Below are 72089 nucleotides of genomic sequence, written 5' to 3' on the forward strand. Positions count from 1 at the left end.
AAGGGTGTAACTTTGGATTTTTAACATTTTGATCCGTAGTGTTCTAATAAAGCAACATAATTCCATGATTTTTGGCCACATAAGTCATCTAGTTAGCAGCTACCTTGGGTAGCATAATCATCTTCGGGAGTTACTGCGCTCAGTTTTAGCAGGCTTAAATGTACCTAATATTGCCATTTTGAAAAACTATAAAAACAGTAACATTTTTGTAAAACCCTGTGTTTTCTTCAGTTAGTTCATGGATAATTTTTCTTATCCTGAAAGTACGGTCATATGTTCAGTAAACACTGACTCTTTAGATTTAATTGTGAACAGCGCTGTATTTTTGAGAACCGGACTTCGATATTGGTCGTTTCGGAGGCTTCCTTTTCCGTTAACAATTGTTCACAAACTTTGTGGGTATAGCTTTGGTTCATAATTCTTGGTTATTTCTTCACTTCTTCTTGATTCATAACAGTTGATATCTTAACTTGAAATGGGTAACAAAAATTAGTCGATTTGCAAGCTTTTAAAATTTTTATAAAATCTTGACTTCAAAGAGCCATTTTTCCGTTAACTTTTTTGAAGCCTCCGAAACAAACTGTTCAGCAAGCTTGGGCAAATATAAATAAAAGAGCTCATCCAATCTATTTATCAAAATGTAGCAAAGTAGATCCTCAAGTCACTTGTTTTTAAATCATGGAGATATATATCACCGTTTGAAAATGGGACCCAATACAAACTTTCCGTTAACAATTGAAGCCTCCGAAACAAATGAAGCCTCCAAAACAACAGTTAGCTTAATTATCATCTATGCATATCTAAATTGGTGTGTTCCATATTGATATCTGCATTGTATTTGTTACATGATATGTGCAGAATGTCATAAATTTAAAAAAAAATTGATATTATGGTTAATGTTTGAAAAATATACTGATACCCAAGAAAGTCTGTTTCGGAGGCTTCACATGCAAATAACACCATACTTAACAAATGGGTGAAAAAATTACCATGTTATAAATCTACAATATCTGCCGCATGGAATCATTGATTCAATACACACACGAAAATAACAGCTTAGATGATCCCAACAGTGTTGTTTTCAAAAAAACTACTTCTGCAATGTTTAACCATTGTTAACATGAAGCCTCCGAAACAAAAAAAATGACTTGCTGTGATAATTTAAGTTTTGTCACAACTGAAATTCAATACTTGGAAGCAATGCATGAAAATTGGTAATTGTGATATTTTTTACCTATTTTTTCATGTCAACTTGTAGTAGTTAGCCAAATATTTTACTTTTATGATCACCTGTGTTGTTAACTGAAGCCTCTCCGAAACACAGATCGCTTGAATTGCCAATTCTAGAAAATAACTCCAATTTCTGTGAAACTTGGCTGGGAGGTTCCTTTCATCAAGTAGTATTTGTATATGAAGTTAGACATTCAAATTATTTTAGGAACCCAATTAAAACTTAAAAAATATGTTTAAGGTTGGGAAATTTCCATTGCAAATGACCCTTGATGTTAAAAATTTTCAAAATTGCAATTACAAACATAGCAAAACATGGTATAAAATTTAACTTATATCTGTTGACTTACTTTAGAATGGGATTTCACATGTATTCCAGCTTTCATGTCATAATTTTCTGAGCTTATGTAAAATACATTTTTTCTTAGATTTTAACCAAAATGTTATGGATATGTCAAATTTTTTATCAGAAATCAAAAGGTTTAAGCCTTGAAACATTATTTTACTGGAATTTAAGTTGCTTCTATGCATGATTACAGTAAACAGAAACATATTTAAGTGGTTTGAAATTTTGACCCTAAAAATCAAAAGTTACACCCTTTACTGTGAAAATGACCATATATCACCCCTTTATGACCCCTTAATGACCTTAAATGCATTTTAAAATATTTCAAACATGTTTAGAATGTCATAAGGATCATTGCATTTAAATTTCAGCTCAAATGGACCATTTTGAAAACTTGACCTTTGACCCCTTTATTGACCCCTTAATGACCTTAAGACAAGTTTTAAAAAGCAATATTGTATTATCACCTGTTATGCAAATTTTGTGGAAGAAGCATTGTGAAATGAAAATCACATTTTTGTTTATGAAGAGTTTATAATATGCATCAAAATGTTTCTGTGATTATTTATAATTGAAATTTATTTTTATCATTAAATATTTCCCTTCCTTCCACAGAGGGAAAGTTAAAAAAAACCAAGCTCATTCTAGAAATGCCGTAGCTGTGAGAAGGCAGCATATTCACAGAAGAGGACTTCAAAGTTAATATTCCTCTGGCAAAGGCGAAGAAGCACAGTGAGACCAGGGTAAGTATTAAACTGCAGTAACAAGATCAATAGATCATTCTTCTATTTGGCAGAGATGCTCTGATATTGTGCCATGATGGGCAATAAATGCTGTGTCTTGATCTGGTGGCCGGGATCTACCCCGGGAGTGTACCTGGGACGTAATAGAAGAGTACTCATAACTGTGCTGGGTCGTATGCAGGGGAAACACTCGCTGGGACTTCGAACATGGTGCCCGGGGCTAGGGGCGGGGACTTGGCCGGGATGTACCCGGGATGTACACAGAAATAGTGCCCCGCCTCTGCAGGATTAAGACGGACTGTAACATGTTTGTAACAGTTTCCAAAATTACATCCCCGGGTAGGTCCCCGGCCCCCGGGGGGCCGGGACTACAATTGATTTTTGCATTATTTCAATGAGTCAACTGAGTCTGTACCTTTTGCCGGGACCTTTTGATATAAATTTACCTATTATTGAAGTCGAAAATTTTGTTGAATTGCAATTTTAGCAACATTTTTGATGTGATCGCCCGCCGTGACCCACTGTGTTTATTTCTGAACTTCCATTGCTTTACATGGTGCCATGCTTCAGCGAATGCAACTAGATTTTGAATGCAATGGTCTCTAGCCTCGAATGTGAAGTTATCAGTGAGCAAATTGTGGCTAGACCTCTCGAGCAACTCAAGCTTAGAGATCATTGCACTCGAAATCTAGTCGAATTTACTGAAGCATGACACTGTAAAGGGCAAAGCAGTGAAAGTTTAGAAGTAAACACAGCCGATCATAACACTACAATTTTGCTAAAATAGGCAACCTTTACACAAAAGATACACTTGAATCATCTATATAATAATACGCTATTCTCTGTCTGTAGATCTGTCTGTCTGTCTGTCTGTCTGTGACTGCTAATGTGAGGCCACCGTGGGTCATACGGGCTCAAACTTGGTGGGTGGGTGCAGCTTGGTATGAGACAGAACGAGTTTATATTTTTTAAGGTCAAAGGTCAAGGACGGGGTCAAGTTCAATTGAAGTCAAATTTCAAATACTTTAAATGGCTAATCTAGCCATGCCATTGTGTTGACCTTGGACTGTCAAACAAAAGTTTCCACGTTGACCTTTTCGTCAGACCAACGGTTAAGAGGCCAAAGGTCAAGAAAGGTACAAATTTCAAACTGCCCCTATGAAGCTCAAACTTGGTGGGTGGATGGAACTTGGAATAACAAATAAAAGTTTCCACGATGACCTTTTTGTCAGACCTACGGTTAAGAGGTCATAGGTCAACAAAGGTAAAAATTTCAAACTGCCCCTATGGAGCTCAAACTTGGTGGGTGGGTGGACCTTGGACTAACAAACAAAAGTTTCCACGGTGACCTTTTCGTCAGACCTACGGTTAAGAGGTCATAGGTCAACAAAGGTAAAATTTCAAATTGCTCCTATGGAGCTCAAACTTGGTGGGTGGGTGGACCTTGGACTAACAAACAAAAGTTTCTACGGTGACCTTTTCGTCAGACCTACGGTTAAGAGGTCATAGGTCAAGAAAGGTAAAAATTTCAAATTGCCCCTATGGAGCTCAAACTTGGTGGGTGGGTGGACTTTGGACTAACAAACAAAAGTTTCCACGGTGACCTTTTCGTCATACCTACGGTTAAGAGGTCATAGGTCAAGAAAGGTAACAATTTCAAATTGCTCCTATGGCGCTCAAACTTGGTGGGTGGGTGGACCTTGGACTAACAAACAAAAGTGTACACGGTGACCTTTTCGTCATACCTACGGTTAAGAGGTCATAGGTCAAGAAAGGTAACAATTTTCAACATATATGTCCCTATCGATCTCAAACTTGGTAGGTGGGTGGACCTTGGACTAACAAACAAAAGTTTCCACAGTGACCTTTTCGTCAGACCTACGGTTAAGAGGTCATAGGTCAAAAAACAAAGATTTCAAATTGCTCATGGAGCTCAAACTTGGTCGGTGGGTGTAACTTTGGCCAAGGAAGCCCAGGTTTGAGATCTGCAAAAGCCAATAACTATGACAGCCGAGAACCGCGAAATACGGGAAAGGTCAAGAAAGGTAACAATTTCAAATTGCCCCTATGGACCTCAAACTTGGTGGGTGGGTGGACCTTGGACTAACAAACAAAAGTTTCCACGGTGACCTTTTCATCATACCTACGGTTAAGAGGTCATAGGTCAAGAAAGGTAACAATTCAAATTGCTCCTATGGAGCTCAAACTTGGTGGGTGGGTGGACCTTGGACTAACAAACAAAAGTTTCAACGGTGATCTTTTCGTCAGACCTACAGTTAAGAGGTCATAGGTCAAGAAATGTCAAAATTTTCAATTGTCCCTATGGATCTCAAACTTGGTAGGTGGGTGGACCTTGGACTAACAAACAAAAGTTTCCACGGTGACCTTTTCGTCAAACCTACGGTTAAGAGGTCATAGGTCAAGAAAGGTCAAATTTTCAAATTGCCCCTCTGGAACTCAAACTTGGTGGGTGGGTGGACCTTGGACTAACAAACAAAAGTTTCCACGGTGATCTTTTCTTCAGACCTACGGTTAAGAGGTCAAAGGTCAAAAAGGTAAAAATTTGCCTATGGAGCTCATACTTGGTGGGTAGGTGGAAATTGGACTAACAAAAGTTCCATTGTGACCTTTTTGTCAGACCTACGGTTGAGAGGTCATAGGTCAAAAAACAAAGATTTCAAATTGCTCATGGACCTCAAACTTGGTCGGTGGGTGTAACTTTGACCAAGGAAGCCCAGGTTTGAAGGTAACTATGACAGCCGAGAACCGCGAAATACGGGTAACCGCCTAGTTGTAAATAACTTGCAATCTGCATTTCTACATAACAAAATAACATCCATTGCCTAAAATGTCAGTTGATGTTGATCGACCGGAAAACGACAGAATGGACTCCAGTATCAAATGCGTACAATCGTACACAAATTTGAAGCTAAAGTTCTTGAGTAAAATGTGCGATTTAAAAATCGCTAGTAAAGTATGGTACCGTAATCATGGTAATCAAAATTCAAATGCCGGTAGAATTATCCAATTCAGTGACAGTGGTGATTTGCTATTGATAACAACTTTTGTGACTCAAGGAAATAATGCAAATCGTCGCTTTTATAATTTTTTTATTATTGTTTTTTTTATTTCAGGACACCATCCATTACTGATACTCAAGTGGTGAAGAGATCAGCATCCATTGACTTGGGACTCTGCTTGGGACTGCTTGGGGAGAAAAGGATTGCTCAACCTTACTAATCCCAGTGTCAATATTGGCCCACTGGTTTTGGTAGAGTTGGGTAATTGAAATCTCCCACACACAACATGTCGGGTTCGCAGAAATTGTCAAATCCAATCAAATCCTGACATGTCACCTGGGATTTTGTCCATGAGATGAATGGTGTGAGCGTAATAACAACAGCGATGACTACATGTGCTCTGCGCCTGATGATGCGACTCGTGGTTTTACAAAGTGCATCAAGATATTTAGGAACATTTTGAGCTTTCCATGTAGTGTACATAGCTAATCTGTATCTGATTTCTCATCAGAATATACATATTCTGTAGAAAGCTGACAATGTCTGACATTGTGGGAGTAAAATAATATAATAGTTATGTATGATCATTCTAATTTGCTGTAGAAGTTCAAGTAGTGATGTAACAGGATTAATTACCAAAGCGATGTATGAAAACATTTTTGAACGTATTGCCCTGCACTAGACATACATGGTAACTCTGTATCGCACCATTAATGATCAAAGAACATGCATAAAGACCTGTACCTGGTCCATGTACGTTTCATTTGCACAGGTACGATTAGTGTCTTTGCAAAGAGCGGTAATGTTTTTAATCTATGATTGCACACATTCACAGACATGACAGGTGATGAGTGTGCCTACTTTATATAATGTAGGGCGACACATCAAAAAACACAATCCGACAGCGACCTTTTCACCTATCGCTGTGGTAATTTATCTCGCAGCATAATTCTCATCGAGCCAGTACTGGTGGGGCAATCAAAATGCTCTTGCACATGTGGATGCTTTATGAAGTCACTACAAACTCCAGGTGAAATGAGGTATAACAAAAAATGTAAACTTGGCATAGATTCGAACAGGGGTAGCATTAAGGCCCGAAAGTCGGGGGTTGATTTGCCGTGTTTGTCACTCCCGAGCTTGGAGAAAATCCAAATACATGGGGTGAAAATTAAATCTTGGGGGTGAAAAATATTTTGCAGTGTAGTCAGGGATAGGAGTAAGGTCCAAAAGTAGAGGGTCATAGTTCACCCCCGAGCATGCACATATTCTCAATATAGAGGGTGAAAATTTAATATTTTTTAAATGTAGGGGTTCATTCACCCCCGATCGGGGGTTAACGCTACCCCTGGATTCGAAATAAATCAATAATATTTCTCCTGGACAGATATACAGCATATACTGATAAACTACAGAAAAATAAATGTATGTTCTCCAACTTGTCTTTCTTTTGTGTGTGTCATGTTTTCTGCCCTAACTGATTGAAATTTGGTGCACTTATAGGCCTATGGATGAAAAAAAATAAAGTGTCATAAATGCTATTATGATAGTATGTGTGTATGCATACTTTTATGGTACATTAAATAAAATGCAACACTGAAACTAGAGTTTTGTTCTTCATAGCCTATGCAGGGTTCACCAATATTTCAATTTCCCCACCTTTGAAAATATGTATGAAGTCTCCGAGCACTTTCGAGGAACCTTTAGTTGTAAGTGATTGTTATGGCACAAGAAAACAAAATAACAATGGAAATGTAAAACTGTTTCTTCTTAAAAGTGGGCACCAAAGTTGTTTGAAATAATTGCCGAGATTGCCCGGGAATCAAAATAATGAATTTTAGGGTCCCACTATAGTGTTCAAAGTGGGGTACTGGGCTCAAAAATGTATATTATGTACAAGAGTAATCAATTAGGATACTGGCCGGGGATACTGGCTATGAGGCTCTACATAATTAATGTTTGATTTCCTGTTGCTGCCCAGTGCCCACCCCCAAATCCCAAAATAATTCATTATTTGAGATAAAAAATGACAGCTGATGTAGGAAGAGAATGCAAAATGGAACTTGAGAGAGTAGAACCTTTAACTAACGGTACTACTAAGCCATGCTAAGTAGGAAAGGATTTGTTGTGCACTTTTGTTTCATGCTTCAGATATACATGATTGATTTTGCTATAACTGTAGCAGGATTTTTGGTGTGTACTTTTCTTGCTGAATAATTTTATGGACCCCCTCCCATCTCAGGTTGAAAATGTTTATGATCCCCTTCTGCCCACAAGACTCAAAACAAATTATTCCTTGTTGGAACGAAGGTGTGGAGCGCTCAAAAATGTCTAATTTGTAAGGACAAAGGATGCACACAAAAAATTGAGTACACAAAAATTTTGATCATAAGCAAGCCTTGAAATAAGCAGGTGCTGGGAGCAAATGATGCAGTAGATGCAGCAGTGCTGATATGCTGCATTGTATATGCAGAACAGGATTTACTATTTGAAAATTGCTGCCTGTTCTTCAAATTGCTCCTGGTTCCCTGTGATTGCACTTTCAGAGTGAACCAGGAGCAATATTCAAAACAAATTGCTCCTGTTTTCAGTCTACTTATTTCAAGGCTTGATCATAAGTGTAAAGAAAAGATTCTGAGTGTACAAAATTTTGATTACCTAAAGATTGTGGCATTGTGCACACAATTTAATTGCATGCATGCAAGTTAAAAAAATGTGTGTGTAGTGCGCAAATATTTTGAGTCACAGCACCTAATAATTTTAAACCTGTATTTTTGGTGTCAAAAAATCACGACCCCCATATTTTGGTATAAAAATTCAATGACCCCCATGAGCCCACATTTCAAAGAAAATGTGGCCCCTAACGAGAAACATTTTTTTTATAATTTTATAGCCAAAACCCCCCCCCTCGGCTTGCCGAAAATTGCTCTCCCCTGGTTGGCCAAATATCTCCCCCCCATTTTACCCCAGGCTCAAATTATTGCACAGCCCGGCCCCTCAGTTGAAAAATTGAAGAGCCAATCGCACCAGCCTTTCTCACCAGGCCTACTCATCCGGCATTCCGGTAGCTCTATGGTATGTCTCGAACGACCCCCACCCAGCCCACCCCACCCGCAGGATCTTGACCACCTTGATATTTTGGATTTTCAAACCCTTTTTGTACATTTTCGGTCATTTTGACCATTTTGTCAAACTCCCCCCCCTGAGTTGCTTTGTCTAACCCCTTGCCCCCCCCCCTCCGAAAACATCCTGGCTATGCCACTGCATCGATCCAGCACATATCATGATATTACCTCACCATATTTTAATGTTTGGGCATATAGGCCTACTGTATAGGCCTAATTGCCATTTTTAGACCAAAAACAGTAGTTTGTTGCTCATATTTGCAGAAAAAACCATACCATATAATTTAACCCTTGTTTGAAAAAGCTGTTTGGGTAGAATACAAGTGCAAAACAAAAATAGGCTATCTTTCATCAAGGAAATCAAAGAAATTACTCCCTTTTATTTTCTGGGCGCTAGTATCTCAAAAAAATGAAGCTGTTCATTACTATGCATTATTACTTCATTTTTTTGTAACATGTATTTTACTTCCCAGAAATGCTTCAAATGAAAAATATACCGCTTTTCTCGATTTTTTTGACACAGGTAGTTAGATAATAGTGTTTTGCTGTCATTTAAACTAAATTTAATCAATTGGATGTCTGAATTTTTTATTAAAAAAAAATCTGCACAACCAGAAAATCACATTCTGATCAAGTCGGGCATGAAAAGGTGCAAAATGGTTGCACAGTCTAATTGTGTGTCAAAATGTATTTTGTGTTTATCAATTTGCGTATATTTCTTTGTAGGTTACGCTTGCTTGCCTTTTAAACATTTTACAGTGTGGATGAGGAGAAAACTTCCCTGTAGGAAAAGTATAAAGTCATGATAGATTTGGAAAAAAATCTGAAGTTGTAAGTTCTGCGAATGATTTTTGTTTATATTATAGTCGCTTCTTGCAAAAACGCCCTCATGAAATCTCTGTTACAGGCTTACAGCTATCACATGATTCTATATTTCGTTCATGAATAGCGAGGCATATTATGGAGGATAGCAATTTACGTAAGAGTATAGGTCCAATTAAGGGGTCGTCTCACAAAATTGGCTTATAAGCCACATCGATCAGCATTCAGTTCCTGTACTGGTCACCGTACATGTACCTGTGTGCAGTGCATTGAGAAGTATGTGAACATTTTCTTTGACCTTGTCGACTGTGTGAGTGTGTTATTCGTGTGTCTCTTTTACGTCCATGGGCATGGTAGAACGTAGTGCAGAACATCATGCCTGGGAATGCTACATATATTACCGTAGTAATCGAGGTAGCAAATTCCGTCAACCGACATGAGTGTGTCTACTCTAAGGTAAGCTGGTATGTAACTTATCTCTATTGTTCATATATTATTATTATTATCATATTATATTAAAAATCATGATTGTTTTACTTTCAGACTTTTAAGCTTACTTCTCCTATACTGTTACGTTACCCGGGTACTGTACTGTACGTCAGTGGCGTATATAGCCAGGATTTTGGAACCGAGGGGCACAAAAGAACTTGTAAATGTACATTGTAGGCCTACCGACGGAAATATTTTTTGCCGACGGAAGTTATGATTTGTTGACCCAATTTTTGTTGCATGGTTTGAAAAAGTGAAGAGCAAAAAAAGAAAAAGAAAAGGGGAATATAAGCGGTACCGACATAAAAACACAATTTTTTTTATGTATACTATTCAATTTAATTCACAATTTTTCATGCTTTTTTTAAATTTCGCCCCTTTTTCTGTCACCGTGGATAAAAAATAGTCTATTGTTAGCCGGCCCCCCTGCCCCCTCCCCGACTGGCTACGCCACTGCTGTACGTGCTGATCATCATGATCATGTGATGCTGTACCTCAATTAGAGGCAGTGGCGGCGCCACGGGGGGGGGGGGGACATGGTGGAAAAATGCCCACCCCCAGTCAGAACCCTTCCCACCTTGTTTCCCCCAGTAAAATACGGTACGAAAATTCCCACTTATTACCACATTTTTGGGCAATTTTTTTCATTTTGCCCCCCCTGAAATTCACTTTGCCCCCTCAATGCCCCCCGAAAATAATTCCTGGCACCGCCACTTAATAGAGGTTAATGACTGCGCATCAGTTGTTTGGGTATTGTGATATATCTATACAATGTGCTTTGGAACCCAGGAATATCCCGAGGGGTGCCCCGGCACAGTTTTACCCCTGGTCCTGGAGTTTTACAGAAGATATTATATAGTTCTTTTTTTTTATCTTTCAATATTTATTGGTTTTTCATAAACAAAAATAAATGACAATTAACATCAAATCATACACAAAAAGGGACAAAAAGGTAGCAACAATGGTTACACAAATTATGCAGTCGACACTTCTACCCAGATACACTACATGTAATCCCTGGGGGTCACTCACTATTTGACTTGCTACGCACCCGCGTCCAAGAAAAACGTCTAAAAGGGTATGTTTTTCACCACACAGCATTGTCAACGTCTTTTTGAAAAAGGGGTACATTTCAGAAGGCATCGCCATTTTAAATTTAGGGTCCTTTTTCAGCCAGATCCTTATAAGGGTTAGTAATATTATTGTTTGAGTGAAAAACAGGCCATTAAGGGTGCATTTCAGAGGTGGTCGGATGCGGGTGGGTAGCACTTTTGTGTGAGAGTGACCCCCCCCCCCCCGGATGTAATCATGCTATTAAATAACCTGTTCATATGCACAAGGTCACAATATAATCCAGTCACACAGTCTACAAAGTTTTATAAATAATACAAAAATGAACAAAAAATCTAGATACTATGTCAAATCTCCATTTACGAAAGTGGCATGCGAGTTTGTTTTTCTTTTTAGCAATGAAATACTCTGTATCTCTGTTTATTTTAATAAAAGCCTTAAGACCAATTGTATTGGGAGTTTTGTTTGAAATAAATTTACACACATAGATATAGTATTTGACACTCAAAAACAAGTATGTCAAAAACATATCATTGAGCAGTGAGCACCCCAAAATTGTTTTCAAAGGTTGAGATATCAAAATCAATATCATCTTTATTTTTAATAACTTTAATTATATCTTCCCAAAGGGGTTTGATTTTCTCACATTCACAAAAAACATGGGTAATTGTTTCAAGCATCTTATTGCAAAATGCACAATTTGGAGAAATCCCTTCTTTTTGAACAAGAAATCATAAAAGCAATGGCTTTATGGAAGATTTTGAAATAAAATGAGCGAAATCGAGAATCAATTGAACATTTACTATTACGAAGATGAATTTGGTCCCAATCCAAGTCCTCAGGGTCAACTCATTCCAAAAACTAATACGTTTTTCAGGAACACATTTCTCAATCATAATAGAATTTAGCATGGAGCTAAGGTTATCAACCACTAAACCAGCTTATCAAAAATCTCCACACTAGAAATTTCAATGTTTGGATTATCAGGAACAGGAACATTTTTCATTCAAAAATTAAATTTCTTTCTGTCATGATTCGAAATATCAGAATCAAGAATCAATTCTTCAAATAATTTACTACCTGGGGGAGGGTTAAGGAAATCATCAACATACACATTACCTTTATCACACCAGTCTTCATAGTAAAAGTACTGTTTAGATTTTGAATGAATATTTCTAAAAACCATAAAGATTGGCAGGCACCAAGATTAGGTAAACATACCAAGTTCTGAGGGAATCAGCTAATTGGGTACAATTAAGCTTATTTAAAATACTTTCAGGAGCATATGATTTCCGTAAAATATCATCATCAAGCAGGGCCGTAGCAAGCGGGGCGGCCGGGGATGCCATGGCCGCCCCACTTTTTGAGAAATTATTTATGTTTTTCTTATCTTTATTTCAATTTGGGCATATATTGTAATTTGGCCGCCCCACATTTGTGATGACCGCCCCACATTTTTCAACCTTGCTACGGCCCTGTCATCAAGCAGTAAATTAAACCAATACATTTTTTGAGCCAAGGCAAAAGTGTAAGGGTCTATCATACGAAGGCCACACAGAAAAAAATCATTGCACACACATTTTCTTCTGACTCTATCATTACCAGCATTCCAAATGAATTTGAAAAACTGTTTGTTAAGGTCTTTAAATAAAGAATTGGGAATTTTAATACTCAAAACTGAAAAAGATAGAGCAGCTGAGGCAAAAGAAGTGTTTTAATAACACAAGTTTTCCTATCAAAGAAAGGTTTCTAGCGCGCCAGCAATTTAAGGTTCCCTCTATCTGTTTAAGCTTAACCTTCTAGTTGAGATCAAACATTAACTTAAAATTCAATGAAAATTAATACCCAAAGTTTTAAAATCTCTAGTTTTCCAAAGAAGACCCAGCCCAGAAAAGGGACGATTTAAACCTTTGATTGAGCCAATCCAAATAGCTTCGGATTTGATGAGATTGATCTTGCAGCCAGAACAAGTTGCGAATCTTTGTAAAGTTTCAAAAAGATTGTTTTAAAAGGAATCAGGCAAGCCATCCAGGAAACAGGTTGAGTCATTTGCTAACAAAGGTATGGTTCCCTTTCTTTTCAAATAGCTCTTTTCTGGTTAATTGTTTTTAAAAAAATGGTCACGTGATGAACGTCAGTCTGTGAGCACGTTTGTTGGCGGATGCTCCCGAATTTTTCATTATTTTAACCGTTCAGCTTTCATTTTTACTACTCTTATCCCAAGATGCCAAACAATAAAAACTCAGGGACAAATAAGAGAGCGGGTTCGCCCATGAAAAGTAAGCTGGAAAACAGCAAAAAGGCTGCAAAATCGTTAAGCTTCTGTGATGAAAGTATGGACACAATGGGTAGCAGTGATCCGGCTACTTTCGGTGTAACAAGCTCAAAGATGGCAGCGCCCATGGATCGGGAGCCGCCTACTCTTTTCGCCAAACGCCAAGAGTTTCTTGAATGCTGTTAAAATAAGAAAAGTTTTAATGCTAATTTATTGCACATTCTAGGGAAGCGTGGATAACCGAGTGAGAGGGTTTTCAATCAAATATTTTTCCTGTCAAAACTGAAGCATCCTCTGTATAAGAGAAAATATGAATATTAACTGCACATCATAATGATTCGTGATACCCAATTGTGGCACATTTGATGTCGTTTATGAGGCAGAGAATTTTATTTCAATGCTATATACGCCAAAATATTTTTTTAATTGAGCGAGAATGGCGATAGAAAAAACGTTGAAAATTCCATGTAAAAATTACATTAGACCCCGCCAAATATTACTGTTTCGTTTTTATGGTAATCTAATCTTTTATTTCCTGAAATAAAATTAAGGGTCTAATGTGGATTTCTTGTATAAATTATAAAAACATTGACGTGTATTATACAAGAAGCTACAAGAAAAATGGTAGGCTGCATATACTGACTGACATATCATGCATATTGAAGATATGGACTTTTCTCCCAAAAAGACCTATTGTTTTGTGGAAAATAATCCATATCTTCTGAATACGAAGAATGTCCTGATGATATCAAATAATTTTGATTTTTTGAAATTCGCAATGTAATACACATTTTATGGCAAATGATTGAAAATTTATATTTTTGACATTTAACAGTACTCGATGTAAACTTTATAAATCTGATGATTTATACTTAAAGTGTATGTAGGTGGGATGAAAAGCCGACGATCAATTGAAAATTTTGACATTTTGTATTGAAGATATGGATTTTCCCCAAAACACCAAAAAAATTAGGTCTTTTGGGAAAAAAATCCATATCTTCAATATGAAAGGTCAAAATTTTCAATTGATCGTCAGCTTTTCCTCCCAGCTACATCATTAGATTGATAAAATTTACTTCAAGGACTGTATATCAAAAATGTGAAAAATGTCAAATTTTAATAATTTGTCATAAAATTTGTATTATATTGTGAATTTCAAAAAATGAAAATTATTTGATATTCATTCATTCATTCATTCATATTTTATATCAGAAAGACATTCTTCGTATTCAGAATGCAATTCGATATGTCTGATGTGCTCTCATGTCCCACAAAAAATACTGTCTAAACGCTCAAAATGCTCATTCCAGATCCCTATAAAAGCTAGTTAACACAATTCAAAATCACTGAGTACTTTCAAAACTTGTTTAACTGAATAAATATCCTTAACAAACAAGCACAAATCATCTGCATAGCAGGACAATTTCAAATGTGTGGTTGTATGATTGTATCGATTTGAATCCCAATTATGTCCTCTTTGTTATTTAATTGAATACACAGAATTTCAATGGCCAGATTAAAAAGTTGATGAGGGGATCTCCCTGTCTAAGACCATGCATGACATCAAAATATCCTGTAGACATACCATTGTTCATGACACAGCTGCATGGTTACCGGTAATATGTTTTTATAGAAAGTACCAATCCATTTTTGAATTGAACTTCCAAAATTAAAAACACCCCAAGCAAACTTTTAGACTGCACTTCTGTATCTAACAGAATCCAACAAAATAGTTAACAGCACACTGCTGAATCCAACACAATCCAGCACATGGATTGTGTTGGATATAGAAGTTATAACTTACAAGAAAGTACCATGGTTCTTTCTAATAGACTGCTGTATCCAACAAAATCCAACAATATTTATTTTACGTACACACTGCTAATTCTAACAAAATCCATCAGATTTCTGAGAATGCTGCCATGCTAAATCTAACAAGATCCAACACACATAGTTGTGGTAGCAGACATTCTATATCTAACAAAATCCAACGTGTTGGATCCTGTTGGATTTAGCAGGTTGTTTAAAGGGGGAAACAATGTGTTAGATTTTGTTAGATTCTGCAGTGTTCCAAAGTGTCAAATTTGTTGGATTTTGTTAGATTCTGCAGGGTCCAAAAGTATTTTCTCGGAAGTAAAGGCTCGGAAAGCGACCATTTCTGGTTTAAATTTGGTTGAATTTAGTATTATTTTGTTCTTGTATTTTCTAAATATATTTTGTCAAAGTTAGCAGGGATAATAAGCATTTACTTACAACAAGTCAGGGTCTGGATTAGCATAACAGTATGTTAACATTATACCGTAAAGTAAAGGAAATAAGCAATGTTTTCACATATTTATCAAATTGCTTTTTGTTCATTGCCAATCTGCACTTAACCCAACACTTTATTGTTTTGGCCTGGGGAAAACACGGGGTACAAAATCCCATCAAAGGGTTGCCAAACTACCAAAGTTCTGCAGGATGGATGCAATATAAGGAAGAGGGTCATTCTCCTGCACCACTAATTTTGTTGGCTTGTCATGGGGCTTTTTCCCTGAACTAGGTGACTTTTCCCAGAGAGAGTTTGGTAATTTTGGACAAAATTCGAATTGCAAAAGTCTGCACTCGATTCTAGAAGCGTTTTCCCTGAAGTCCCATTGACGCAACAGTTAAGAAAAACATGCGCAGGAGAGTGAAAAGTAGCCAACTGATCGGCGGGATTGAAGAGTCGCATATTATAAGAGAGGTGGTGTCTCTCAAAAGCCAGGTTGAGGAAAGTAGAATATATATATATATATATATCATTATACAGATATTTTTGGCTGTACATTTTGTATATTAGCTTTGGGAAAGCTTTATTATGCAGAATTTTTAGGCCATGCATTTTATCTATTTTGGCATACTGCTTTTTAGGCCATGCATTTTATATTAGATTTTGGCATACTGCTTTGCCAACCCTGGTTTGGACGAATTTTCCACCACCTCTCTGGCCTAGTGTCGCAAACTAGGCATGGCAGGTCCGAGCATTATTCATGCTTTGTCGTCAGGGGAGATTTTTTGATCAGGGGAGCTTTCTTGATCAATCCCTGGACCTATGCATAGACCAATATGGCTAAACAAATTTAACTTCAAAGAAAAACTTTTTAAATTTTTAAACAAATTCAGTGTGCCAAAAGTAATTCTTAGACTAAAGCTAAGGGCCTGGAGTTATCCATGGACGTATATTATTTTCCTTACCCACAAGTTTCTGGTATCATATGCTTACCAGGGCATTGAACTTTATGTGTATCTTTCTCAAAAGTTAAGAGGGTTGAATGACCTTTTATGATCATTGATTATTGATCACTAAAAGATCATCCAACCTGCCTAATTTTTGAGTGCTCAAAGATGCACACAGTTCAATGCCCTTTTGAGCATATTTCTAGGTTTTTATTCTTTTAGCTTTTAATCACAGATTATAGATATAGATATAGAATAGATATAGAAATTATTATTACCACTCCTGATCATAGCTGGACATCGACATTGACATTGAACTTAAAACCAAAGTTTATATTGCCCTAATCAACTGGTGTGAAGACTTGAAGATAAGGACTTTGGTGGACTTCCTTGGATTGCTGCTTTACAATAAAGGTGAATATTTTATTTTATATAACCAAACATGAACAAGAGACAATTTTATGTTTTTTTTCCTTGATTTAAATCAGTAAACAGATGAATCTACTGGAGAAAATAACCAACTATTTTTGTCTATCGTGATGTGAAAGCAAATAGGTTTGAATATTTCCCAAATTAACTGAAGTATTATTATTCTAATAAATGTTTACAGAGAAGATCATGAGAACAAATTCAAAACCCTTTTAACTTCTTTTATGACATTTGTCCACTACTTTCTTAGTCATGCTAAATTGCCACTCTAATAAATGTTCACAGTGAAGATCATAAGAACAAAGTCAAATATCCTTTTAAGCTCTTTTATGACATTTGACCACTACTTTCTTTGTCATGCTAAATTGCCACTTGAAAAGTATAAATCAAAAGTTTATTGGGCTGTTCCATTACAGTAAAGGGCTTTTCTAATTTTTTGTTCATATTTTTGTGTCTATTCCACCCCCATTTCATCAGAAATCTACCCCTGGAAATAATGAGCTCCCTGAGAGAGGTTAGAGCATTACAACAATCCCTCAGCACTAAAGAAGGGCAAACATTTCTCAGATCGGCCCTAAGTGTTCATAGAGACATCATGGCAAAAACAAGCAAGAGGAGTGTGGAGAGAGGAGAAGAGGAGAAAATGGTTAAAAAGAAGAAGACCAGAAGCAGCAAGGAGATAGAAGAGAAGAAGAAAGGAAAGAAAGGAAAGGAGACAAAAGAGAATGGCCTGAAGACATCCAAAGTGAAAGCCGGAAAAGTGACAAAAAGACCAAAGAAAACTTCGGCAGCAAGCAAGAGTGATGACAAGATTGGTGGAGAGAGTGACGAGATGCCAAGTAAGAAGAAGGGGAAGAGCCTTGTAGCAACAAAGAAAAGCAAACTCTTCGTGCAGCATCAGAAAGCAGAAGAGAAGAGAAATCTGCAGGAGGCGAAAAGACAAAGTGCCCGTGAGGCAATGCGTAGAAGGGAGACGGAGAGGGTAGAGGCCGCCGGCCCTGAAAACCGTGTTGGGCTCTACGACATAGAGGGAGAGTCGACACCTAGTGTCAGTGAAGACGACGATGATGATTCTGATGAAGACTGGAGTGACGAGGATGATGATGATGATGAGGAGTATGAGGAGGAGTACGAGGATGATGTGGACCCTGAATTCCAGCCTTGTACCAGTGCTGAGAATGTCGATGAAGATGGTGATGGAGAGGTTCCACCAGAGGTTCCACAAGATGCTCCTCCAGTCAGACGTCGGAAGGCAGCCCCAGTGGAAGCCGATTCCGACGATGACCCAGACCCACCAAAACCAGGGCAAGATTATTATCGACCGGACAAGTTCGGCTGGTGCAGAAGTTTAGAAGATGTAAGTGTGCAGCCTTTCAAAGGTGCAACACCACATGGACCAACATTCCAGAAGCTTCCAGAACCCATGGACTATTTCCTAATGTTTATGTCCATAACCATCATCAGCAGCATTGCCAAATGGACCAACAAGGCAATGAAGACAGCAGGACAACATGTTCAAACCTCTGTGGAAGAAATAAAGGCATGGATTGGGATACACCTGGTGATGGGACTGGTGCGGATACCCTACTACCAGGATTACTGGTCCAAACATCTAGGGTATCGCAATAATCTGATTGCAAGCACCATGTCCCGTCACAGGTTTGACACACTGTCCAGTTTTCTTCATGGTAATGACCCAGATGTGGAACCACTTCCCCGCCCAGATCAGACCGACAAGCCAGCGGTGGAAAAGAAAGACCTCCAGAAACAGCTTGGGCCAGTGATGCCGGTGTGGGAGGAAGTAATATTGAACTCCCAAAAAAACTTCAACCTCGGTCACAACGTTACCATCGACGAGGCAATGGTTAAGTACCGAGGCTTTAGAGCCACAACCAGGAAGTTTTTTATGCCGCTGAAACCAATTAGATCTGGGTTTAAACTGTACGCACTGGCTGATTCCATCACTGGCTATACGGCGAATTTCATTACCCACCCATTCAATGGTGGTAAGCCATCAACGATGAAGGACATTGCCATGACCGTCATGCGCCCTTTTCTGTTCCGCTTCCATCATCTCTTCACGGATAAATTATACACATCCGTGAATTTGGCTAACGATCTTCTGGCTAACGAAACATACCTGACAGGAACTGTAAAAAGTAATAGCTCAGGTCTGCCAGAAGATTTCAAAGCAGCTTCACCCAAGATCAAGCGGCTCGGTAAATGTGACCGTGGAACCTTTACACACGTCAGCATTCACAGCTGACGTGTGCCTACTGGAAGGACTCCAGAAGCGTGGAGATTCTCAGCTCCGCCCACCAGGGCTACAGAAACAAGAAAGACGACCACGTCATACGAAAGGTCAAAGATGATGGAATGAGGGAGCGAGAAGAAAAGGAGATCAAGGCGCCAAAACAGGCCATTGACTACATCAAGTCCATGGCAGGTGTTGACCGCGCTGACCAGCTCCGGAGCTATTATACCTGTGCCCGGAAGGCTAAGCTATGGTGGCGCCAGATCTTCTACTACTTGATAGATGTCTGCATGGTCAACGCCTGGATATGCTACAAGATGCACAATCCACCTAAACGTGGCAAGGCAGCAGCCACTGACGATAGCGGGGCTGTTGATGATATCAGTAAAAACCTGACACATTCAGAGTTTGTGATGAAAGTTGCGGAGCAACTCATAAGAGGTCATACTGACCGCACAGGTGGATTTGAACCACCACAGGCCAATCCTTTACCGCTTCCACAACATGCAGCTCCAGATTGCCGGTGGGTCAACTTGCAGAGAAAGCATGCAAGGCAGTGTAGCTGGTGCCGATCCAACGACTGGCGCAACATTTCTGGCAACATACCTACCACTCGCTATGGATGCAAGATTTGCAATCAAAATCTGTGCCAAACCTGCTTCTTGGACTATCACGGCCTTCGTTGATAGTGAGTTGCCTTCAGTATCAGTGTCAATACATGGGTTCTGGAAGTGGTGGTAAATGTTGGTCTATGATACATGGTGGTGGTGGTGGTGCACATGTGTATAACCCTAACTGTAATTAACCCCAATCAGATTAACCCAAACCTAAATTAACCCTAATCCTAAAATGAATATAATTTTATATGCTTACACTGTGTTTCTACTCTCTTTTTACAGCTCAAGCCGCTACTGACGAGGACCAGTCTGAGACTGCTACATTCTACATCTGTAGCCGTTCCTTACTACTTTGAGGAACCCCTTTGAACCAGTCAGCCTGCTGCTTTCTGAATGATTTGCCCACAACGGATGGGCGAATCTTCAGCCTCACCAACTTTTTTTTACTTGCTGCAAAACGTCTGCCTTGCAGCAAGATGCCCTTGCTGATCCAGCTTCTCTTCTTTTAAGGGCCTAGCCTAAACATTAAAAAAAAAAAAAAAAAAGGGAGGGGGAGGGGGATGGGTGGGAAGGGAAAAAATTGCTTCTATTTGCTGAGACTAAACTTTGCACTGATCGTGAGAGATTTGCCCAGCTTTTCATCCTTTATGATGCATGTAGTATTGAAATATTTTCTGTGCTTTTCAGCTTAAAAACTTTGTGTGGGGAGTAGATTCCCTGGCTTCTCAGCCTTAACTCTTTTGAGCCATTTTTTGTGATTTTTGAGACCAAAGATGTGATGTGTAAAATCTCTTTTGAGCCATTTTTTGTGATTTTTGAGACCAAAGATATGATGATTTTACACATTTTTTTTACTTCTTGCAGCAAAATGTCTACCTTGCAGCAAGATGCCCTTGCTGCTTCAGCTTAATCTTTTATGGGCCTACCCCCCGCCTAAACATTTTGTGCAGTTTTGCCTGGCTTTACACTCTTACATTTGAGGCATTTTGTTCCGAAACTTTGGGCGGCTTCTCAGCCTTACACTCTTGGCGGGTGGGGTATTATATTATTCTAAAACTTTTTGCAGGATCTCAGCGGCTTTTCAGCTTATATCTTTTAATTGGGGAGCATTTTGTTACAAGTATGCCTGGCTAAGCTTTCAGCCTCATCTCTTTTGGGTTTCACAAAAATGTTTGGCAGCTTGGTAAAACTTTTTTTGTGCATTGGGGGGGGGGGGGTGAAAAATGTTAGGCTATTTTGGTATAACTTTTTTTTTTGGGGGGAGGATTCCTATCTTTTCAAACTTTGTTGTACGGTATCTTACTGGCATTGATGATATGGGTTGATTCCCAACTATGTAAAATTTTGATTCTTTATGTTTCAGTTTGCATTGTAATATCTGAGCCAGAAATTTAAGCCTACAACTTTCCGTTATATTATGGTATAATGTTAACAAACTGTTATGCTAATCCAGGCCCTGACTTGTTAGTAAATGCTTATTATAAATATCCCTGCTAACTTCAACAAAATATATAGAAAATACAAGAACAAATGCTATCCAACAAAATCTAATCCAGTTATGACTGCTAAATCCAACAAAATATAACAAAACCTATCACACCTATGAGTGTTAAGTGCAATGTTGTTCAAATGCTAAATCCAACAATATCCAACCAAATTTATTACAGTATGAGAAAGCTTGTAGTCGCCTGCTCCGCAGCCGACTGATGATGATGATGATGATGACTGCTAAATCCAACAGAATCCATCTCTACAATACTCTGCCCAGACTGCTAAATCTAACAAATTCTAACAAATTCTATCTATGGTTGTAAAGTGCATACATGCTGTTTCCAACAAAATCCATCAGTTAACTTAGTAGAACCCTGCTCAATCCAACAAAATCCAACAAGACTTATTTATAGACCCCACAATGCTAAATCTAACAGAATCTAACAACATTTTACAGTGTTTTACATTTTGTTGGATTCTGTTGGATTGGGCAGGGTTAGGGTTAATACATAAAGTTTAGTCTATAGAATCGTATGCTTTTTCAAAATCAATAGTAAAATCCCAGGAATATTTCTATATTTGGTATGAAAAAGAATATCGGACACCCTTCTCACTGCGTCCCCTATGTATCTTCAAAAGCATTGATGGTGAAATAAACACAAAATGATAAATAACCCTGTAAAATATAAACATCAATAATATGCTTTCCAGCAATGAATATAGGCCTACTTTTAAGCCTGTGTATTGGTACATAAAATGGTATCCAGGAATTTTATTATACCATTCATCTTAAAATTGATGTTTTCAGCTATGAAAAATAGGGTCAAAACTTTAATCTACAAGTTGTAGCACAATTATACTGCTGCATGCAATTTTAGGTAATGTTTACCCATCTCATCTGCCTGTAGACTATATTGTACATTATAAACATACATGTACCTGTACAGTTCAACCATGTGATATAAATAGCCATGCATGAGTTCACAAGGTCACAACTCTACACAAACTGTATGACAAACATCTTGACATTTTATAGTGAGGGGATCGAAAAAATGTACAATGTTCTGATTGTTTATTTTAGGCACTAGCTAAGGCCCTTCACAATTGATTCCGAGTTTACTGTTCAAGATTTTTAAAATAGGACGAGGTGACTTTTAATTATTAATCTATTATTTTCTTTATTTAGTATTAGTTATCACAACCAATTATCAACCCGTTTTGACAGGAGTCGGCATTTAATTATTTTATTACTATGCTTACTTTTACACATAAGGAATAAGGCCCGTTACAATTAATTCTTAGTTTCCTGTTTCCTGCGCATGTCCAAAGTAGAGAATTGCAAAATATTTAATTATTTTATTTTAATTTTGGATTTTCTCTTTTAAAATAACTTTTAATGACTTCCATTTGCTACTTTCTGCTGACTTTGCTTGTATAAATGATGACTAAACTGTACCATTACTTTTAAGTATAAAATCAAACATAGTTGTAAAATAATTAAATGCATGTTCCGATCAAAACAGAATGATGTAGGATGCGACCACTTGTTTAAAAATAAAGAAAATAATAGATAATTAATAATTAATAATTAAAAGTCGCCTCATCCCTTGTTTTCAACCATGAAACAGGAAACTAAGGGCCTAAGGTGCAGTTATGCTGTTTGTTTATTCATCATTATTGTTGATATGATTCATGTTATAAAGTAGCAAGTAAAATTCATTAAAAGTTATTTTAAGGGATCTAAAATGAGCGTTTATTGCGTTTCGACAGTATTTTTTGTGGGACATGAGAGCACCTCAGACCTATCGAATTGCATTCTGAATACGAAGCATGTCTTTCTGATATCAAATAATTTTCATTTTTTGAAAATCACAATATAATACAAATTTTATGACAAATTCTAAAAATTTGATATTTTTCAAATTTTTGATATATCACAGTCCTCGAAGTGAATTATATAAATCTAATGATATATTCTTAAAGTGTATGTAGCAGGGAGGAAAAGCCGACGGTCAATTGAAAATTTTGACCTTTCATATTGAAGATATTGATTTTTTTTTCCAAAAGACCTAATTTTTTTTGGTTTTTTGGTAAAAAAATCCATATCATCAATATGAAAGGTCAAAATTTTCAATTGATCTTCGGCTTTTCATCCCACCTACATACACTTTAAGTATAAATCATCAGATTTATAAAGTTCACTTCAAGTACTGTTAAATATAAAAAATATCAATTTTTAAAGATTTGCCATAAAATGTGTATTAAATTGCGAATTTCAAAAATCAAAATTATTTGATATCAGAATGACATTCTTCGTATTCAGAATGCAATTGATATGTCTGATGTGCTCTAATGTCCCAAAATAAATACCGTCCAAACGTTCATACCCCAGCCCTTAACTAAGGAAAATAAAAATAAAATAATTAAATATTTCACGATTTTCTATTTTGGATGCGGGCGGTTAACAGTAAACTAAAAATTTAATGTGAAGGGCCTAAGCTGGATTTAAGAAATGATATGGTCTATGGTTATACATGCAGGAGTGCTCAGAAATACCTAGGGGGGTGGTAAAAATGTAGGGGGACATAACACTTTTGGAGTCCTGAATAGGAGGGGGTGGGGGTAAATGTTTTGGGTGTATGAACAGGGGTGTCAAAAGGTTTTGGGCATGTAGAGAGGAGGTGTAATAAAAATTCCTTTAAAAAGGAAATGGGCGTACCAAAGAAAACTGTCAATGATTTAGGGTATTGTAAATGTTTAACATAAGTATTGGGAATAATGGTATGAATGACTGAACTGGGACACACATACACACACACAAAGAACTTAAGGGTTGGGGTATGAGCGCTTGGATATTATTTTTGGTGGGACATGATATGAGAGCATATCACACATTTAAGGTAGCATTTGAGTTGCATTCTGAATACTAAGAATGTCGTTATTATATCAAATAATTTTGATATTCGCGATATAATTTACATTGTATGGCAAATGATTAAATATTGATATTGTTTATAGGACTACTTAACAGTTGTCGAAGAAAACCCAAAAAAGAAGCAAGTCTGTTTTGGGGAAAATATATGAAAGGTCAAAATTTTCAAATGATTGCTTAAAAACTGAAAGTTTACTTCGAGGATTGTTGAAAACATAGGGTTGTAATAATAAGACTTACATAGGGTTGTTATGCAAAACAGACCAAGAAAAATCGGACAATACTTGTGTAAAGTGAGAGCTGAGAGGTCTATTCGTAATATGCATTTTGCGTGTGAAAAGAGCGTTTTATATTTGGATAATGTGGATATGCTGCAGAGTAACGCATCATGTTGATATCTGCATGAAGTCTACAAATGTGTGAAACTCCAGATCATGGGCCAATCACACCATTGGACTATTATGTGCAACTGTGATAACGACTTGAATCATTGTACTAATACGTAGAAGATGTTAAACCATGACGCGTATTGAATACTTTTTTCTGTAACTATTGTGTAAACTGAATAAATTATTCGCTATGCATGAAGTTTTACAAATTGACTCGGTAATCCACGATATATATTCATATTGTGTGCAGAAACACCTCAAAATATAATGGCGTTGCACACAGTGTCATCGCCCCGATATCTTCATGGCAGAAATCGCCATGGTAGGTTGAATCCACCGCCACGCATGGCCATTTTGTATCGATCTGTTTAATAGTTTTGAATTGCATAATGGGCCGAAGGACATATGAGAAGGCTACTGACAATAGCCCCGATTAGCTTGGTGACTGACCTCGCTGTGTATCGAGTCGAGCATGGTACACCATAGGTCATATGCTTTTAGATTACCTACACGATTAGCCTATACACTGCGCTATATAATTCGGCACATATAAATCCAAATTATTGTCAGTTTTTGACTCAAGACGCAAGCCAGTCTCTCATGACGCAAGCTAACGACTATCATATCTGTTCAAAATATACATTCAAGTGTAAAAGGAACCACATCTGGTTTCTTTATACGAAATCATTTACGGGAGATATTCATCATTTTCTACCCCGGTATCCAAAGATTTTCTTCTCATATCAAACTTGTGCATAGCAAATTCACGTGTATCGACCCTGGGTATTTTATAGTATCACTGCTGACAAAGTATAATTACTAGCCAGGTGATGTCAGTGTGTTGTGCAGTAACTGACGATATTCCTCGATAATCCACCAAAAAAAACTTGTCATATAATGGATTACCATGCAGTTTCCATTGAATTCAATAGCGTTTGTTTTGGTATACCGTTTGCTTGAATGACCCTGCAACTTTATGATGACAACCATTATGGCTTAAAATGAAAGACCAATTTCACGTCCATCCGTGTAGCTTAATGGTAGCAGATGTCGCTTCACAATCGGGAGGTACACGGTTCAAAACTCAACTGGGCTCAATTTTTTGTTTGTTTCCCACTCAAAAGGTCACTTGTATTGGAATTGTTAATTTTTAATTTGGCCAAACTTATCTGAATGACAATGTTGTTATTTTTTTCTTTGATTGTCTTTTTAAATGAATTAATATTTCTGGTGTTTCCTTATTGATAACTTAAATTACCCGTTCGTCATGTTTGAAGTGGATGGAAACTATACCTTTTATTCTTTCATCAATACAGTTATAATATATATTTTTAAGATAAAATGGTGAATGTTATTAACAATAGTGATAGGCTGTACAGCCCCAAAAAAGGGGTGATGTTTCAAAAAGCTTAGGGTACCAGCTGAATTGAAGCAGCTAATCCTCCTGAGCATTTTGATACCTTTTAAAAAAAATCGGTTGAAAAATGAGACGGTGCCGACCCAAAAAACTACGCACAAAGGGGATTTCTTGGGACCCCCATATTTTCACTATTTTGACAATTATAGGCGTTTTCTTTGCCTATTTGTTGGATTCTAATGATTATTTACATGATTTTGGGCCCCTGGATATATTTGTGCAATTTTTACACAAATCGTATGTTTTGATGCAAGTTTAAGAGCCAATTTAGGATGTGAGGGCGCTGTTCAGCCTAATAGCTGTAACATATCCCCCCTACTAAAATTGTATAATTTCTTATTATCAAATCAAAGTTACAGATAAATAACAGCATCTGTCCAAATTTGACCTTATTTCACTTGTGCGTGGTATCCATTTGAAAATGTATAGAGACGCTTCCATTGACTTACATGTGATACAAAGGTCGTTGACCCCTGTATATTGCTATGGGCAGGTTACCCCTGTATTAAAAATTAGCGCCAACGTATAATGTGCACAGTTCAACTGTTTAACAGTTCAAGTTCTTATCAAGCGGTTACGTGTACGCATTGAACCATGCTGTCTACTGAAGATAACTAATACATAATTATGTAATGAATGATTTATGACAAATTCCTATTACTTTGTTATATTATTTGTTTTCAACAATAATTATAGGCGTTGAATTAGAACAACCTAATATTCGTTAGAAAACATGTTTATTTGGCCTATAAAAACTCAGCATTATGGATGTTTTCAAGAACTATTCCCTAAATAAACAAATTTCTTTGCCATAAAATTTTTTGTAACATATTTCAAAAGGAGAATAACTACCTAAAACTTGTGAGTAACAACAATTTGATATGATTTCCTGTTTTTGAGATGTAGCACAAAAAACTTACTTTGCACGCGACAGCTTAGACCAACTAATCATAAAATTTGTGTAGGTTAGGTTATGTTTCACTGACCACTCCCTAAAAAAAGCCAATTCCTTTATCAACAATTTCCAAAGCATATGGTATACTCCCATATTGTGTGCAATATGAAGTTCATATGACATTCCGTTGTTGAAAATTTTGTGAGTTCAAAACAAAATTTAGATAAATATTTTGCAGGTTTGGAGCCTAAATACGAAATATGACGTAATTTAGCATAGGAGATGAAACTGCATGCTGTATCAAACTGAGTATGCAGGTGTGGAATGGGGAATATGGAGAGAAAAAATAATGATGATCGTAAGATGATATATTTTATTGTAGCTGGTGAAAAATGTTCTTACTATGTCTTCAGTCTAATCTGGGACACATCATACAGCACAGATCGCAGTGAATATTTTACTGAGCGTAGCAATTGCAGTGAAATACGCTAAGTGCATCAATGTGCGCATCTTGGGCGTAGGGCGCTTGTTGTCAGGTGACGGACAGCTGTACATGTACACAGTGTAGGGGTTTTACCAAAACTTCGCCCTGACGAACGAACTCTTGGCCTATTTGAGACAGATCATTCCCTACTTTGCAGAATGTAACCTGGGATTCGTTGAACATACGCACCAAACACAGTTTTCACTTACAAACCAATTCTTTAATATCTCTTTAATACTCGTTGATAATCTATAATACTGTACGATAGCTATTTAGTCTGATTTTAGTGATTTTAGTGCATTCAGTGGTAGAACAAATTGTAATTACCACGGGTAACTTTCCGCCATTTTGTCTGTCTGATTGTTTACACGACTTCTGCGCAGGTCCAGAGATGAGCTAAATTTAGATCGCTTATTGAATTAAGGGCGCACCTCACATACAAATGCTTAAAGCCTAAATTGGCACCAACATTCCGGCCCCTAATTGAACGCTGCGCTTTCAATTACTCCTAAATTGACTGACAACAATTGAGTGCCCAATTTAGAAACGGACACCTTGTAAATTCACTCCAAAATCTCAAACAATGTAAAACGAAGTGACCAAAACTAAAATGTGATCTGGCGGATTACTAAATATAACGCAAACATAATTTGACAACATTTCATGTAAATAGCAAACATCTGTATGCAGGTGAATGCACAATAAAGAAACCTTTCATGAAGATTAACTCTGCTGTGTGTCAAGTTGTCCTTCTTTCATAGACTGTACTGGTTCTTTAAAGACCAGTGAGTAGCATTGCTACTTTGAAAGCTGCATTGTAAGCAGTTATACTATATAGTGTCCTTTCACAGTTCATATGATAATGATGATATCCAAATCATCCAACTCTATAACTTGGTCCTTTGAGCAGGTTTAAATTTAAAACTGAACAATTGAAAAATACCTTAGGCTAAATAGAGCCAAACCTCGAAAGCACAATATTTTATGCAAAATGTTGACTTTACTTATTTGTAAACAAAAGCACTTCACCATGTGATCTGGTAAATACTCAAAAACAATGACCAAAACAAGAACAGTGCCAAATGCACTGAGCAATTGGGATGAAACAATTGGCAGGGCAAACAAGAGCCCAGCAAATATACCAAGTCACATGGAGAAGCTACATGTAAATATACATGTCAATTAAAGCTTTACTCAAGCCTCAAGTGCACATGGTAAATGTTATAAAACCTAAAGAAGCACTTCAAATCTAATGAGGCAATAACGAGCATTACCAACATGATATGTTAATTATAATCATGCTAATCCAATAAATGATGAATAAATGATCTAGTTCAAAGACCGGAGTAAACCAGAATATGAAGCTAGATTTCTAAAATCCTGATTGTTCTGATAAAGATACTTCATGGTGTGATTCAGTAAACTTTCCACAGAAAATGAATGAAACATTTCACAAACAAAAACAGTGCAAAATTGCACAGAAGATTTGACAATTAATTTTGCCAGAAATGAAACCCAAATGTTTACTATATCACACTGTGAAGCTCAATTTAAACCAAAAAAGATTAGTTTAGTTGAACTCTGATAGAATTGTCCAAATTTGGACTAATTTAAACTCAACCAATTTCTCAATCATAAATGTCAGTAGGCTGAAATTTAAAGCTGTCTTTATACAACTTATTTGTAGATTTCTAATGTCCATCCAAGTGTTCAATATATGCAAACAGTTCAATCTGGTGACTGGAGCACTGTGTGAATTTTACTACGCGTGCTGACATGTGATGTGTGGCAATTTTTGCAAGTAGCAGGCTCAATCCAATGAGCTATAAAAACCAAATTTCACAAAAACTATGCTGGTTCTAAGATGATGCATTTACTGTCTCTCATTTCCAATGTTTGTAACCTGCCATCAGCAAATGTCCAAGTTGATCAGTGGCTATGTACATGTTATCGTGTACCTGTAGTTCACACCTAGCTGGTGAAATTGTCCACAATCTCAAATTTAAGTGACTTATTGCAAAGTAAAATGAAATATGATATGCTATGCCATGGGCAAATGAAATATGACAAAAAGGCCTAACTCAGAACAAAACAATCCCTTTTGACATCCTAAGGAAACCCAACAAGGGCGGCTGCATATCAGAGTTTCACTTTACCCGGCAAATTATCATTTTACCACATTCGTCAGCGTTTTCACAGTGCAAAATTTGTACAGTAAACTTTCTCAGTTCTGGCAGTGGTTATAAATGAAAGTTTGAAGTTCACTTTGCTTGTCACAACAGTCAACATGGTAGACTGCTGTCTGCAAACCTGCACCATGTTGATTAGCAGTCGAAACTTCCACCGCTCCAACATCTGCATGTCTTCATGGGTCTCGTAGTTCACACTGGTAGGTTCACACTCACCCCACACTGGTAGGTTCACCCTGGTAGGTTCACACTCACCCCACATTGGTAGGTTCACACTGGTAGGTTCACACTCACCCCACACTGGTAGGTTCACACTGGTAGTGTCTGCATGCTCTCACACTGGTATCTCATCATAATGATGACTGCATGGCTGGATGGGCTCAAGGCCCTTAAAGTCAGTGTTGTTTTTCGTCTGACTTGGGGTTACCAGTACCCCCATCAACTAAAAGTAAACTTCCAGTTGGTGTCCCAGATTAGGCGCCGGGGGCTCGCCGTGTCTTTTTAGTTCATGTCCTTGGGCCCTTGTAATGGGCTATCTTGCTCAAGCAATACACAAAGTTTTGTGACTGGTCTCACAAGTTCTGTGGTTTGTGTCTTGATCTTGGCGCTGCGGACAGCTCCATACTTGTCTGGGTATGTTTCTTGAATGCAGCCTAGAGTCCATGATTTGTGTGGTGCCTGGTCGCCGACTATTAACACCACATCTCTTGGTTGTAAATTTCTTTGGGGACACATCCACTCCTGGGGACTCTGTGTGACAGTTCCAGTTTGAATCATTGGATGCTTCACATGATCTGGCATAGGAGCGTTGCAGAGTCTTCCGGCAACTCGTAGTATCCCATTAAGTATCATAGGATCCAGGTTGTCTAAGGATCCTACTTTCTGTCTCTTCTTACAGGTGATCTTCTGATCTGGTGTCGCTTTCAGAGCACTGATCTCCTCAGCAAATGCTTCTTGCTGGATGTAGCGAACAATCGCTTCCTCTGCTTCCTGGAGATCATCCGCTGACAGGTGGGACTCTCGAGTTGGTTCTAAGGATTGTCTAGATTGGGTTTCTTCTGTGTCATTTTTGGCAGCTGCATTGTTTTTCTTTTTTTTTTTTTTGCAGCAACATTCTTCTCAGTCTCAGTAGGTATGCGACCGCTCTCTTCAAGGAATTCCACTTGGAATAATGTCGCAGTAGTTTGACAATAGGATCTTTGTGTTCCTCTACTTGAATGGCGTTAACGGATGCCTCATATTTTGGATCGTTATCCAGTTGGTTCTCATCACTGTTACATGGTTGCCTTGGCTGCTCGGTCTTCTTCTTCCATAGAAATTCTGGATCTCTAGGCCATCTACTGTTGCTGAGGCAATTTTTTACTGTTTGAGCCCGCGAGCATTCATCAGCCGGGTTCTGTGCTTTGTCAACATGTTGCCATTGTGAGGGTGAAGAACCTTCTCTTATGGCTCTGTTATATTCTTCCCTGACCTGTGGCTTTCTTTGGGTTTTTCTCTTCAGGGGGGAGGTTCTGCTTTCTGATATTGTCTTGTTGTTCGGGAATGTAACTTCCTGGTTACTAAGTGGCAGCTTCATCTGACAGTCGCCATCCTTTAAATGAATCGACTTCACCACCATGTTGTCACCTATTGACTTTTGTGGTCTGTCTTCTTTCGTCCGCTCATTAATATCATGGTTGTACGGGTCGGCCAACTCATTATGCAAGTCCTCAACAGAGATTCTATGTACAGAAGCCATACTTGTTGTTGTTGATGTAGCTCTTGACTTTGTAAGCCCATGTATCTCCCAGCCTAATGCTGATCTACATGCGTATGGACCGTTGTGTTGACTCTGGATGACTTCCAGTGGTTCCAATGCTCTTGGGACATTATTCCCAATAAGCAGGTCGACTCTTTGCCCTTTCCGCAACTCAGGTACTGTTATATCTTGTAAATATGGCCATGGAGTCAGATCTTCTTTGGAGACCATATCTTCCACCTTGACTGGTATGGAGTCCTGGGTGTAAACAACAGGTAATTCAATGTTGATTTTACCATCAGCATCTGTTACCTCCAAACCTGATAACTTGTATGTGTCGACATCTTTATCTCCATTGATGGTTCGGACCTTGATCTTTGTCTTTGTTCCTTTCATAGCCAATTTACTCTTCAGATTCTTGGAGCAGAATACAGCAGTGCTCTTGCTGTCCAGCAGAGCATATGTCTTGACTTCTTTGCCTGTGTCTCTTGACAGTACGGTTACCGGCACCACCGATAATACCGATGCCATGCATCCTGTCCCAGTCAAACCACATGTAGTTGATGCCTCTACTTCTGACTTCTGGGGGTCTCTTTCGCCTCGTTCACGGTGCAAAACGGTTGGATGCCTGCCTTTGCAGGTGATGCATTTGACTCTTTTGTACAGTCTCTGACGAAGTGAGATCCTTTCTTGACACAGCCAAAACACACGCCCAGTTTCCGCAGAGTAGCCACCCTTTCATCGTATGGTTTCTTCTGGACCACCCTGCATACTTCCAGTGTATGTGTTGAAGTATCACAGTAAAGACACTGTTTTTGAGGCGATTTCTCTTCACTTTGGGTACCGGTGACGAAACTTGAAGTTCTTGGCTTCGGTTTGTTGTCATACTGTTGATTTCTGCTATTACTCTTGGTGTCGCTGCTAATTGTACCAAAGGCTGGATTTGCGACGATCTGTGCGTGGCGACTCACAAAGTCAACCAAGTCTTTGAAGCCAACGGTTCTCAGTTTTTCTTCCTGAATATCATACACCTTGGCTCTCCATAGGTTCTTAAGCCTATACGGTAGTTTACCAACCAACAGTTGCAGACTACTTGTGTTGTCCAGTTCTTTCAAGGGACTGTTAGCTTGCATCATATTGTGGCATTCTAGCAGGAATAATGAAAATTCATTAAGGCAACTAGCCTGTTCCTTGACGTCTGGCCACTCCTTTGCTTTCTTCAAAACAGCTTGCGCAATCTTGTGACTGTCACCGAACCTTTTCGTAAGGAGCTGTTTCGCCTTGATATATCCTTCATTGGCATCTGTGTAATACAAGCAGCTGTTCACTAAGCTTTTGGGTTCACCTGAGGTGTATTGCCATAAGTAATTAATTCTGTCTCTACTATCTAAAATTTTGTCTTCTACTCCGTATTCAAAGGCTTTCATGAATGTGGTGAACTTTAATGGATCACCGCTAAATACTTGGATCTTCTGTGCTGGCAGTTGTGCTCTAACTTGTTGTGTGATGAGCAATTGCGTTAACTTGCCAAGATCACTATTGGCTGGATCCCTTTGTTGTAAACTCTCATTGTTTACATTCTGTGTTGCCATGGTAGGCACTGTCATACTCGTAGGTTGACCCTTGCTTGCATTCATGAATACGGGTGAATTTCCTAGATGTAGTTTCATGTCATTGTTAGGATGTGTCTTGAATTGTCCAGCTGGAGTTTTGTTCTCTTTTGACTGATCTCTGTTTGTATCCACCGGTGCTGCTATGGCTGACAATTGACCTGTGTCATATTGTGATGGTATACTGATTAGCAATGGACTACTAATTGACAACTTTCCCACATTCACCGGCGCTGCTGTTGACGGCAATTGACTGGCATCATTTTGTGGTGTGATACTGGTTTGTACTTGACTACTAGTCGACAATATTCCCATATCCACCAGCGCTGGTGTAGACAACAATTGACTGGTGTCATTTCGTCGTAGGGTGCCGATTTGCAAAGGACTATTAGTTGACAACTTTCCCATATTCACCGGCGCTGCAGTTGACGGCAATTGACCGGCGTCAATTTGTGATGGGGTGTCAATTTGCACTGGACTACTGGTAGACAACTGTTTCTTTGGTTGCTGTACATCACAGTGCACCTCAGAGATCATATTGATTTGCTCTTTCACAATATCCAACTTTGTTGTATTGTCACTGGGACTTTCCCATGGAGTTGGGCCTGTAGCACCTTGAATTTCTTTGGTATCTTCTAACCAACGACTAACTGAAATTTTGTCACTAATTAGAATTGGTGGAATATCTTCCGATAATGTCCTGCTACTTCTGCTCTTTGATTCGTCATCGTATTTCTCTAATGTAGCTATTTTTGCTTCCTCGACATTTATTTCTGTCTCCATGGCTAGCAGCTCCCTCTTTTGTTGCAAGTCTTTTGCTCTAGTCTGTAACTCAAACTCTTCTTTTTCCAGAGCTTGCTTTAGGTATCTTGCTTTAGCCTGCAGCTCAAACTCTTCTTTTTCCAGAGACTGTTTTAATTTGAGTGCCTCGGCGCGGCATTGCAACTCCGCTTTTCTGGTGGCTGCCTCAAGGAGGGCATACTCTGTGTTTTTCGATAGTGAAGTTCTGGATGACCTTTTGCTACTCCTGTGAGCAGAAGAACTTGTACTTTTATTGCTCATTTTATTACTCTCCTTTGTGCCTCAACTTTATTTCACAATCTATTTGTTGGATGAAGGGAGCCCTCAGTCGTAGCTTTGAGACACTTGCGATATGCTTGGCTTATTATGCAATGTTTGTTTACACACAATTTCGAGCGATTTTTTTTTTAAAAGCACGCTAGTATTTTTGCGAAAAGCCTTGATTTATTCTGAAATCAAGAAAGAGTATGTCATGCATGTATATTGACCTTGATTCGAGTTCGCCTTAAATCAAGAAAGGGTAAGTATTGCATGTAAGTATGCCTTGATTCAATATCGCCTTAAATCAAGAAAGGGTATAACTATTGCATGCACCCTAAATCAAGTATATATTTTGTATGCGTGTATGTATGCCTTGATTCGTTACGCCTAAAATCAAGAAAGGGATGCGTCTTATTGTTACGCGCAAATTTGCGGCGTGCTATGCAGATGCAATATAATATGCGAAAAGCACCGAAACTTAATTTTGCTTAAATAAGCTCCTCAATTGTAGCTTTGACACACATGCTATGGCATGGATTATAATGCCATGTTTGTTTACACACGATTCTTATGCGAATGCGATTTATTGTACACAGTTTGTACCGAATCCTACCGATGCAGGCCTATTTTCGCCAAAGCACGCTAATATTTTTATTCGAAAAGCCTTGATTTATGCTCGAAATCAAGAAAGCGTCTGTTGTGCGTGTATATTTGCCTTAAAATCCTAAAATCAATAGGAGTATGTCTGCAAGTATGTATGCTTTGTTACGCATAAATTTGCGGCGTGCTACATGAATGCGGTATGCGAGATGCACACGAATCTCAATTTTTGCTTAAAACTTGCACAAATAATTATTTGCTATACAGAGTTTACGCACACAAAACACTGTAGAGCCTCGATTTTCATTTAAATATCCTTGTTGAACAGACATGGGAAGCACTGTCACATGACTGATATTTCTTTGACTTGATTTATATTTATCAAGCGTGTACAATGTATGCTATAAAGATGTACATGCACTGTCATGTGAATAGCCCTGAAATAACTTTTAGCTTGTTTACAGATGTACTGTATTTCTATAAGCTTATTTGCTATACACATGAACATGTACCGATTGCTGTACAGCCCTGATTGATATCACAGAAAAGCTTGCAATACAGTATACACACACAGGCGTACTGCACTGTGTGTTGTCACTCGACACTGCACTGCTCTATAAATAGAACCTTGTTTATTCGCCATAAATCTCGCCAATTTGCGACTCTACGGCAATACCTGTTCTATTTTATGACAATGGTTCAACTTATGAACCTTATAGCATGTCATAAACCTTTGTTCAACTTTAGAACATTTACTATTTGTTCTACTTAATGTAGGGGTTTTACCAAAACTTCGCCCTGACGAACGAACTCTTGGCCTATTTGAGACAGATCATTCCCTACTTTGCAGAATGTAACCTGGGATTCGTTGAACATACGCACCAAACACAGTTTTCACTTACAAACCAATTCTTTAATATCTCTTTAATACTCGTTGATAATCTATAATACTGTACGATAGCTATTTAGTCTGATTTTAGTGATTTTAGTGCATTCAGTGGTAGAACAAATTGTAATTACCACGGGTAACTTTCCGCCATTTTGTCTGTCTGATTGTTTACACGACTTCTGCGCAAGTCCAGAGATGAGCTAAATTTAGATCGCTTATTGAATTAAGGGCGCACCTCACATACAAATGCTTAAAGCCTAAATTGGCACCAACACACAGAAAGTGCACATACAGTATGAAATTGGTGCGTTCCAGACATGACTGCACACTGAATTGCAAATTTGTGTAATTTTGTCTTTTCAAAATTCTTTTCACAGGATGTTGGGAGTATTTTGAACACCTCAACAGAAGGCCGAAAACTACTCAAAAATGGCAACATAAAGAAGCATCTCTTCACCATCAATGAAACTATAACACTGTAAACAACATTCTGGTACAGCATATAATTTCACGGTATGGGTATAGGTAAGCAACATTTCTTTATATGAATGGTATATTATATATATTCAGAAAATTATAGCATACAAATTAATAAAAAGATATATCAGGCCTTATGTGCAAAGAAATATGACCCTGCAAAGAAGCTATTTATAGTAGAGGTGGGCTATATTATGGGTCATATTAGGTTATACATGTAGTTTTAGATCATTTCAAAAACAATTGATGGGTACTAATCATTTTGGGGAGAAATCTGAAAAAGTGCTAAATTTTGGTGGCAAGTTCTAAGTTTCATAAAATGCTCTCATGCATACAAGGGTCAGCAAGGACCTTATTATAATAGTTGTGTGTGTTTCATTGAAAACTTTTAAGCATGCATGTAGTATTAAAGCGGCACATCGTTATAATTACAGTCTGATTTTTAGGAAATATTTGAAGTGCAACCTTTTTGGAAAGCACCACACAGCTCAATTTTGCCAAAAAATGGCAGTAAAATGAGGGGTCATGGTGAGATGAAAGTTGCAGAAAATGATACCTAAATACTTATAAAACTTGTTTTTGAGAGGATATGGCAGAAATAATACTCGACACTTTCTGTGGAAACAAAATACATCCACTATATATCGCTCATTCTACAAAATCCGGTGCCAATAGCCTTTTTTCCATTCTTTGGTCCACAAAAACTTTGTCGAGCATTTAGGGCATCAAATATGTTGTTTTTCTGGTAGAACTCAACGAGATCTACACGGACATATATAGTTTTCCATACTTTAAATGCTTTCTTCAGCCTGATTAACCCTTGCAAAGGCTCAAAAATCGCTAAAAATGCGTTTCCACAGCTCAAGTGTCACATCTAACCCTGAATATTTTCTTTGAATAAATGCGATTTCTTTACATATTTGTTGTTTTTTATTTAGATAACGCACCATCATATTGTTTATCAACATTATTTTTTAGTGATTAAAATGTCTTTGTGTAATTCTAAAATAAATTGCACCCACGCTGTGAGCTACGTTACTCCTTTTTAACACACGTTATTGGAAAAAAGTAAAACAGAGGTATCAATGTAATTTGTGGTTTTTGAAAGGAAACACTTATAGGTTTTTAAAAATCACAGTAAAAATCGTGATGCTGTAGCATTTTTGGCATAGAAATGTTGTAAACATTGAAATTTCGACCGACCATGTTAAGATTGGTGAGCTACGTTACCAGAATTCTATAGTATGCACTTGTATTACATGTACTTCCTAATAATATGTGAAAGCTACCAGTGGTCGAACCCCATTTATATTAGAATTAACCGACATAACGTTCTAACGTTCGCAAATCACATTAAAAACATTAAAAACCAGTGAACTACGTTACTGTGAGCTACGTTACACACTCATTTACGCATCTTCAAAACTTCTATGGAATGGTGAAATCTGTTTTACATTTCACTCAAGTGATCTTTAATTTGCTTTTTATGACCTTGGATTGAGTAAAACCAGCCCATTTTATAGTCGGTAACGTAGCTCACATTACATTGAGTTTTAGTGTTAAAAAACATCATGACTTCCTGAAAGAAAAATATGCAAGTGGTGTTGGCAATTTTTACATCTGAAAGTAGTGATACATTTACTTTTAAAAAACACAAAAAGCAGGTCTTTTTGAACAACTTTTATTTTTTCTATTTTTTTTTAGTGGATTGGCACCGGATTTTGTAGAATGAGCGATATAATTACATATTGTAATTCTTTTGCAGTCCAGGCTCATTTATCAAGGATGCAATGGCTCAAGCTGTTGTAAGGGCCTTTCCCTTTCTTAAGGATCTGCCCGGATGTACAGCTCATACAGGCTATGTAAGTATATATTATTAGGTGTCAAACAAGAGACATTTTTGTGTGACAAAACCAAGTGAATTTTTACTCACTACAATATTTCTGACTACAATAGGTATGACTGATATGGTTATCTGATCCACTTTCCCGGGAGATGGGTTTCCAGTGATGCTTAGACTCTTTTGGAGTCTTTAAAAGCGGATCATATACGTGGCTAAGGAAATATGTGCCCTACTCTCTGTTTAAGGTCTTGCTCCCCCTTCTTCTTATCTCCATGGCTTCTCGAACTTCTCTAGACGTCTTGTTGTGCTCCCGCCCAAGGATCTTTGAATCATCCCAATTAATAACATGGTTGGCCCGGGCAACATGATCAGAAATTGCTGATTTGGTCCGTTCTTTTTCTGATAACTTGCGTTCAGAGCGAGTGTACTTTTTGTTAGTGGCCTTAGCCACGTATATGGCCACACATATGATCCGCTTTTAAAGACTCCATCACCGGAAACCCATCTCCCGGGAAAGTGGATCAGCTAGATGACCATATCAGTCATACCAGATGAAGTCCTCCGATGTAAAGGACGAAATATTGTAGTGAGTAAAAATTCACTTGGTTTTGTCACACAAAAATGTCTCTTGTTTATTTAATCAACAAACCTGATGAACTTATTCAACGATATTAGGTGTCAAACGAAAAGAAAGCCCTGCTCTATGTGCAAGCAGTCTTTTGAAGTAAGGTCGGTCGGTCAGTTGGCATACTTTTTTCTTTACTTTTTGTGGGTCGCCAGCATGTTGACACTTAGCTTTTGCTTGGATGTATGTACAGATGTCCCTCATCAACCATTTCACGCCAAAAAGGTGAACCAAGAAAGCAAAGTCTGATTTTGATGCCGCTTGGCATGTGGGTAGTGACAGATACAAGTGTTACCCATGCAAACTGATGACAGAAAATATGCATATTAATGAGCTCATTTGCATATTTCTTCTGATTGAGACAGTTGTGCTTGTACATTGCAATGTACACCCTTGCTGTTCCTGTATCTTTGCAACTGCTTGAGGGGATCTGGTCCAAGGCGGCATTTGGACCTCCGCTCACGCCACAGGTGCACATGTGTGCTCTTCATCAGCATCCTCCGGATCCTCAGAGATAGTGACAGGAAGCCCTGTCACAGTCTAGATCAAGGAGGGACCACTGTATTTTTTAATTTTAGCTTCCACTATGCCGCTCAATTCATTGTATAGACAGTCTGTTTGTACATGTAGATTCAGTTGGCCTAAATTATATTTTTTTGTTTACTTCATAGTAATATAACAATTGGTTTCTGGATAGAAGTGGGAAATGTGAAGTGGCCCACAGGTTTATATTCTCTGAATATAGCAAACGCTAAAGCTGAGAACCGCAAAATTCTTTTTTTTAAGCACCCATGGCGGATTTTACATTAAAAAGTTTCCCAAATGCCAAATCTGGGTCGGTTGGGCCTCGTAGAACATGGTTTTCTTTTTTCGTCACCTAATATTTTCATATACTGATCTCTCATAGCTCTGATGATCTGTTTACATTGCACAAATGAAGTTCTGGGATCCGCACATGTCCATTATAAACTTAAAGCCATATTATAACATTTGCTGAAGAGAACGCCCTAAAAAATGTTAAATTCTGGTTTTTACATGGTTGTAATGTACTTAAGTAAACAGAGATACCCTTTACCACAAATGAAGGCCTTCAAATAGCTGTTTGAAAGCCTTCACTGAACAGGTAATTTAGCCTTCAGATATTAGCTGTTCAAACAGCCTTCAAAATGACGAATTAGTGCAGATTAGGTACAGCTAGCTAAGCTAAGCTACTGGCTGTTCAAACTTCTGCTAAGTAACAGCCTAGTGAAGGCTTAATTAGCTGTTCACTTTGGTAAGGGACTCTGCAAAAATCAAGACTGTAGGTACTGGAGTTTTGTCAAAATCCGAAATTTTGAATAAAACGAAGGAACCGAAAAGTTGAAAGGTATTTCAGTGTCTATGGGCACACAGATTAGCTGTTTTCTAGAACTACAAATGGGTTTGTCTTCATGATTTTCATTGCATCCCTACATGGGATTTTAATCTTCCTCTTAAAACGGCTGGTCTTACAATGCTACATGCATAACTGTGTACAGTATTTTGCAAGAATGCCTTTTGCTGTTTTGCAGGGTTTAGGCATGCTGTGCGTACACCACGCATTATGCAATCACTATGCTACAGCAAACTATTTTTCTACTCGAGTACAGCAAAAGTCAATCTTGCAAAATACTTATACTCATATAAGTATAAGTGTTATACTCATATTAAGTAATGCTAGTATAAATAATTTCTATTCATTTTAGGAAGCATGGTTTTGTCAAGGTTCAAGTGGCCGGCCAGGGAGAGGAAGAATTGAAGCACATACAGTTGAAATATGCCAGGACTTGCAAGAATGGTAAAAAAAGTAAGCCTTGCAATTAGCTAAACACCACTCCAATGAAGCCTCATTTAGAGAATAAACGATAGGAATTTTTGTTTTTACTACTGTATCCTCTACCGTGTGATAGATGACAGGCAGGTCCAATATTTTGAGTAATGGATGCGGGCGCAGCCGGTACCCACTACGAAAAAAATATTGGACCTGCCTGTCGTCTATCATAGGTAGAGGATAGTAAAAAATGAGGCTAAGTCCATTTTCAAAAAATCAGAAAAATATGAAGATCAAGAGATCCCAAGCTAATTTTTTCAGTTCTTGCAGAGAATTACCTCTTCTTTGATGAAATCCTATTCGGAGAGTCAGGTGACGTTGGCGCGCAATAATACAGGCGTGCAAAAATGTGCGAAAATAGGAAATTTTGACCTTTGACCTCTGTTAACTCGGTGCGCCAACGAAATCCCAAAAATTTTTTGCTGAAAAATGAAACTTGCCATGGAAGTCTTTAATTTCAAACTTGTTCGGACTTGGGATCTTGATGGCGCAGCCCGTTATGATGCTTTGAAGTTTGCACGAGGGCGCTTTTCATCAAATCATTGGATTTGCTGATTTTGTGCGCCATCAAGATCCCATTTTTTTTCTTGGTTTTTGTAATGTAACCATTTGGTACTTTAAAAAAATGCAAAATGCAGGTTGGGATGATGATGGTGCACGATGTTATGCACCTCCAAAGTTTACCATTTGCAAGTAAGGCTCAGAGAGGCTGAAATTTCAAGAATTTTTTCAAGCTGAACGAGGGCGCTGTGCACGCTCATATTTTACATGTGAGTTGTTGGTGCTAATATGTACCAAAATTATTTTTTAGAGAAAATTCTATTTTTTTTTGTATCACAGATGGGTACATAATAAGGGAGATTGGCTCTTAAAGCCCATTACACTGTATATAAACATGGGAAATTTCAAGATGGGGAGAACAAAGAGCATAATGAACCTTACATAGACCCTATCCTCCCCTTCATTATGAATGTGTTTGCCTAGGGATATTCTCCTGTGTAATAGTTTTATCAATAATATATGGATAGACTATTCGCATTGTCTAGTCAAGCATCTGCAGGTCAGACTTTTCTGCATTTAAAAAATAACATTAACATTTTGTTGTTGTTGTTGTTATTTTGGAGGATAGGCCAGTGGTTATTTCTTAACCTATTTATTTAATTAAAAGTGTATGACCTGAAGGACAGCATCATCCCCAACTTTTCACCATCAAAAGGACGAATTTGGTATCAGAAGAAAGCCCATATCTTCTTATTACCCTAGCCAATATTTCCTTCAGATATTATAACCAAAAATGTTTGAAACAATGTGGTCAACCACATTTGCGTACTTTAGTAAAATACCCCATTATAAAGAATTTCATGGAGCGTGCTGACAGTTGACAGCAATATTGGAAACAATCACGGGTACCTATTTTCATTATAACAGTACATGGTAGGGGTGTGTGTGCCATATTGTGTGGATGGCGCTCGTCTGGCTGCTCATCACATCGGGCTGGAAATCAACTTGATTGTTTTACCGTATTTGACTCAAATTTTAAATTTTACTTTATTGCTGCATTTATCTGATCATCAAGAATATTTTGTGCTGCAGAAACTGTTTTAACTGTTATGTTTTGGTGTATTTTACTTCATTTTCGTCTCGACTACTGTGCTCTTTTATACATTGAGCTATTGCGTGTGTACAATCTCCGCATATTTACCGTATCGAAAAAGTATCGACATATCGATTTGTTTATAACTAGTACTTTAACAATTCCTACTCTGCAATACACCAATTCCACGCTGATCAATATTGCGGAAAGTGTGATAAACACCTCAGAACAAGGTTGATGCACAGACATGGAACATCATCAATGAGCTTGGTATATCTGCCAGAAAGAAAACCAGACGCGGCTGTCGAGCGGGTAAATCTAGAAATAAACAGCAAAAAATCCCCTCGATTGTTACAATTAGTCGCGATTCAATACCCAATTGCCAGACGAGCAGGCCTGCAGTGAATCATTCCAATATATCCCTATCAACCATAATCAGCAGAGCGCTCTAAACGAATGTAAAACTGCTGAAAACTTTCCGTAAGACAACCAAACCTCATATTCAAACTAAAGTTGCTACATTCAATGTGATTTTATAATCAGAAAGGAAATTGATATTCTCACCATTCAAGAATCGTTTCTATGTGGTGACGAGCGAGACAATTTTACATTTGCGGACATATGTTACACCTTGCCTAACTTTGACTATTTCCAGTCGCCTAGAAAATCCGGAAGAGGCGGTGGAATTTGTTTCATCCTCAAAAAAGGATACCATCCTGTTATCAATAAGGGTACAGTGTACCCGAGTTTCGAATATATGGATATGACAATCTCCCAAGGATCTTCTGTCAGGGTGTTTAATATATATCGCCCACCACCCTCCTCGGAAAATAAACTTACTCAGTCTATGTTTCTCGAGGAGTTTGGGACATTCCTTGAGACCATTTCAGCCATACCTGTCGTGATAATTCTCCTAGAGGACTTCAACTGCCACGTTAACGACGCAGACGACCGATTTGCCAGAGCCTTCCAAGATCTGTTGGACGCGGTTGGTTTGCAACATCATATCAATGGCGCAATGCATAAATCAGGACATACCTTAGATTTGATGATCAGTCGTGACACATCTAATGTCATCATAGGTGTAGTTGAAATAATTCCAGAGATATTCTCTGATCATTATCCTGTTGGCTGCTACCTCAATCTACAACCCCCCAAAGCACCCAGAAAGACTACGAAATAATCGCAAAATCAGAGACATAGACACAACTGAATTCATGCGTGATATTGAGTCATCGTCACTCGATACTAGTCCTGCATCTGATCTGGAAGAACTGGTTAACCAATATGAAACGGTAATGGGCATGCTCCTCAATAAGCACGCTCCGCTTGTTGAGAAGTCTGTAATTGTCAGACCGCACTGTCCCTGGTACACCGACGAACTACGATTGGCAAAGCAGAAGAAGCGTCAGGAGGAAAGAAAGTACACCAAATCCTAACTTGAAATAGACAAGCAAATTTATGCCGATCATAGCAAAAGCTACAAGACTATGCTTGAGACGGCAAAGCGTAACCATCACCGATCCAAGATAGAGGATTGTGACAGCAAGGAGTTGTTTCGCGTTGTTGACAAGTTATGTAATCCCGCTGCTGAAACTAGCCCTTCCCAAAATTTGCTACATACTTCGATGAAAAAACTCGGAAGATCCGCAATGACTTGCACTTGGTTGATCAAGACATCTTCTGCAACTGGAGGCTCCTGTGTTAGCTCATTTGAGACTTTTCGTGAACTTTCAGGTGATGACATCCGCGAAATCATTATGGATTCTCTCACGAAAAGCTGTCCGCTTCATCCTATCCCAACTGATCTCTTCAAAAAATGCATGGAGAGTCTTCTCCCTGTAGTCACCAAAATAATCAACCAGTCGCTGTCTCTAGGAACTGTGCCTTCGAGTTTTAAAACAGCAAGAGTGTCTCTGTCGCTGAAGAAATCAAATTTGGACAAGAGCGTTTTCAAGAATTATCGCCCGGTTTCTCAATTGCAGTTCATGGGTAAACTTCTGGAGAGGTGTTGCCTGACACAAGTTCAAGAGTACTCTATGTCCAATGATCTTAACGCGGAAGCCCAATCTGCGTACATGCCCAATCATTCAATAGAAACGGCATTACTATGTGTCCAAAACGACATCTTGCAAGGACTTGACAAACATCAGGAAGCAGCGCTGATCCTACTGGACCCAAGCGCTGCTTTTGACACCATGCATAGACTAGGTAAGACCACACCATTCTCCTTGACAGACTTCAAGAGCGCTATGGTATTTGCGGTGCAGTTCATTCCTGGTTTCGCTCATTTGGATAGTTGAACTCAAACAGTTATCATTGGTGATTCTGAATCGCGTCCTCGAAATCTTGTTTATGGTGTGCCTCAGGGTTCGGTTGCAGGAGCTCAACTTTTCACATTCTATAGTGCCCCACTCAGTGACATTATAAAGAGCCACAACACCAGCCATATCATGTATGCGGATGACACCCAAGTTGACCTTCTTTTCCATTCAGATGACAAAGACTCCGCCATTCACCAAGTTGAACAGTGCGTGAAAGACAAAAAAGCCTGGGCTGTCACTAACAAGTTGCAATTTAATGACTCTAAGACTGAGGTACTGCACCAGCTGTAACATATCGATCCAGTAATTATCAGCGATTCCGTTGTTACCCCCATGTTCGCAGGCTCGCAACCTTGGAGTAGTGTTTGACGAACATATCACGATGGAATCTCATATTTCCAACATCCTTTGTGCAGGGTGGGCATGCATCTATAAACTGGGCAAGATCAGGATGTTTTTGGACCGCTCATCTACTGAAAGGCTAGTGCATGCATACATAACATCTCGTATTGACTCATGCAACGGCTTACTTGCTGGACTACCCACAAAACAATTGCATCGCCTTCAAAGACTCCAGAATGCCGCTGCCAAACTTGTTTCGTGTACTAAGCTGTGCCAGCACATCACCCCAGTTCTCCTTGAACTACACTGGCTGCCAGTTTGTAAACGAGTTCAGTACAAGGTCTTACTTCTGACTTTTAAGTGTCTTCACGATCTTGCCCCATCATACTTGAAGGAACTGATCAATTGGTACGAGCCCGCGCATGCTCTTCACTCAGCATCTCAAAACCTTCTGAAGCAACCGTCTCGAATGCCGCAGAGTCTCACTTATGGCGCAAGAGCTTTTGCTGCGTACGCTCCTGCATTGTGGAATGAGCTTCCTACGAGTATCAGGCATCAGAATACCATTGGACAATTAATTTAAATCAGTTCTAAAAACAAATTTGTTTGAGCAATATTTTATGTAATTGTTTCTTGTTCTGCATGAAGATCGTGTGTTATGCAGCTTTCGGATTGTTTCTCAATTGTTTCTGTTCAAGTTATCAGTAATAGCTTTGTTTTTATTATGCTTCTGTTCCCTTGTTCGTGGTGTCTGCTCCTTGGCGTTTGTTTGTTGTTCCTTTTTTCTACTCGGAAACAATTTATTTGGCTAATTGTTGCAGGCACCCATGCGGGGGACCAGTTAAGTTTTGGTGCATTGCATTTCTAATGCATGCATCGCCCAGTGGTTTTTGTTCCTCCCCGGATGGGTTTTTGCATGCATCAGCACAATGTGAACGTTCCTCGCATAACCATTTTCCAGTAGTATTTTTAATTGTTATTACAATATTATATATGCTTGCCTTATATGTATGTTTTTGAATGCAATTGTATAAGAAATATTATTCTATGGTATAACTTTTTTAAGCAATGTTTTGATGCTATTACTGCCTTGATTATATGTGGCATGTTGTATGATTTTATCTATTGTAGTTAATTATACGCTCACTTACTCATTACCCCAGGGTTCCATCATTGGCCCTCAGTGTTTCATCATGTATACCGTTCCCGTTGGTGAAATCATTCGTCGTTACAACATATGCTTTCATTGTTATGCTGACGATATACAGCTTTATGCTGCCTTTGACCCTAAAGTCAGTGGTGACCGTGAGCGTGTGCTCAATAACATGTCTGCTTGTATTTCTGATATTAACTCTTGGATGGTTAATAACAAGCTGCAGCTCAATCAGGACAAAACGGAATTTTTCATCATTGCCACCAATAGAGCTCTCAATAAGCTTCCCGTCATTGAGCTGAGCTTGGGTAACCACTCAATCAAACCATCTGCCAATGTTAAGAACTTAGGTGTTGTTTTTGATGGAGCTCTTAATATGTCTTCCCATATTAGCAATCTTTGTAAAACCCTCAACTTTCACATCCGTAACTTATGGCGGATACGACGTTTTCTCAGTCAGGATGCGTGTCATCATGCCGTCAGAGCACTTGTCTTGTCTCGCATAGACTATGCCAACTCCCTCATGTATGGTGCCCGTGAAATGGATCTAAAACGGCTGCAGCGTCTCCAAAATAAAGCAGCCAGGCTGATCTTCGCATGTGGACGAGACAGGTGCTCTGCCGATTTGTTGAATACCCTCCATTGGCTCCCGGTGAAAGAAAGAATTAATTTCAAAATCATGTTGCACATATACAACTGCATATCAGGTACTGCTCCGGCATATCTACAAGATCTTGTCACGTTTTATAATCATCCAGATTCATCTAGAAGCAGTCGCAGGCTTCGCTCATCATCTGACAAAACAAGGCTCTATACAGTTCGCTCTAGTAAAAGAGCCGGGGATTGCTGTTTCACCGTTTTCGGGCCCCAGCACTGGAACAAGCTCCCTGTTTATGTCAGAGAAGCGGAATCTGTGGCTGCTTTTAAACGTCTTCTGAAGACGTATCTTTTTTCCAAATCAGTAATTTCTTGTTGTTGTTTTTATTTAGTTTTTTTCTTGTGTATTTTGTGTTGGAGCAAAAGCGCTGTGTTATCTGTAGAGCGCTATAGAAATGTCCTGTAATAATAATAATAATAATAATAATTACTTTTGTATTATACTGTTATAGAATTTATTTGTAATTTGAATTTCGCTGTTGTTTTAAAAACCTGTTTTTATAGCGCCTAGAGGCCGCCTTTGCATGCATTAGTGCGCTTTTAATAAATGTCTTTTATTATTATTATTATGTGTGATCAGGGTTTGTTCAGAATTATTGTAAGACTCGTGAACTTGTGCTTGTGCATTTTGCATTCACTGGTTGGGTCTGGATGAACCAACTGTGTAAACAAACAATTGAATACACTAATATCAATTGTAAATTACCTCTCTGTCTTTCAGATAAAACAGAAAAGAAACCTGAGAAGGACACTGGAGAAGATACATCAGAAGTGACGAAATTCAGGAAAAATAGAATGGCTAAAGCTCAACAAAACTAGGTGAAAAGCTCATCTTTGGCAGAAATATTAACTCAGTTTCCAAGAATTCTGAGTATTGGAATGGTATGTACTCTATATAGACCACTTCACATGTTTTTATATTACTTTGCACAACTGCAGGGCAAGAGTATCAATATTTAAAATAGGTATTTATAATTAGGTATAATTTACAGTGCCTGTTTTAGATTATTTTATTCAATTCAATTTAAAAACAAATATGGTAGTAATAATGGTAGAATTCAACAGAAGAATGTGTAAGTGATGCCAATCATGACATGTGAAAGGAAAACAGCATTTTATTGCTGACTTTTATTGTATGAAAAGTCAACTCAGCAACTCAAGGCAAGTAGTTATTGATTTATTAATCAAATATTGGTTTTCCCTCAATTTTGACTGTAACTCCACAACTGTTGTCTGTGCTGAAATAAAAACTTCCAGTGCAGTAGTCGTAGCCCTTGCCCATATAATATACATATCTTGCTTGTCATCAATGCTCTATAACTTTTGAGAAAAGTGCAAACATAGGCACAAAATTGGCCAGGGTGTAGTACCCCTTAAATGTTGCATTCCACGGGCAGGCATAACTGGCCTTTTACCTGACAGTGACAGGATACATGTGCATGTAGTAATCCTGTTTTGATCAGGGTTTGTCACCAGATTCACTCACATCACCATACACAATCGGCCTTTGACCGCATCCCTCCTCTAATCAACCTACTTCCTCGCCTCCTTTACTTGTTTCTTCTACATCTTCTTTGGTTTCCCCTGCTTCCTTGGACCTTTTAAAATTTGAAGACATCCTCATTGGCAGGAGAGGGTTCGATCGGACGAGGTCTGACAACCAAAATAATTGTTTATTTGCCTATTTACAGACAGAAAATGTAAATAAATAATGATGCATGTTATATTTTGGTTTGCAGATTGAGCAGGAATTCACAATAATGTACCCTGAGAAGACAAGTAAAGCATTGGCCCGAGGTGTCTGGTGTTTATTTGAGATACTTGAACACCAAAGAGCCTGGATGGACTGTTGATTGAGTTGGTAAAGATGATTTAGGAAAACGAACGAAAGGTAAGCTTTTCTAGTACATTTTTAAAGGAGCTCATCACAGGGTTGTCTGGAAAAAAAACTTGGTTTGTCTCCATAATTAACAAAATGATAAAACAACATTAGTCTTTATCATAAGCAGAAAAATATATTGTTTTGCAATTTCATGAATATAATTGAACTAAAATAAGAAAACAGGTGCATTACACTGAGTGAAGACGGGTCATGCATCAACAGGTATTCATAGCCTAGAATTAAATTTGCCTAACTTTGCCTATACATATTGCACTAAAAACTATACTTTGAGCGTAAACTGGAGATGTTCTATAGTTTCAATAGGGTTTTGTCTAGATCCAAACGAAAACCTAACGATATACTGAAATTTGTAAGAAATGTTGACCTACATTTAACCTCATTAAACATTATCACCTCTGGAGAATATGAAGGGGTATGTAACATGCTTTTTGGGATCTTTTAATTGCCCTTTAAGGGGGTACTACACCCCTGACCAATTTAGTGCCTATTTTTGCATTACTACTTACTACTGCACTGAAAATTCAGCAACTCAAGGCAAGTAGTTATTGATTTATTGATCAAATACTGAGTTTCCCTCATTTTGACTGTAACCCCACAACAGTTGTCTGTGCTGAAATAAAATTTCCAGTGCAGTAGTTGTAGTCCTTGCCCCTATAATATACATATCTTACTTGTCACCAATGCGCTATAATTTTTGAGAAAAATGCAAAAATAGGCAAACAAAATTTGGCAGGGGTGTAGTACCCCCTTAATGAGATTTTGTCAGGACTCAGGAGTATATAAGATGACTGAAGTGTAAGATTGTTGCCAACATTTAATGTTGCCCCCCTAACAAAACACCAAAAAGGTAATTTCAAGCAAGATTCCAGCAAGAATTCCAGATTCCAGCAAGCCAAATTTTCATGTACAAAAGGCAAAATTCCTCCAATTTCCAAGATTTCTCTAACTTTTCTCCAAATTCCCCATTTTTCCTATAAATGCCCCTGTACATGTAAATGTTATTAATTTAGGCATGTCTTTGCCATGGCTTAAAAAAGTGGGGAATTTTGGATGCTCCCAGGAAATCTTGATATTTGGAGGAAATCTTGAAATTTAGAGAGGGAAATTTTTCTTTTGGGTAGGCCCTACATATGCTCGTACAATGTAAGAATCTATAGAAAGTTGTGGAATTACTTTAGCATGCTTGAATTTTGCTTCCTGGGAAATAAATTTTTTTGAGCCCTGGTGTGCATGCTTAAGATGAGCGTACATGCATTTTGCAAACGTGAATTTTGCAAACATGCTTATACGTACATGTGTATTATGATGCCTGCATTTGAATGAAGCAACAGAAAAGCAAACTTATTCAGATTTTGTCAAATCTACAGCACAAATTGTAGACTCATGTTTCTGGTGTATTGTTATTTTATGTACATTACAATGATGTGAAAAATAGTGATTTCAAGGAAATATAGAGAGTGCTCGATTTTGTAAAGAACACACATCTTGTCTATAAAATAGGCCAAGTCATTCTATAAATATAGGCCAGTACCTCTATTTTCTTGAATGTATTGTAACTTAATTCTTGACAGCAACATCAATATTGTGTTGTATTGGGCATCATTTTAATCTACATGCATGTGAATATGATTGTGTGTTTACTCTAGCTAGGGATAACAATAACTGTTGCAGAATGTTTTAATGTGGTATAATATACGAGGGCCGGTCAAAAAGTTTGTAGAACTCGGTATGCTACTTTGTCGCACGGTATTGCATTTGGTCTCATTTGAAAGCTTGTTCCTTCAAAACATTACTGCAAAGATATTATATTTTTGCATCACTGTATGGTCGAATCCAACGAAAAGTGTACACGGCATGTTCAGGGCCATAACTTAAAAGTATTAATCAATTGGCATTCGTTTTTGTATTGTGTTTATTCGCCTTGATCATACGCTTCGCGCCATATATAATAAGACCCCTTCTGTGAAAAACTTAGACACAGAGACCCCAAAACATGCTATTTTTACCCATTTTTTCAAAATATTTCTTAAAGTATTTTTAAAAACATCTAAATCAGTTATGAAAAGAAGTCATTGGATTGAATCTAAATTGATTTCCTGAAAGGTGTGTATTCAAAGATTGCCTGTTCAATTTTTCACATATTTGTACATAATTATGAATTTTTGGTGATCATTTTTTGAGTGGTATTTTTTTACATTACCTACGAATACAATTTTTCATAGCACTAGATATATCTTTAAAAAATGGAAATCACAAATAAATGCGCAATTGATACAAGCTTTGATATGTCCAATACTGAAATGCATTGCATTCGGACATCTTTATTAGTGTGTTTAGCTGCCAGAAATTCTAAATGGCACAAAGGTAGGTTTGGTAAAAAATATGCATTACCTCCGAATACATGTTAAAAGCTGTGCCATTTCCACAAAGTGAGAGAATAGTAAACAATAGTTAAGCAATAGGTGCAGGGTAACACACTCTTTATTTCTACCAAGTTTCAATAACCTGCGTTTAAATATTTCTGAGATGTCAACAATAAAAGCAAGTATTCGTAGGTAAATTTCGGTAACCGAATGTTACCTACGAATACACTTTGACATCATGACAGTATTGTGAAACACCGCCATTCATGCCAATGCCCATATTGGTACATAACGAAGGCCTGTATGTTTGCTATCAAATCATATGTCAATGAAAGTTGCGAATTCACATACATGCCCACCATGCAAAACTGAATACGGCTTAATTGGTGAAAAATATGTACTGAAATAGACGACGGTCTGCTCATTTGAAAGAAAAATCAGATTCAAAGAAGATTAGAAGGGGATAAATACTTGGATTTGTCAACTGTCATGTGTGCTTCATTTTAAATGTTTACCGACCTTCTGGTTTCTGAGTAATTTGTGTCCAAATTGATTTATTCGAAGGTAACTTTTGACGTTTTCGCTAAGGTTACCTACGAATACCATGGAAAAACGACTGTTCTCATTGTCTCATGATCTAGACAACACATTGATGGACCCTGGTATAAAGCAAATTGTAGTTGCCCTCAAACGAAAGGCCACAAGACGTAACTGACTCCAAGATGGACTTCACAAGTCTGCAATCACGGTTTTAAGCGATTTGTGTGCAATTAAGCAAATTAAAGTCACTTTAGTGCCTTTGCTTCTTACTTCAATCCTCTTTCAACCGCTGTGAACCGACATTGCTAATACATGATAGGGTCTAAAGTATCAATAAACGCACATAAAGAAAATAATACATTCAAAGTGCTTTATGAAATGAAGTTTTGATTGCGATATCCACCAAAAGTCTAATTCTTACCTACAAATACTGAAATGTTACTTACGAATACAGCATAATACATGACATGTGTAATGAAGTGTCCCTACCAATGGAAATTAATTGTCAAAAACTTTAAGCGGTACCCTAGGACACTATTATTACCCATATACGGATTCATTCAACAATTATTTATTATGTAAAATTGCTGATTAACTACTTGTATATCAAAATGAAGTGGTCAAAATCTCGCTAAAAGCATCAAAAAAATTTTGATCTAAGGTATAGCATTTATTCATTTGGACGTACCATCTGAAAGAGATCTAAAAACTACAATTTTATTAATTCATTACCATAATAGCAAAATTTAAACCTATAAACTCAATATAGATATTGTTAAATCGCTCATGTTACCTACGAATACCCGGGTTTCTTCACCTTTTCATTGTATAAAGCGTTAGGTGTATGCGTATAATTCCTAATATTCTTGAAAACATATATCATACTCGTTCTTATACAATGTGTAAATTGATTCATACTCATTTGATAAATAAAATACAGAAACTGACCTAAACTTCATTTTCAAACATAAACTAGCATAAATTGACTAAGATCATATTGATCGCGTTATAAAAATAAAAACAAATATTTTCTGGTTGAGTTAGCATTTTCCTGACACCCTGTGGTCTACATTACACGAAAAAAGCGTTAATGGGAATATTCCATTTGTTTTAGGTTGATTAGTATTGCGATAGTGAAAGCATCCTTGTGGTATTCGTAGGTAACATTGGGTTTTGATATCACATTTACTATCACACGTCCTGGATTTATTTTTCAAGATTAGTAATGGCACTTTTGGATCCTATAAGGCCAATATGTCATCAATCAATGGGCAAAAGGAAAAAATTGTGGAGACATTTTTATTTCGGATTTTTATTTTTGGCCCGTGGACACTTTTGGTTGGATTCGACCGTATACGGGCAGGACACTGTTCAGAGGAAGCCTACCTCCATGAATTCCCGGGTACTACCAGAAATGAATACAGGGTCATCATGGAAATTTCTCCCGACGGTGGAGAAAACTCAAATGAACTTTAACAATGTACAGTTATTGTAAATGGTAATGAAGTACTTGGTATTCAATAGCAACGAAATGATTTTTAGAGTTCAAGAATGGAGTGAGCGTGCTTGAAGATCATCCAAGGTCCAAAAGACTTGCTGACGTCACCACTAGTGATATACGTGCTGGTACAGTGGCATTGATAATGAATAAAGAGCCGAATAAGAAAGATGAGATAGCCACAAAATATGACAACTCGGATGAATGTGTTTTCAATATTAATCCATTAACATTTGGGTATTCCAGGGTGTCTTCTCGATGGGGTCCCAGAATCTTCATGCACAAAATAATACCAGTTGACATATTAAGGTCCACACCTTCTATACATTTAGAATGAGGACCAAGGCAAATTTAATCTATATGTGGCTAAAGGTGATAAGGCATACATTAATCACTGGAATTATGACACCCCTCAGAAGATCATCGCTCGGTCACCGTAGTGCAAGATCTTCATCGCTGTTTCTGACATCCAGGGATAGTCTTGATGACAGATCATTTGCCAAATGAAAGTAAAATCATAGGCATATATCATACAAATTTTGATAGCAAAATTGAGGCAAACAATCATGTGGAGGAGGTTGATGGTAGGAATGTGGCTGTTCTCGGATTGTGTCCTGTACACTATTCTTAGTTTGTCAAGCTGCCATTCACGACAGAGGGGCCAGTTATTTAAAGTAACCATATATTGTGGTTCAGGCATGACTTCCAGTTAGTGAAACCTATTTTAGAATTTTAAGTCCTACTTTCATAATATCAGGTTTGGTGGTGATCAATGCTAGTGAGCCTTCACTGAAGAATGGCTCAAGGAGCTATCAGAAGACTTCCATTTTATTGACATAAAAGGTTTCAAGAAAAATTGCGACGGGTACATTACGGTATGTAGTGACCATGCTCAAGAGAGAGATAGAAAGGATTTGGCTAGTACTCTTTCAAGTACCTTGTTCTACGAACTTATTGACCGCCCCTCGTAGCATTAGCTTTTATTATCAATCTAAATGCTTCAGTGTATCCTAATTACATTGTTAAATATACCTCAACAAAAGATTTGTTACCATTAATAATTTTCATTTCAGATGAGCAAGTAAACACTGCTCTGCAGTTGTTACCTTTAATCATGAAAGGAAGGTCTAAAGGTGGGAAAGGAAGGTGCGGCTATGCAGCATCACTTGCTTCATTTACAGACCAAAAGAGTGTAAGTGCTGCAGTAAAGACAAAAAACATCTTATTTTTACTACATGTACTGATAGGGTTGCTGATTTTTTTAATAAGGTTTTATTAGTTTGTCTAAATAGAACCAATTTACCTCCGCAGAGAGTGGTCTGTCCTAGTGTTGCTATGGTGTCGTTTACATCCGAGTTTGCAATGCCAATCGGTTTTGACGTAACTCAGACAAAAACACATATTTATGTGGTTAGGGTTATTTTAATTCACATGTGTAGAGCAATAGCCCTAACCGTACTGTATCTCACTATGTCTCACTGGAAAATGACATCTGCGCATGCGTGCACGTGTGATGACGTCATGATCCTCGCTCATGATTAGGGAGGGAAAAGCTAAACGGTTAGCTTTCCTCGTCGGTAGCGTGCATCGGGTGGCCGAGGTGTTTTCATTATTTGGTCAAGGAAAATTCAAGAGTCTTGAATATTGATGACCAAATTCCAGTAAATATCAGAATTTTGTATTGAAATGAGTTAACAAATGCCAGAGATTTAGCAAAAGTTTGATATGCCAATTTCAAATTTGTTTTTTATTAAGTGTTGATCTGAATTTTTTTAAATTTAGGTCAATGAAGTTAAGTCCTGGAAAATCCAGAGAACGTAGAAAGCTGTGGGAACCCTGTTCTGAAATTCCTTATTTATTATACACTATATTAATACAATAATGTGTTATTTTATTTCCTCTGCAGGAAAATTGCAACATTGACACATTTGAGTGCAATTAGTGCAACAGAGAAGCCACAGCCCTATGTCTTGTTACTGAAACAGACTGACACCTATAGCTAGACAGGTCTTTGTGATAATTGAACGTAGGGCCATGTCCACTCCACCTGTATTGAAGGCAATAGACATTTGTTTTAAGACTCACTACTACGTCCTGGGATTGAAATATCAAAGTCATTGCCAGGCAGTGTGGCAATTCATGGAGGCAGTGGTGTTTCAGATGGCTCCTAAACAGGAGATATATAGCTGCGTGAGAGAGTTCAATGCATTTTTTAACATTGTTCAGTCTTACAACTCCAGCACCTAATAAGTACTGTACAAACCTCTATGTAACTCAATAATGAGTTCACCTTGGGCCTATAATGTTTGGGCACCATATCCTGCAGCAGAGATTACATACCTTGTTCACTTATGTTTGTACCAATCAAAAACCAAAGCTTCTGATTATGAAGAGTTTTGAGTGCATCTTTAAAACATGTTCACTTAGGCTTGAACCAATCAAGAACCAAGGCTGGTTGTGATTATGAGTAGTTTTGAGTAAACTTTGAAAACTTGTTCACTTATGTTTGTGCCAATCAAGAACCAAAGCTTGTGATTATAAAGAGTTTTGAGTGAATCTTTAAAATGTGTTCACAACCAAGGCTTGTTGTGATTATGAGTAGTTTTGAATGGACCATTAAAAAGTGTTCACTTAGGCTTGCACAATCAAGAGCCAAAGCTGGTTGTGATTGTGTGTAGTTTTCGGTAAACAATGAAAATTTGTTAACTTATGCTTGTACCAATCAAGAGCCGAAGCTGGTATTTGTGAAGAGTTTTGAGTGAATCTTTAAAAAGTGTTCACTTAGGCTTGAACCAATCAAAAACCAAGGCTGGTTGTGATTATGAGTAGTTTTAAGTAAACCATGAAAACTTGTTGTTCACTTATGCTTGTACCAATCAAGAACCAATACTGGATGTGATAATGAGTAGTTATGATTGAACCATTAAAAAGTGTTCACTTAGGCTTGCACCAATCAAGAACTGAGGCTGGTTTTTGATAACTTGTTGTTCACTTATGCTTGTACCAATCAAGAACCAAAACTGGATGTGATAATGAGTAGTTATGATTGTACCATTAAAAAGTGTTCACTTAGGCTTGCAACCACCAATCAAGAACCGAGGCTGGTTTGTGATCATGAGTGGATTTAAGTAAACCATGATAATTTGTTGTTCACTTGTACCAATCAAGAACCAAAACTGGATGTGATAATGAGTAGTTATGATTGAACCATTAAAAGTGTTCACTTAGGCTTGCACCAATCAAGAACTGAGGCTGGTTTTTGATAACTTGTTGTTCACTTATGCTTGTACCAATCAAGAACCAAAACTGGATGTGATAATGAGTAGTTATGATTGTACCATTAAAAAGTGTTCACTTAGGCTTGCAACCACCAATCAAGAACCGAGGCTGGTTTGTGATCATGAGTGGATTTAAGTAAACCATGATAATTTGTTGTTCACTTGTACCAATCAAGAACCAAAACTGGATGTGATAATGAGTAGTTATGATTGAACCATTAAAAGTGTTCACTTAGGCTTGCACCAATCAAGAACCAAGGCTGGACCTTGTGTGATCATGAGTAGTTTTGAGTAAACACTTGTTTGTACCAATCATGAACCAAAGGTTGTGATTATGAGTAGTGAAATTGACTGAACCTTACAAAAGTGTTCACTTAGGCTTACACCAATTAAGAACCAAGGCTGGTTTGTGATTATGAGTAGTTTTAAACCATGAACACTTGTTGTTCACTTACCAATCAAGAAACAAAGCTGGTTGTGATTATGAATAGTTTTGAGTGAATATCTCAAAAAAGGTTTGTACCAATCAAGAACCAAATAACCATAATCAAGAACCAAAGCTTGTGATTATGAATACATACCAAGATCATTATGGCCAGTTAATGGATACTTCTATAGCAGAGTACCTGCATAGCTACTCCAAGCTAGAATAGTGCTGGGGTACTTCAGAGCTACTCTGCGGCTTGTCTACCATGAGCTACGGCATGTGCAGCTAATTCGCCATGAGCGACCTCATTGTAAAGTAGCACCAGAGTAGCTCTGAAGTACCACCAGCGCAACTCCAGCGTGGTGTTGCCTTGGCAAGCAGGGTTTTCTTTAAGCATTTTGCTGAAGGGGTATTTTCAAATTTTTTGACCCTTTCAATTGTGAATTTTTCCTCTGAAGGAGTCAAAAACATTGCCCAAGGGGTATTTTTATAATATTATTTTTGAAGACATTTTAAACAATATGTGTACGCCACTGTTTGGAGCAGTGGCGGATCTAGAGCAGTCAGAAGGGGGTGAGGCCAATTTTAGAAGAAAGTAGTAATATTTAAAAATGCCCCCTGAGAAGTAAGAAACTTTTGCAAAATGAAGACCTAATTGAAAGCAATTTGGTGGACCATTTTGGAACTATTACTGTGTAAAATTGAAGTTTGAACAGTTGAAAAGCCGAAAATAGTGAAATGACGGTATATACAGCCTTTCGTTGTCACGTTTTCCCCATTAGACCTATAAATCGTGTTAAACATAGGGCCTAAATTGGCAAATGTCGAAAGCAGAAGCGAAATCAGTGGTCACTTGTTTATCCACTACGCATGGGGGTGTCTGATGTTCCCCCCTGGGAGGGAAAATTTTGCAAAATTAAAGTCCAATTGAAGACATATTTGGTGCATCATTTAAACAGAAAAAGGACCCGAACCCAATTTGCAAGATTTCAAACTGACACTATACAATTTTAGAGACTCGCAATCACTAAAACATACATGGATCGATGCTGACAAAATGTGATGGGCCCTACATATCGGGAGTAGGTCCTAAATGCCAAAAGCAGAGAATAAATGCACAATATCGGTGTTTCTCTATTCAAATCTTGCAATAGGCCTATCTGAACGCGTACGTTTTCAAGATTTTGTACGCATTGGACTTTGGGACTATGGATTTGAAGGAGTCAGAAAAGTACCTGAACGCGTAAATACGCGTGTTTTGTGCGTTAAAGTAAACCCTGATGGCAAGACACTGCTATAGTAGCACCCAATAACTAGCCATAGGAATCTTAGTGTGCAGTTTTGATATAAAATTGGATGGATTGAGCATGATACACAAAGATATTGGTCAAGCTGTGAGTTAAAGATATCTCTTAAACTCACAGCGAGACCAATATCTTTGAGTATCGTGTGAAAGGATCCATTCGATTTTATCATTATTATGCTTTGAGAATCTAATTTTGGTCAAAAAATGAGATTTTTGGTCAAAAATGTGATATTTGGTCAAAATTGTGATTTTTGGTCAAAATTGTGATTTTTGGTCAAAATGTAATTTTTGGTCAAAAATGTGATTTTCTCCATTACATTTTGTAACCATTTAAAGTGGGTTGTTAAACAGTGTTACGATATCTACACGCTACATGTACGGTGATCGTGGACTGTAAGCAGATGCAGAGACCTACGATATCGGGCGAAATTGGGCACCAATTTCAGTTCGTGACTCTAGCGGTGCCAGATATCCAGAATAATTGGTTTTGAAAAATGTGTATAAAGTATAGGATGGAAGATTCTCAAAGCGTAATAATGAGTGAACTTGGAAACCTTGTTCACTTATGCCTGTACCAATCAGAGCTTGTTAAAGCTTGAGTGAATCTATAAAAAAAGGTGTTCACTTAGGCTTGCACCAATCTAGAACCAAGGCTGAATGTGATTATGGGTAGTTTTGATTAAACCTTGGAAACTTGTTCATTTGGTACCAATCATAAACCAAAGCTTGTAACTGAGTAGTTTTGATTAATCAAACTTTACAAAAGTGTTCACTTAGGCTTCCACCAATCAAGAATCAAGCCTGGTTGTGATTATAAGTAGTTTTGAGTAACCCAATGAAACTTGTTCACTTATGTTTCGACCATAATTATCATAAAAAAAGATCGGAAAGATCATTGCAATTTTATTTTCAGAGTATGGTGGACAATTTGTAATAGTTGGATTAAGGGGTCAATCCGCATTCTAGACCCTTCCTACCAAATTGTGTGAAAAATCTAAATAAGTTTTGTGAAAAATCTAAATTAATTTTTTATGGAGATTTTTATCAATTTTAAGAGACCATTACAAGCAAAATATTTAATATATTTATTTGGAAACTGTTTTAAGTAGTCGACCATAATTATCATAAAAAAAGATCGGAAAGATCATTGCAATTTTATTTTCAGAGTATGGTGGACAATTTGTAATAGTTGGTAGAAACAATTGTCACCAAAAAGTGCCCATTTACAACCCGAAAACCGTATTTTTAACGGAATAATAAAATGTGAGGTTTTCGGTTGCAAAATAAGAAACTATAGACAGCTTGTACCCTTAAGGGGGTACTACACCCCTTCCAATTTTGTGGCTATTTTTGCATTTTTCTAAAAAATTATAGCGCATTGGGGACAAGTAAGATATGTATAATATAGGGGCAAGGACTACAACTACTGCACTGAAAATTTTATTTCAGCACAGATAACAGTTGTGGAGTTACAGTCAAAAATGAGGGAAACCAATATTTGATCAATAAATCAATAACTACTTGCTTTGAGTTGCTGAATTTTCAGTACAGTAGTTGTAGTCTTTGCCCCTATACATATCTTACTTATCACCAATGTGCTATAATTTTTGAGAAAAATGCAAAAATAGCTATTAAATTGGCCAGGGTGTAGTACCCTTAAAAGAATTATGTTTTCATTTTGAATTGATATTTTCATCCCTAAGTTTTTCAAACTTTTGGCAGTCAAACCAGGGCGAATTTTGAACCTTGTCCCAATCAAGAATCAAATCTGATTTGTGATTATGAGTAGTTAACTTCCCAGTGTACTTTGTAAACTTATGTTGTGTTGTTTTGTTAGAAGTTTAATAAAAAAGAAAATAGAGCAAAATTTGTGTGAAGTTTTTCATTCAGACTCATGGAGTGAGTATTATTTCTGCGAGAAAAGTGTTTGCAAACATATAAAAGACTTTTAAACCACATTGAACAATAAATGTTTTAAATGTTTAAAGAACTAGATGTTAAGGGTTGGATGTTAACCATTAACAATTTTAACTTTTTAAACGCCTCTAGTTTAATGTTTTAAAGTTTTGAACAATTAATGTTTTAAATTTTTAAACAGCGAGTGTTTAAGTTTTGAACACTTTTAAACCAAGCAAGAGTTAAACCTTTAAAATCTGTTTTGGATTAAAGCTTATAATGGGGTTTTGAGTTAAAGATTTAAACAACAATTGCTTGAAAAAAAAAAAAATGGCAACTGAAGTTTAAGGCTTTTTAACAACTACTAGAAGGGAGCGTATTTATAACACACCGGTATAAGATTGTTTAAAAAATACGTAAATCGCGAATTAGAGTGTATAGTTGTGTCAGAATTTCCATTTTGATTTCACCCTTTTTCACTTCAGGCTGCTAAAATGTCGAACTCAGTACTTGAATTTCGAAAGCTACCAGCAGAAATTAATAATCAATTTTTTTTTTTCGACTAGCGAATGTCAAAATTAAGTTTTGGACGGATTTGATTGGCTCATGTGAAAGCTATTGGCTAAATACCACCACATTCTCAGGACTACATGTCTTACCATAGCAGCAGCGTAAAGCAAAAAGAAAACTTTTCAAAGTGTAGAACTTGTCCCATGCTGGGGCATGTCAAGTTCGCCCATATCACTGCATATGGTGGTGTAAGTTCACCCTATTCAAAAAATTGTGTAACAATAACACCTTTCATATAAAAATGTGTGTGTTATAGGAGTTTAAAATTCTCTTCCGGGGACTTGGAGGGTATATATGGGGGTCCAAAGTGAACAAAAACATATTTGTTGAACAACTTCAGGGGGATAATGGTTTAGGACATACACAGGTATAATACTAATACCAAATGAATATTTAAAAACAGCCTTTCCAGCAGGTTTACCGGTTTTAACATGTTAAAATGGTACATGTATTATTATCAATATTTTGCATAAATACACGGACACGGATGGGGCAGTCTGCCCTCGAGTTTGGGGTAAGTCCGCCTCGGGCAAGCATGGGGCGAACATGCCCCATCCTTATAGGGCGAACGTGCTTCTTGTGCACATCTTTGTCTTTACCTCAGGTTATGCCAAAAACAAATCGAATACTGAGATTTACAACTGCATAAAATTTTTAACAAAACCCGCACGTTCCCAATTTAGATAAAACAACATTACCCATGTTAAAACCTTACTTGAATATGTTGATGGGTATAGGCCTACCTATAATGCAAGAAAATTCACGTTTTGGTGTCATTTTTTGTTTTCCTTAGTTTAATAATAAACATGTTGCTATAGGCCTATGTCGCGTATTTTTTTGTGGGTAGTTTACAATGACCTGCATGACCTCATAGCTGGGAGGAAAGACCGACGACGAGCAATTGGTGTTTTTTGGGGGAAAATCCATATCTTCAATACGAAAGGTCAAAATTATGCCGGCTTTTCATCCCAGTCCCACATATCATCATACTTATCACTGCAAAAACAGCAGAGCACTTCATAAACACTTGTTTGTACAGTGAAGGTACAGGGATGTTAGTTTATAAACACCAAAACACGTTTAGAAATATGAAGATGTTTATGTTTTTTAACACAAGATAGTGTTTATTGGTGCCAATAATAAATAGTTCATACTGTGTTATTTTTGTATAAATGAGTCACCCCACCCCCGCCCCTATATCCTCAAATGTATATGGAGAGGTTTGTACAAATTGGAGTGTAGAAGACTGATATACTTCGGAATATCAGATATGTTATGACGCTATTTGCTTTCCATAGCTAATTTAAATATATATCGCTCCGCGGTTTCGTGTCGTCAATTACCCCGGCCTATTATTCGTGGCAGTTGTCAGCCAGCCATAGCCAGAGAATGAACTAAGAATGTTTCGCTCATCTATTATATTATTGTGATCACTTTGTTGATGAGAAATTAAAGTTTATTTGTGAAGTTATATTTTGCTCTCCGTTTGTTTCTGTTGAGTCTTTCCCCGTCTCAGATGGAAGATCTACTAGCCATGTATTTGGTTTTATTTCTAGTAATCAGATAACTGGTTAGTGGATCTTCACATCAATTCTGAGTCATAATAAATGGTGCAGAATCCGATCTTTTCCGGTACCAAGCAAGCTGTGACTGGCTGTCAGCTGCCCTGGTGGGAAAAACCAACCCCAGGTAAGTTAATTTGGTATTATTATTTATAGCAATATTGGATTTATTCTTTGTATTTATATTCTGTCTTATTTGTGATAGAGTAAGTGAAATACGCTTCTAGTGATTTTCCGCCAAAGTTGAATTATGGCGCGAAGAATTTTGTTGCGTGTTTTCTGTTTTCGGCCATTTTGTGAATAATATTGCAGCGTGATATTCTTGTATTGATACAATGTATATTAATGGCGAAAAGTAAATGTGATTATGGCTCCTATAGGCATACAAGTTGCCCTAGGCATGCACCGAGGCATACCAATTGCTGACTCAGAGCAGCCAGAGAAGGTAATCCATAGTACAGAATATAATGATCTTCTTCGACTCAGTCATGAAATAGTGAAATTAGTGGATACAAGTAGTAGGGCAATAGTGAATACAGTGAAAGTAGTACACGAAAACGTAGGACGTACAAACAATTGTTTTGGCGAGGTCAATGAAAGGATATTGTCCAATGAGAGGTACATTGAATCTATTGAACAAAATGTAAATGATCGATGTCGTGCACCTGTAAACAGTAATAGCTGTATTGATCAGAGTCCGTATACGTGTAGAGAGGTTAATGACCGTAATATGAAATGTTACAGATGTAATACACTAGGTCATAGCTACAGACAGTGTCCTGAAAAGGAAGATGTGTATAATCGGGGTCGTAGTAACTGTTGTTATCCAACTGATGAACAGGTAAAACATGCACAAACTGTACAGAAATTTATTTCGAATGATTGTAATGTAAACAAGAGCAGTAATTCTCCGTGTAATTCAGCCCAAGTTCCGCGCAATGGAAAATTTGATTCAAATTTTGCCGCGTCTGAATGCGATAGTGATAACGTTGAAACAGATTTTGATGAAGAAGTTTATATTTCTGTCACTATTGGTAGCCAAAACATTGACTGTTTAATTGACACTGGTTGTACAATGAATCTAATCGATCATGAGTACTGGCATTCTTTGGAATTGTCACACCAAATTGTAGTGTCAAAACCGCGATTAACAAAAGCCCGTACCGCAAACAAATCTGTGTTGCAAATCAGTGGTTTTGTTGTTGTTCCGTTGTTTATTGAAGGTTCAAAATTTCTCGTGCCAATGTATATTGCTCGAAATCTTAGTCAGGAAATCATGTTGGGAAAAAGATTCCTAAAACAGCATAAGGCCAGATTAGATTTTAACACACAGAAATTGCGATTGTTTAAGAAAAGTAATTTGCGTGTAATTGAAAGGCAAGAAATTCCGCCTCATTCACAATCAGTGGTGCGTGCGAGGTTATCGAATAATCTTCCAAAAGGCACAATAGGATTATGTCAGGGAGGACGGAGAGTCACTGCTTTAGGAGTATTGATTGCCAATACAGTATCAAGTGTTCAACCTATTGCTAACAAATCTAGTTGTAGTACTCAATTACTTGTGTTAAACACTAGCAATGAACCAATTGTGTTGTATCCTAGAACAAAACTTGGTACATTTACACTTGTAAATAACAGTGAAATCATTCATTTTACCGATATAGATGACTCTGTAGTAGATGAAGTACCTGTAGCATCAGTCCATGTAAAGGCACAGAATTCGCCAGATCCTAAGGTACGTGAAGTTCTTTCTCAGGTCAATTTCAATGATTCTCATTTAACTGAAACCGATTCTGATATGTTATCTGATCTTATATCTGAGTATGTAGACGTTTTTCAAACCAAAGATAGTCCTAGAGGAAGATATACGAAAATTGAGCATGTCATAAGAACTGGTAATCATCCGCCAATCAAATGTCGTCCTTATAGACAACCTCCTCATGTGCAAGCTGAAATACGTAAACAGGTCAATCAGATGTTAGAAGATGGTTTAATCAGAGAATCCACCAGTAGTTGGAGTTTTCCTGTTGTAATGATTCCTAAACCTGATGGTACACTAAGATTCTGTTGTGATATGAGATTATGTAACCAAATTGTGGAAAAGAATAATTTTCCTCTACCTCACATAGATGATGCATTAGATAGCTTAGGCGCAGGAACACCAAATTATTTTTCCACGCTAGATTTAGCGTCAGGTTATTACCAAATTGGACTTGAAGAAAGCTCAAAACAAAAGAGTGCTTTCATTACACAAGATGGTTTGTATGAGTTTAATGTAATGCCAATGGGGTGTACAAATTCTCCAGCCACGTTTCAAAGAGTTATGCAAGAAGTGTTCAGAGGTTTAAATTGGAAATTTGTATTAATATATCTTGATGATGTAATAGTGTTTTCCAATTCTTTTAATGAACATGTAGATCATTTGAGACAAGTGTTTCAGAGGTTGAGAGAAGCCAATTTGAAGCTCAAGCCTAAAAAGTGTACTTTTGCTCAAGAACAGGTACGTTATTTAGGACACATTGTAAGTAAAGATGGGATAGCTACTGATCCAGAGAAAACCAAAGTAGTCCAAGAGTATCCAGTTCCAACGAAGGTATCGGAAGTAAGATCATTTCTAGGTTTTGTAGGCTATTATAGGAAGTACATTAGAGATTACAGTAAAATAGCCGCACCTTTAACATATCTCACTCGGAAAGATGTTCAATTTATTTGGTCAAAAGAGTGTGCAGAAGCGTTTGAAATCCTGAAACAAAAGCTAGTAGAACCTCCAATTCTTGCCTACCCTCGTTTTGATGGTACTCAATTTATGTTGCAAACTGACGCCAGTATAAGAGGTCTTGGTTTCATTTTAGCACAGGTACAAGATGGTGAAGAGAAGGTAATTTGTTATGGAGGTAGAGCTTTGCATGATTCCGAAAAGACGTATACAACTACTGAACTTGAAGCTTTGGCTGTGGTTGAAGGGATTAAGAAATATTCCCCATACCTTCAACATACTGTAAAGTTCATAATTCAGACTGATCACTGTGCATTGAAATGGTTGTTTGGTCAAAAGCGTACAACAGGTCGCCTCGCAAGATGGGTACTGAAGTTACAATCATATACTTATGAAGTAGTCCATAAAAGAGGATGTAAGAATGGTAATGCAGATGCACTAAGTAGAATACCAACTCAAGTGTCAGAATCTTGTAACTCATGTAACTCATATCATGTTGACTCCCCTACTTCCTCAGCAACAGATTCAAACTGGACAGAATGTGGCTTGGAGACAATGACTGATGATGTCATCAATGACTCTCCTGCTTCAGAGACAAAGCCAGATCCAGAAGTGAATACTGTTCGAAATCTGAGATTTCAGAGGAATAGACGACTGGATGGAGACAAAAGTATGTAGATATTCAAAAGTTCCTTCTTTACCAACTGATGTTAATGTGGACCATTTCAAAGATGCTCAATTAGCTGATCCTTTTGCTGGTCCCATGATAAGATTTTTGGATGAAGACATATTGCCTGATAATCAAAGACAAGCACGTGATATTTTATTGCAGTCAGATCAATACTATGTCCATGAAGGTATTTTGTATCATATATGGCACACACCCGCCAAACGTCATATGCCAGAAAGAAATACTGTGCAATTTTATGTACCTGTAACCATGATTGATATCATACTTAACAACTGTCATGATAATGTTTTAGCAGCTCATTTTGGTTTTCAGAGAACATATCACAAAATCCGCCAAAGATATTTCTGGAAACGTATGTATAGAGATGTTGACAATTGGGTAAGATCGTGTATATCTTGTGCTCAGAGAAAACACATAGACACAAAGTTAGAGCTCCCATGATGACCATGAAGGTCCCCAGTGCATTTGAACGTGTAAGTGTGGATATCTTGGGTCCTCTACCTATTACAACCAATGGTAATCGGTATGTATTGTGTTTTACAGATCACTGTACCAGATGGCCTATCTTAGTTCCAATTAAGACTATGGATGCAGCTACTGTAGCTAGAGCATTCTTTGATCATATTATATGTCAACATGGTTGTCCGCAATATTTGCTTAGTGATCGAGGTACAAATTTCCTCAGTAAACTGGTGCTTGAAGTGTGTAGAATTATGCGTACATCAAAGTTGAATACAAGTAGTTATCATCCACAGTGTAATGCTATTCAGGAACGTTTTAACTCTGTTATCTTAGATACCTTGTCACACTATGCTAATGAGTATCAGACAAACTGGGATGAGTATATTCCAGCCATTCAATTTGCATATAGGTCTACACCAGCAGACAATTCTGTAGGATTTAGCCCTTTCTTTTTATTATATGGCAGGGAAGCAAGACTACCCCTGGATGTGACATTGATGGCTAAGAGTGAATACCCAGAGAAGACAGTGAGAGAACATATCCATCATTTGGTATCTCAATTAGAAGTGTTCCGTGCAATATCTAAGCAACATCTTGAACTTAATCAAGCTAGCATGAAAGACCGTTATGATGAACATGCAAGTGATGTACAGTTTCAGGTGGGTGATACAATTTGGTTATATATTCCAGCCACTCAACCAGGCTTGTCAAAGAAGCTCATGAAATTTTGGTCAGGACCATACTTACTCGTAGAGCAAACGGGGCCCGTGAATTTCCGTGTTCGAAATCTGACAAACAATAAGTTGATGTCAGCCCCAGTGCATGTTAATCGAATGAAGTTTGCCTATGATCGATATGCCAGACCAGAAAATCATGTCATGCCCAAAGATTTTGTGCAAAGGGATCCTCTAGAAGATGTTGTAGATGCTGATTGTCCAGATGACTCGTTTGCCCCACTTATGGCATCCCAGGAATTGGATAAGCGCATATCTTTTATACCGGTCTACCTTTGACTCCTGTTACCACAAGTAGTGAGTATGAAGTAGAGAAGATTTTACGTGGTAGGTACAGGGACAACAAGCTTCAGTATCTTATCAAGTGGCGTGATTTCCCAAGTTCTAGAAATACTTGGGAGCCTGCTGATAATTTAAACCCAGCTGCTTTGGACTTTTGAAAAGTAATCCTGTGAAGATATCTGGCAAAAGCAGTTGTATGTGTTGGTATTAAATTTTGTGATACTAGTGTTGTGTTTAGAGCAGATTGTAATTTATGAATTTTTGAAAATTGTGTGTTTATGGAATTTTGGATGTATTCATTTTCCAAATTATGTGGAAAATAAAGCAGATTGTAATTTCAATTATGAATTTTTGAATTGAAAATTGCGTGTTTATGGAATTTTGGCTGTGTTAATTTTTCAAAATTTGTGAAGAATTTAAGAAAGGCAGCGTGTGATATGTTATGATGTTATACTGTATAAATCATGTTATATTGTATATGGTATACGGTATTCTTATGATTATGGAATTAAGAAATATGCTAAATTAGATAGTATGTATGTGTTATACTTATACTGTGTATTTTGCTTGAGTTTATATTTCAGAGAATTCCGAGTCGTGCTGAATGGATTATGGAGTTCTTCGGTCATTTTCGTGGTCAATCATCTGAACAATAGGTGCATTTGGATTTGAACTTGACACAGAAGAATTTTGTTCCAGTTGGTATGCAATATGTGTGATTCTGAAATGATTGTGAATTTTCGTCAGTACAATATTTGTGTTGTTCCAGAATAAGATTTGATTCAGAAATAAAGAAATATTATACGGGTTATTAACTGTGACCTGATACATGACATCATTCTATGCAAAGTATGGTGCGCAACTTTAAAACCTTTTCCTAGGAACTTTGCATACGATTTTCATGTAAGCCCGTTATATTCTGAATCAAATAAAATCCAGCTATTTGTCTTCAGATCTGAATGTCTAAGTGCAATTTCGTCGTGTGGAATTGTTTCGTCGTTTTCGTCAAGTACTGTATCTACGGGAGGAACTGCGTCTTATTTCACAATGTTGGTGCATTGAAAACTGCAATTATATGAAGAAATTAATTCGGCTGTTATTTATATTGACATCCGTCATCAGTTATCGTCTAATTGCAAAAGCAATTTTATTACGTCATGTTTAAAATTTTATGGAAAACATGATCTGAATCACACCGACAAATTGAGTGTCGAGTTCATCACGCAAGTGTCAAGTTCAACGTCAAGATCAGCGTCAAGTACAGCGAATGGGTTCAAGTCGACGGCGGTGGATCTACTGGCCATGGATTCAGCGATTCAAGATTATGAACTCTAGGGTTAATTTTAAGGTGTAGTTTAAGGTGTAGAGTAAGATCTTCGCACTTTCTGAAACACATGGAACTTGACATTGTAAATGCCCAGTTTGGGGATTGTGCAAGGTCTTGGTCGATGTCTTTCAGAATTGTGTTAGTTTGTCATTCCCTTTTCCCCTTTTCCTTGTCTGCTGTACGAGCTTCAGAGTTTTAAAAGATGTTGTTTTTAAAAATAATTTTCTCCCTATCCAATCGTGTTTTGGAGTTACATGTTTCAGATTAAAAAGATGCAGTTAATTATTAGTCATGCAGTTACTTGATGAATGTTATGTCTGATGTTAAAGTTTGTGTTAGAAAGATATATATATTTTTAAATCATAGGTTGATCAATTCAAATTGCTATTTTAAAGTTATATTATTAAATTAGAATTGTCAGGCGCCAATTCAAGAAAGGCAGGGCGTGTGTTATGACGCTATTTGCTTTCCATAGCTAATTTAAATATATATCGCTCCGCGGTTTCGTGTCGTCAATTACCCCGGCCTATTATTCGTGGCAGTTGTCAGCCAGCCATAGCCAGAGAATGAACTAAGAATGTTTCGCTCATCTATTATATTATTGTGATCACTTTGTTGATGAGAAATTAAAGTTTATTTGTGAAGTTATATTTTGCTCTCCGTTTGTTTCTGTTGAGTCTTTCCCCGTCTCAGATGGAAGATCTACTAGCCATGTATTTGGTTTTATTTCTAGTAATCAGATAACTGGTTAGTGGATCTTCACATCAATTCTGAGTCATAATAGATATATTGAGTTTGTTTTAAAACTTGATTTAAACAAAAAGCAAGATAATTAGGCCTATACTTTTACAAACGTTAACGTCTATGTGTGTTCGTGACATCATATTGGGGCTGGCGATACCCAAATAGAATAAGCATCGGTGAAAGGCCGCTTTATAATGAAACCTTGAAAATAATAATGATTGCCTCATTATGAGCTGATGTTTTAATATTTTTTTCCATGATATTTTCTTGTAACTTGTAAGGGGCTGTGCCATAATTCTGAGCCGAGGGATACATTTCTAAACGGCCTGCCAAAATTCGCTTGCCCCTCCCGCTGAGGTATACTAATCTCAGCCCCCCTGGTCCACCAAAAATATTGCCCCCCCCCCATTTGCACATGTCAAATATTTGGGATCCCAATTTGCAAACTTTTACTCGATAGGCCTATATATATTGCGAGCGCAGCAAGCAGGAAAATTAGCATGTTAAGCTTTTTCGTACTGTTTTCCGAAGCCTTTTTAAAGAGTTTTCTTTAATAGGCACCCCATGAATGTATGACAAAAATGCACCCCCCTTTTTTTTGGCCAATTTTATCCTCCCCAAGCTTATTGCACACACCCTTACAAAAATAGGTCACATAATGGGCCGGGCCACGTAATTTTAACTGATTATACTTAAAATGCCAGCTAAACCAAGCGGCCAAATTCCACCATTAACGTATACATGAGCAACCAGGATGAACACCCTTGGCCTACTATATTATATAGGCCTATAGGCTAATCCTGATAAATCGGACACTCATGTACCTGTTTACCATGTTTACTGGTATGAGCCAGAGCACATCATCGTGGCTGGCAGCAACTTCGTAGCATTGCCAGTGTCCTAATGAGACTAAAACAGTATCACTATTGATCGGTTGCATGGTAGGCTAGACTAAGACTAGTAGTCTAGCAGCGAGATTTAACGAATACTGCTGGTAACAAGTATCCGATTCATATCGCTGGTGCCTACTAAATTAACCTGGGTACGTATACCTTTGACCTCATGACGTGACTATGCACCAATCTGCACGTACGCCATCTAGCAATAATGGAACCCAAATAAATTTAATCACAAAATAATCTAAGATAGACGAACTAAATCAGCCATTTCTCTCTTTCCGCTTTACCTAGAAAATTCTGTTATATACCAAAATGAGCAGCAAAGAATACCATATTGTTTAAAACATATGATTTCGAAATACGAACACGATAAAGCATGATTTTGGGGGTGAATTTGTGGCCAAAACCCGATAAGAAATGAGCAGAGATGCTATGCTTTCCGTATACACGCACACGGAAAATAAACAACGAAGCATCACTCGAATTGCTCACAGAAAATCACTTAAAATACATTCTAAAATTAATTTCACGACTCCCAAATCACCTCTACGTGTTCTATACATAATAATCTAAGTTGAGTTGGAATGATTTAACTCCCAGAACCATTTATAATAATAAAAATAATAAAAGAATAACGAAAGAACAAGAGAAATATAATTACCTAGAACGATCATCACCGGAGTGGGGAAATTTCCACTCCAGCGAGACCGCATGGTAAGCAGCCAATCAGCGAGGCGTATTACCAGTTAATTGATTGATTGATAATGACGTAATGCAAAACGAAAATTCGCCTTTAAAAAGGCGCACTACGTGATTTGGATAGCAAAATTACAGGATACTACTTTATAATATTTAATATTTCGAATCCCGTCACACCAGCTATTTGGTTTGAATTGTGCTACCCTGCATTATGAATAAAATAAAGGAGGATTATAAATAAGATAACTTCAAATACTACTATCGCGGATTCAGGGAAATATGATTTAAATACGCAAATTAACGTGGTGTAGGGATTTTTTGAGCACCATCGTTAGAAATATAAAAACAAAGAGAAACATAGACATTCATTTGATCTGCCCCATTTCATTACATTCTGAAATGACTTAAATTCAACGATCTAGTCATTACGTGATAATACCATAGGAAGAAAAATTAAAATCAAATTTTAGCCATATATCCAGTCTCTATGGGCCGTTTTCGAAAATTTAGCTTTTGTAATAACCTCATGGCGTCAAAGTTCACTCACAGGTCCGGTCAATGTTGACCGGACCTGTGGTGATCCGTTGAGTCTGTTACTGAGACTGTAAATTGTGTCGATATCGATTACCCAGGCAGCAGACGACGTTCGCAGGAATTTGAATTTTTTCCTACTCCCCTTAAATCTTTCACGTAATGAATACGGGGCAAATCACAAACATTAGGGTCTAGATCGGGTTGGAGGTTATTGCGGATCCTTCATCAGCTTCAAAAATCCCTGTGATATTCGTATGTAGTAGGGCCCTAGATCATAATATATAGGCCTATTATAAATTATATTACATTACTCTTTAGGGGAGTTCTTGAATTCTATCTTATTTATTTATTATTTATTTTATTCATAATCCAGGGTAGCACAATTCAACCAAATAGCTGGTCTAACGAGGGCCCTGCGATAGGCCTACATTTACACAACATTAAAATGCAACAATTATCAACATGCAATTTATATAGAATAGGCCTGTACAGTACGCCTACAACTATTTAGGCGGTAGGCCCTATACAAAATTAAAATACAGAAATGCATACACTTTTCAAAGTAAATAAAAACACATCACTAACAACTACATGCTCAGAATCTTGGATTCTATGCCTATGATATCCAAATCAGTAGGCCTAGGCCTACTCCCTGTAGAAGGATTAACCGGAGGGGGGGGTATGGGCCATGAATAGGCCTAGGCCTATAGGTGGTCCTCAAAATATGGGGGGGAAGAAGCGCTACTAGGTCATAACATTAATGATGATAGGCCTATAGCCTATTTGGGATTGGGACTAGGCCTATAATTGGCCTAGGCCTAAATATTGTTTGAAAAACTAGTTGATTTACAATCAATAGGCCTACAAAACTTTCGCGCGCTTTCCAAATGGACTTCAGGCTTAGGCCTAAGGGAACAAAACAGACCAGTAGGCCTATTATTAGTTCAGGTGTTTAATTATATAAACCTAGGAATATAATTAAACACCTGAACTTTGTGGAATCTAGGTCTAATAGGCCTAGCTAGGCCTATAGGGGACTAATAATTAAACGGGAATTAAACACCTGAACTTTGTGGAATCATTTGTGCGCGGAAGGGGTGTCATAACAATTTTCCAACCCGAGATAGGGAGTTTCATGGGGCGCCATGGGGCCGTAATTTGTTTTAACCCGTGCGGGTCATTGCCTCTGATCTGGTCACTGACACATTTTGGGACTTTTTTCTAAAATTGGGCAAATTCCGCCCAAAATGGTGCGATTCGCTCATAGGGCCATTGCATTGTATTTGAACAATTTATAAAAAATAATCTAAGCCTACCACTCATGTCCCCTCCGAGGCTCTCCCGGTGTGGATGAAAACTGATAATCTAAATCTCAAAATATGGGGGCCGAGCAAAACATAGGCCTATTGCAAATTTGAACGTTTCCGTACTGTTTGATAGGTGTCATGCCCCATAAATGTGTGCCAAAAGTTTTCCCCCTCA

General features: G+C 37.6%; 1 protein-coding gene and 1 long non-coding RNA gene across 4 annotated transcripts; both read left to right on the forward strand.

The window, feature by feature from the left end:
- Window positions 1–9492: 9492 nt before the first annotated feature.
- On the forward strand, window positions 9493–57329 carry LOC140145913 (uncharacterized). 3 transcript variants are annotated; one of them, XR_011858147.1, is made up of 8 exons: window positions 9493–9747; window positions 35690–35837; window positions 37555–37651; window positions 39982–40082; window positions 46898–47058; window positions 47916–48067; window positions 53554–53672; window positions 54387–57329. It is a non-coding gene; the product is annotated as an uncharacterized lncRNA (long non-coding RNA). The 3 variants fall into 3 exon arrangements; XR_011858146.1 differs by having other exon boundaries at window positions 9493–9739; XR_011858148.1 differs by having other exon boundaries at window positions 9493–9739; window positions 35690–35825.
- LOC140171269 (uncharacterized) lies at window positions 15941–19011 on the forward strand. Its single transcript, XM_072194501.1, has 2 exons — window positions 15941–16730; window positions 17223–19011. The coding sequence occupies exon 2, from the start codon at window positions 17242–17244 to the stop codon at window positions 19009–19011; it is 1770 nt and encodes a 589-aa protein (XP_072050602.1). The 5' UTR covers window positions 15941–16730; window positions 17223–17241.
- Window positions 57330–72089: the final 14760 nt, after the last annotated feature.

The sequence above is a fragment of the Amphiura filiformis genome, chromosome 2 (genome assembly GCF_039555335.1).
Source record: "Amphiura filiformis chromosome 2, Afil_fr2py, whole genome shotgun sequence".
NCBI classification, from domain to species: domain Eukaryota; kingdom Metazoa; phylum Echinodermata; class Ophiuroidea; order Amphilepidida; family Amphiuridae; genus Amphiura; species Amphiura filiformis.

Bases quoted from the DNA above. Each gene is read 5' to 3' on its own strand.
- LOC140171269 (XM_072194501.1), top strand. From the start codon at position 17,242: ATGAGCTCCCTGAGAGAGGTTAGAGCATTACAACAATCCCTCAGCACT.